The sequence below is a fragment of the Cucumis melo genome, chromosome 5 (assembly GCF_025177605.1).
Source record: "Cucumis melo cultivar AY chromosome 5, USDA_Cmelo_AY_1.0, whole genome shotgun sequence".
Lineage (NCBI taxonomy): Eukaryota > Viridiplantae > Streptophyta > Magnoliopsida > Cucurbitales > Cucurbitaceae > Cucumis > Cucumis melo.
The window spans coordinates 25,133,005-25,205,093 of NC_066861.1; the positions used below are offsets into that span (position 1 = coordinate 25,133,005).

At 32.4% G+C, this 72,089-nt stretch overlaps 2 protein-coding genes and 1 non-coding gene across 4 annotated transcripts; 1 reads left to right on the forward strand and 2 right to left on the reverse strand.

The window, feature by feature from the left end:
• Nucleotides 1-1,126: 1,126 nt before the first annotated feature.
• Nucleotides 1,127-2,778, reverse strand: LOC103493377 (RING-H2 finger protein ATL13). The gene has a single exon (XM_008454095.3). The coding sequence runs from the start codon at nt 2,710-2,712 to the stop codon at nt 1,429-1,431; it is 1,284 nt and encodes a 427-aa protein (XP_008452317.1). The 5' UTR covers nt 2,713-2,778; the 3' UTR covers nt 1,127-1,428.
• Nucleotides 2,779-25,311: 22,533 nt separating this feature from the next.
• Nucleotides 25,312-25,385, reverse strand: TRNAN-GUU (transfer RNA asparagine (anticodon GUU)). The gene has a single exon. It is a non-coding gene; the product is annotated as a tRNA-Asn (tRNA).
• Nucleotides 25,386-36,521: 11,136 nt separating this feature from the next.
• On the forward strand, nt 36,522-41,790 carry LOC103493384 (probable E3 ubiquitin-protein ligase XBOS32). 2 transcript variants are annotated; one of them, XM_008454107.3, is made up of 10 exons: nt 36,522-37,574; nt 37,684-37,743; nt 38,042-38,113; nt 38,221-38,396; nt 38,492-38,652; nt 39,347-39,405; nt 39,513-39,559; nt 39,978-40,121; nt 40,601-40,692; nt 40,944-41,790. In XM_008454107.3, exons 1-10 carry the CDS (start codon nt 37,380-37,382, stop codon nt 41,468-41,470), a joined length of 1,533 nt encoding a protein of 510 aa, XP_008452329.1. In that variant the 5' UTR covers nt 36,522-37,379; the 3' UTR covers nt 41,471-41,790. The 2 variants fall into 2 exon arrangements, with proteins under 2 accessions (XP_008452329.1, XP_050940572.1); XM_051084615.1 differs by having other exon boundaries at nt 36,610-37,574; nt 38,029-38,113.
• The last annotated feature ends 30,299 nt before the right edge of the window (nt 41,791-72,089 follow it).

The following is a 72,089-nucleotide window of genomic DNA, read 5'->3' on the forward strand; positions in this document are numbered from 1 at the left end:
AAGCATTTCTTCCGCTGTCTAGTTTTTTCTCTAAATTTGGTCATCCATCACCCCGCTGTCCCTATTTTCTCCTAAATCCAGTCTTTTTCTTCTATCTCCAACGTCAACCAACTTCTATATCGTTTACCACCTCTTCGCCGAAAAATGACTTATTTTTTGTAGTGATATTTAACCGACTATTTTTTTTTTCTAAAGGTCTTTTTAATAAGTTTTGAAGAAACATTAATCTTCCATATTTACGTCAACATTTCTTTTTAAAATTGATATATGGATATTCATGTCATGATTGATATTATGTAAATTTGAAAAAGGATTTTTTGTTGTTTATTTATTTTATTGGAGAAGAGGTTGGTGGGATTAATAAAATTTGAAATTGGCCATTTCCAACTGTTATCCAATGGTCACTATTAAAACATCACTTCATAAATGCCTCAGAAAACAAATTGAATGGCAACACCTACCCTTCTCCCTCTCTTATATAATTATTATTTGTTTTTCCATCTTCTTTTGCCAATGTACCATCTTTATTCTAAATTTCAAAATTTTTCATTCCAAATATTAACTTATAACACTCTAATCAGATTAATTATCCTTCGATTTAAGAAAGAATTTCTTGAATAGTCGAGTTTTAGAAGGATCAAATCTTCAATCTCTAACGCGAAGAAAATCATATTAATTACCGTTAAGTTAAATTCATTTTGTCGTTTCAATACTCAACTTAATCCTAATAAATTTTAAATTTGAAGAAACGATAAAATTAATAACTTTTAATAATCAAATAAAAAAAAATTATTAATAACCAATAAATAAAACAAATTATATAAGATACTAAAATACCTCAACCCAATTTTTTGAAAAATCAAAGTTAAGTTAATCACAAAATCAAATGATAAACACTAAATCCACAAAAACTACCCGTTGCTCAATCCAATTGTTAAAAAATATGTGGAAATTTATTCAAAACATTTTATTTGAATGGAATAAATTTATCACATTTCATGAACTCATAATTTATTTAATATAACATATATATAAACCAATCACTAATAAGGTAACTACTTTTATGGTAAAATGATGATCATCGATTTAGATTACCAAAACTATCCCTCCTAATTTGCAAAAAGGATTTAGAAAACCCACTAAAATTAACTTAAAATTCAAATTTGATACATGAAGATCCATAGAAAGACCTCAATACAAATGGTTCTTATTTCTTTGACACCAAAAAAATTCGTCATCAATTCCACTAACCGAACAAATTCCGCTACAATCCACATGTACTAATCTAATTCTTTTGAGTTTTGAATTTTTATACGACATTCTATACTAAAAACAAAAAAAAACACGTTCACTTGTAATTTCTTCACTCAAATCTGAAATCCCCATTAAAAGTTACTCAAAATCTCAAAAGGAAAAAAAGAAAAAAAATCAAGAATGATCTTCATCATCATTAGGTGTAAAAGATGAATGAACAATCCTATTGTTGTTCTTCCCCATCAGCCATTGTAATGTTCTTCTCACAAACGACGGCCTATTCTCAACAATTTCCAAACTGCTTCTTCTCTGATTCTCTTCATCCATCGTTCCCATCCCATTTTCCGATCTGGGTCGGTTCCGATTCGCCGGAAAATGAAACGAAAACGCCCTTCTAGTCAAATCCATTACCGGCAATCTGTCACCGGTGCCGGCTACCTTCTCTTCACAGCTGTCTTTCGAGTTCCCATGGCGGAAACTCTCAACTCTTCCACTCAATTCCTCAAAATTAAAATCTCGTCTAGATTCGCAATCGCATTCCGATATAGCTGCTCTGCTCCCGAGCATCAATGGCAGATCCTTCTTCTTCCTCACCGGTTTCCTCACCGCCGGTGTCCTGATGGGAACTTGTAGAGACGAATTTTCATCCATTACATAACCAAATGATCCCATTGAAAAACACCTCCTCGAACCAACATTGCCATTATTACTACTTCCTTCTCCATTACACTCCAAATTCTTGAACTTCCCCAATTTAATCGGAACCACGGTCTCTGCTCCCGTTGCCGGAGGTTCCTCTGTTTTCAATTCAGTAAAATCCGACACATCCCCAAGAAAACCAAGAAACGAACCGGTGTGAACTTCACCAATTTCTCTCGAACTATTACTTGCAGATTCAAGAACCCCAACAATTGGAGACGAGAATCCGCCACTAATGGCAGCGAAATCAGAAACCAAGCTCGCACGACAGAGAGGACAAGTAGAATGTGTCAAAAGCCAAGTATCTATGCAATCCATATGAAAAGCATGGCTGCATTTCGTCAACAGTCGAAGCTTATCATTAGGCTGAAATTCACAGAGACAAACGGAGCAATCAAATGGGTCTAATTTCAAGCCGATTATGGCTTTATAAAGAAAAACAGGGAGTGTATCGATGAAGGATTGGTCAACGCCGGCGTCATGGAGGTGAAATAGCTGCCGTAGTTGACCTTGGAAAGCAGAGGCCCCGCCGTCTCCGGCAGTGGAATCTTCTAGGTCAGTTCTGATTTGGGGTTTGTGGAAGAATCGGAGAAGGAGGTGGAGGAGGCCGGAGAAGAAGAAGATAATGGCGAGGATGATTATGGCTAAGAGAATTGTGGGACTTACTTCGCTGTCTAAATTAAAACCACCGTCGGATTGGGTCTCAGGTGACGGCGGTGGAAGAGAAAGGTTAGAAATGGGTTGAGAGGGAGTAGCCATGGATGTAAGTTAGAAGGTAGAGAAAGAAAATGGAATTTAAAAATATTAGGTTTGAAGAAGAAGAAAGAAGGGAAATAAATGGAGACAGAATGACAGATAACAACAAATAGATCAATCATGGAAATAAAATTAAAAGAAAATCAAATAATACCACAAAAAAAAATCTTGCTTAATTACACCTTTTGATTTTATTTTATATATACACACACACACACACACACACACACTTGAATCTTGATTTTAATTAAGGTTGTGTGTTTTTAAAACTTGGCTTTCTCATCTTTATCCTTTTGAATATAAACTTCTTCAAATTTAAATATGAAATAATTAATAAACTTTTTTCCCCTTATGGCTTGTGGGTTTGATTCAATAACAATGGGAATTCACAAGTGGTTAGTGGAATCGTTAATGGAAAACTTGTTGAATTTGATGTTGGGTTATTTGTTAAGCTAAGTTAATCTTATTTTTCATGTGGCGAAAATTCTTAACTCGATTATGGATTGATCTTTTGAATTTTTCTTTGCATAGCACGTGTCTATTTAATTTAATGAAGTGTTTTGTTTCGAGAAAGAAAAGTGCACTTCTGTATTGCTGTATCATGAAATTTATTGTCCCGTGCATAAATTAGTTTCCATCTTAGATTTTCATTAACTTTCGCGACGACAAAGAGCAAAACGTTAAAGATAATAATGAACGAAAAGCCATCAAAACAATAATGTGATCTCCGACAAAATGAATCGTGGAATTTAAATTCAAATTGATTTAAACTTTAGGAAAACCAAAAGTGAAAAATATAAAGATTCAAATGTAAACTTCTAATGGACGAGACATGCTGATTACTGTTGATTTGTACTTATATCGACCTATAATATATAATGTTAATTATTTTTTCCAACCTAAATATGATGTATAATCTAAACCTAAAATGGCAACCTTCTGTCATGAACATGCAATGGAGATATAAAAACAAATGATAATGAATAGAATAGTTTAAACAAAAGAATGAGAACATTTAGTTGACTTTTGATGAACTAACAATACAACGAAGAAATGTGTATGCATCAATACCAATGAAACTACTTACTTACTTTCCAAACATAAGACCAATCTGTCTAGAGACAAACAAATCCTTCAATTTGATTTTGGAAAATGTGAAACCATGTCTTTTTCCTATATTTTAACCTCCCCTCCATGTCACTTTCTTATATGACAACCCAAATTTGGGATAAAAATATATACTTTAGGACCAAATGTAGGGTTGGTCAAATTTTGCTTCTTGTTCTACAATATTGTTCAATAGAGCTTGATAAAGGCCTTTAGTTGTGTGTTTGTGTTGGGAGACATAACACCAACTCTAAAAGGAAGTCTTTGGTTTATATTATATAATATTTTCCTTTCGATCCTCGTATGTATTCACTTGTTTAGGTTTGTTGTGCTTTTAAACATAGAAAAATAAAATAAAATGTTTACAAAATATAGCAAAATATATTGACACATTTCTATAACTTATACACATTTATTAGTATATACAAATATATTCGACAATTTTGTTCTATACTTTCATTTGTTTGTTTTCAAATTAGTATGATAGTTCTAGCGGATAATAGATGATTTCAAATATTATAAAAGGTGGATGGAATTGCTAATGTGACATGATCATGGTATGGGATCAATTTTCTTATATATTAAAGTTAAGTAGTCTTCCTTTTCTTAGTTGTTATAAATAATTAGTTTAAAACTCTTAAACTATAAACTACACTTCTTTTAGTTTAATTAACTCTATTAAGTTTAAACGATTAAGATATATAATACTTTCAAGTCTCCAAAGTTATATTTAAATTTAATACTTTCATATATTGCTAGCTATGTAAGAAAAAAAGTAAAAATTGTTAATGAAAAGTTTATGTAATATATTGTGCATACTTGTTTGGTGGCTCCTAATGCTACTTAATATGTCAACTCAACCAGCAAAAAGGTTTAAATACTTACTTTGGTCTCAAATTTGCATACTTGTGAAATTAATTAGGAAAGTTAATTATATGGTTGTAATTTCTAAATTTTGGAGGGTTGTAATGGTGTTAGGTATACTTTCCATATAATTTAATATGTTCTCACCCAGGCTTACAAAGTATTAAAGTTATTTTATATTTATTGGATCTATATAGTTTTGAAATTTTAAATATATCTTTGAACATGCAGTCTTATAACTAATAGATCGATCTAGTCTTGGTAACGTAAACATTAAATAGATGGAATTTACAGTGAAGTGACTACGATTAGTTTAAGAGTTAAAAACACGAGCTTATTATATTTTTCTAATTAATCTCGTACACTACAAATAAAAGACTAAATAGATATAACTCTTGAGGTTTAAAAATCTTTAAAAAAAAAACAAAGGAAAGAAAACCTTTCAAACTTTCAAAGTATAAGTACACAGAAACCAAATTTATAATTGAAAAAAAAAACCAAAATTATAGTATTTTTAACACTAATTAACTTTTATCAATAATTTAACAATGACTTAAAAGTTCATTTGGAAGTCTCTCTTAACTTACTATATATGACTTCAAACACTTGTCCATATAGAGATGTAATCATGAGGTCAGTGTCAAGTTGTTAGTGAATAATATAGTAAAGAATTAATTATAAAAATGCCTAAAATTATATCTTAGTCCAAAACTTAAGTAAAAAACATTATCCAACAAAACCCTAATAATTAATAATAATTTTAGGTATACAACATATAGTATATTGAAGAAAAAAGAAAAAAAAAAAAAGGTGATGGAGCTTCTTTAATTGTAAATGTGGCTTAAAATGGGCCTTTTAAGTTCAAAATACAAAAAATTAAAAATTGAAAATTAAGAAAATGATATATATGTAATCTCTCTCAAGGTTATATGTTTGTTTTATATGAAAGCAAAGGAATCCATTGGAAAACATTTGGTTGTTTGGTCTATTTTGGATTCTCTCTTCCATCATTTTCTCTTTGTGTATATTATATGCAAAAAGAAACACATATTTTTGTTAAGGTTGTTGAGAAATTAATGATTTGTTCTGTAGTTCTCTATATAGGGTTTCAAAATATAGTCTTGCATTTTATACCTATAGAGAAATTTTTGGTTTCCTTTTGGTTTATTTTATCACTTGCCATAGGGAGTATAAGGCATTATGTGTTGTTATATATGGTGATATATTTGTAAAACATGGAAAGATATATATATTTCTATATTAAGAGATATTGAGGGATCTTTTGTTATTAATAGGAAAATAGAATTTAACCTTATTTACTTTTCTTATAATATATCATTTCTAATAAGATAGGAGGGCCACTAGTTACACAATTTGGATTGCGATAGTTGCGAGTAATCTATCATGTTTTCAATCTCAATTTTTATTTAATATTCTAAAGAGTTTTATTTCAATAATAGTTTTTGTCGAAGATTTTGTCTAAAAGATATTATGAGATTATTTTTTTAAAAGATAAGATAATTAAAGGATAAAAAGATTCTCCTTTATTTTAGGAATCTTGCTAATTATTTTTAAGAAATAAGATTTATACATATAGATCTTATATGTATAAATAGGGCTTTCTAAGATAGGGTATGTGCGCCAAAAAATATTAAAAAGAATATTCACAGCCGAAGATTAATGAAGAACTGATTGCAAAAGCTGTAGGAATGAAACAGAAGTATGATCTTATGTCTATAAGATCAGCATGTTGATATTAATGATGAGTAAGGTATACGACATAGTAGTGATTCGAGTGGTCACAGAAAACTTCAGAAAAGGATGAAGATATTGTCGAAGAGATTAACTCATGCATTCAGGGGGAGCCTAAAGTCTGAAGCTATTAAGCATGTTAAATACTCATATAATAGAACAAAGTTCACATGCTATTTCTATGTATTTTGACTGAAAGTGACTCTTAATAAAATTACTCATCAGGACTATGTGCAGCTCTCCAGACGTAGGTATCATTGGCTGAACTGGGTTACCAAAGTTTCTTGTGTTTTTCTCTTCTACTGTCCCTCTAGCTATTATAGCAGTCATTAGCTTTAGTATTAACTGAAGGATTAATTGATTATCTCACATTGTTTTTTCAGTTTTGAAGCATTTATGATATGAACAAAATTTTCTCTAATATAATGGTAAAATAGTTATGAAAAAGGCAAAATGGGAAGAGAAAGTTTCTCCCTATATATATAAAGATATAAATAGAAAGATATATAGAACAACACGTGCTAAATGCGAGATGCATGTGAAAAATTATAGTTTTTCTCCATCGTTATAAAAATGATTGGTTTTATTATTATATTACTAGTTAACTAATAAAACTGATAAAGTTGAATCACTTTCACCTCTAATAATAATCATTATTGTTACTATTATTATTGAAAACATGAGATTCCTGAATATATAATTTAAAAGGAAGCCAATGAGCTAACTATTATGTGATGTATACATAATGAGTAAAGACAACCATGTAGAAAATGACTGCACAAACGAGATAAGCCTAAGCAATGGGAAATGAACCAGGCAAATTTCCCAATAGATTTTGGTGAAAGGAATCCCAGGTCTAAGCGTTGGATGCTGGTGAAGAGTGAATTCTGGGTCTATGCAGCTTGATTCTGGTGAAACGAATTCGCGGTCTAAAAGAGGGAATGGTTCATGTTCTTGGTGGAAAGGAATAAGTAGAGCTAAACGTGTGATTTATGTTTGATGAAATGAGGCGTTGTGAGTCTGTTTATGAAAATGAAAATGAATTTATTTGATTGAATTATATTCCCCAAAAGGATTTCTAAAAGCATCATCACTAAATATTTGACTTATGGTTTAAATTTCCCTTCCCTAGGTATCAGGTGTTGAGGCCAAGTTAAGAAAAACATAAACTTTGGGCTATCAACGCCTTAGTGCCACTTCTTTAGCTAAACACCTAGCTTGTTCGCCTCAACCGTAGCAGCTCGTCTTACCCTTCTTAACTTGACCTTAACACCAGATACCTGAGGAAGGGAAACTTAAACCATATGTCAATAAATACTTAGGGAGTGATGTTTTTAGAAATCCTTTTGGGTAATATAATTCAATCAATAAATTCATTTTCATTTTCATAAACAGGCTCAAAATGCCTCATTTCATAAAACATAAATCACACATTGAGCTCTACTTATTATGTTCCTTTCCACTAAGAACATGAATCATTCTCTCTCTTAGATCGCGAATTCATTTCACCATAATCAAGCTGTATAGACCTAAAATTCACTCTTTGTTGGAAAAGACGTCAAGAGACATGCTGCAACGGAATAATAAGGATCATGATTTACTCTATAACTCTATATGCATCTAAACGATTTAGAAGTTGACATGCATGTACTATGCGATGGACCTAAACGAAGAGCATAAGAGGTAAACAATGAACTTACCTTTTATTGTTCTGAACTTCTTCTTCGATCCAAAGCTTCTTCTTTGCCTAAATATCACGAGCAAGGACAATCACTAAGTTGACCTACTAATCTCAGGACCAAGAATGGAGTTGTGGGACTCGGTTTTGTGAAGTAAAACTTAGAGAGAAAGGAAGAAGATGTATCGTTTATGTGATTTTTTCAGCAAAACATCATCCTCATTCATTCTGTAATGAGAAATGTTTTATATGAAATTTACATGCAAATTGCATGCAAATTATTTCATATAATCTCAACACCTAATTAATCCATTAACTCTTTAATCAAATTAGTGACTTCTAACTTATAATCGACTGCCACATTGCCCACTAACTTTTAGTTAATTAAGTAATTAGTCAAAGGGGTATTTTGGTCATTTGACCAATTAAGTCAAAGTCAAACTTTGACTTTTCTTAGTTAAAAGTCAACTTTTTGATTTTTTACTATTTTTCCCGTCTTGACTAATTCTAACCTTCCGAGTATGAATTCGCATTATTTTTCTAAAATTCAAATCATATTTGAATATAAACCCGGTCAAAGTTTTGTTTCTCAAAGTTAAAAGTCAACAAGTTGACTTTTACAACTTTGACTGTTTCAAAACTTTTCAAGCTTTTAAATATGAATCTATATTCATATTTATTTAAATCATATTTAAACACAAAGCTTAAAGTTTTTTTGTACAGACTTATATCTTATATATTTGTCGATTTCTCTCTCTTTTCTTAATTCGAACAATTCGAGTTACTTCAACATTTTGTTCTTACTTGAATCCATATGAGCTATTAGGGGAACCTAATGGACTTATAGATCATGGGCTCCAATGATTCGAGATTAACTGGCTAAACTCTTTTAGACCAAGCTTAATCAACATTCGTTAACTAAAGAATCATTCCACTAAAGACTCTTAGTTGCACTCCCCTCACTATAGATATATTTCTGTCCATCTGATATAACCATGATGTGTAAGTTGATCATTCACACGTTTGTTCGTAATCTTGGCTGGGTCAAAATATCGTTTTATCCCTGAGATTACATCTTGCTCCTTAAGACCCACAGATCCACTATTGAACAATTGGTTTAAGGTCCAACCTATAAACTTGAATCCTTCTCGAGTCCATGAGAAGGTGGGACCTCTTGTTCAAGACTTGGATTCAGTCCTTAAGGGAACAACCTATCTACTATCCCAGAAATGGGTAGAAGTGAATTTCATCTTGCACCCTATGTCCCTAGCTATCTACTCGATCTTATCCTTGAAATGGGAGGCTTATTGGGCCAGCAATGATGAGCTGCCCTCACCTATGCTGATCTAAGGACACTACCGAATGAACTGAAGTTCATAGTTAGCTCAAGATTAAAATCAAGTTACCTAGGTCATCATAAATGAAATAGTCAGTTTATAGTTTACGGTGTTATAACAAAAAGTGACTATTTCGTGGTTCCAGTCTTATGCAAACCATTTACATAGGATGCCCCTATTTCCATGTCTCTACACGAACGATTCAGGATTATATCGTTTGTACTAACTACGGAGCGGGCCACATCCATAGTATTTATCTAGAATAAGGCGTCCAATCTTATTCATACACTATAGACTATTTGGGCTATTAACTTGAACTTAATCCATGTTTATGTCTCTACATAAAGTTCAAGTGTATTTGACAAACTCAATAAAATAGCCTCGGACCTTCACTTATTGGTTTTAAGATTATAGCATTCAAAAATAAAATTTATTGAATCAAATAACAAAGTACGAGTTTCAGGACACAAATTCCAACACTCTTCACCAACATCCAATGCTTAGAACTAGAATTCCTTTCACCAGAATCTATTAGGGAATTTTCCTGGTTCACTTCCCATTGCTTAGGCTCATCTCATCATGCAGTCATTTTCTACATGGTTGCCTTTACTCATTATGTACACCCCAAATAATAGTTTGCTCATTGATAGGAATAAGACTAATGGTTTACTCACATATAAGTATCACAATCATCAATCAAGAAACATTAGTTTTCTCTTTTCAAATAACAACATCAACATCAACAATAATATATTCATAAGGCGTTAAACATAAATACAACATAAGACTCGAAAAAAATGCTTTCAAAATACTTATTTTTGTTATAAAAGTAACTCACAAAACTCTTAGTTTCCTTCCAAGAACACCTAATTAACTTCAACTCCTTCTTCTCGCCTAGTGCTTCTCAACAAGCAGCTCAATACTTAGTAAATTTCTCCGAATAACAAAACCTTCTTTTAACCTGATCAGTCATCACTTGGACTCTCTTAGCTCACCGCCTCCTACTTACACTTTACACGCGTTAGCTTCTAACTCATCAGACCATGCATCCAACTTGAGCTTAACATGCATATAGCCAACTGTCAACTTAAGATTAAACATTTTCTTGAAATGCTAAACTTACCTTCTTGAAATGCTAAACTCTTCCTCGTCTGGTATCAACTCACGTTACAACATTAAAACACCTAACTCTTATCGTTGAACGCATACTTCTTCCTCACCAACTAGTCTTATTGCGTCACCTAGCTTCCACACGATTTAACCTCAAACGAATATATACTTCTTCTCAAAACGCCTCTTCTTTACTCTTAGTCAAAATAATTCTTTTTAATTAAAATTTTCCCCTAACAGAACTCTTCTATTTCGGAGTTGGGCCTCACAATATTAATATAGGAATAAGGATAATTGAAAATGAAAAAAGAAATTAGTGAAACATAAGAATTAGACAATTTTGATAATAATCACCATATCCATTATTAATTATGAATCATAAAATTTGTAGCAATTTACTCAAATGAAATAGTTAAAGCATTAAATTCAATTTGAGAAGTTTTGAGATGTTAAACTTGGTAAGTTTTTTTTTTAATAACAATTACCATTTTTTGTTATTAAATGAAATATATATTTTTTAAATGTCAAAAAAAAATTGCCAAAAATAGGTTAAAAAAGGAGGGTTAAATGACTTTTGGGATAGTTTTTGAAAATGAAGAGTTTCAGAACAATTTAGGTGTGAATGGACCAAAATTCCCTTCATTAAATTTCTCTTTCTCTTTCCCTTTCCCTTCTCTTCCACGTAAAAGCTTTCACTTTCGCTTTCCCTTCTCTTTCGCATAGAGTTGTTTCCCTTTCCCTTTTCTTTCGCGTAGAACACCTGAAGTAAAAAAAAATCGCCTTTTGTTGGCTTTTGAAATTTCCCGCTTTACTCCTACACTCTGCTCCTCGAAGATACTTCGATCGTTCGTTGCTTGCCATTTGTCGGTCCTCCATTGCATTTCTTCACTTTTCCTTTTCAGACCATTCAATCAACTTTGAGCGTTTTCTCTTATTTCAGTGAGTTTTATCTCTAACACATTTTCAATTTATTTGCTGTAAATGTTTGGTTTAGGTATTTGTTGTGAGTTTCATCTATCTGGTTTAGGCTTTTTTGGAATCGACTTATTTGCTGGTAATTAGTTTAGTCAAAGTTTGGTTTAGGTTCTTAGAAAGTTAAATGGGTAGTGAAATGAATTGAAGTTAAATATAGTTACATTTTGCTCCTTTTTCTTTGGATCCCTTCTTTAAATCTGAATTGGCTACCTCTTAGAAGTGCAATTGAAGCTCCTTTATTCAGCAGTGAGTTTTTTTTATCTATATTACTTTCTATCTATAGTGTATTGTCTTATATTGTGAGCAATTTTTCATGCCGCTATGGATGCTTCTCAAACCACTCTGGCTTTCACTTTGATCAGTTTCTATCATCTGCACTTTTGTTGGGTTTCTTTATAACTTTGAATTTTGAAATACTATGAATGATGTATTGGTCCATATAGCTCATGAGCATAATAAAAGGTTTAAAAAATTATTCTATTTAATTTGAGGTAGTTTGTTTGTAAGAAGAAAGACATAGATTAAGATTTTAAATAGTTGAATGTGAGTTGATAATTTTAGATTACATGCAAATAAGGATGGACACATTGAGAATTTGGGTTTGAAGAGGTAAGGGAATACAAATAATGAATATGAAGAAGTGTTAGGTCATAAATTGGAGTAAAGGAGAGAGGTGATGATATACATATTGGAAGGGATATGCATTAGTTTGGATTGTTTTGAAAGTTTAATTACATTTTTTAAATGAAGCACTAACTGTTTTTGTCCAAAGTATCCGTTTGTTTTCAACTTTTTTTATGCATTAGTTTGTATTGTTTTTATGCATGTTTAGTAAGTCTCTTAATCCATTTGGAGTGATTCTATGCATGTTTATATGCATTAGTTTGTATTGTACTATGCATGTTTAGTTTGTATTAGCCCCTCATGGTTTATCTCGCACGTATCTCGCACCTTCCAAACTTTCACTATTTATTTTAAAATCAAATTAGTACATCTCCTAATCCATTTAGAGTGATTCTATGCATGTTTAGTAAGTCTCTTAGGCCCTCATGGTTTATCTCGCACGTATCTCGTACACATCTTGCACACATCTCGCACATTCTAAACTTTCACTATTTATTTCGAGATGAAATTGGTACCCCTGCTAATCCATTTGGAGTGATTCTATTGATGTTTAGTAAGTCTCTTAGGCCCTCATAATATCTCGCACGTATCTCGCACATTCCAAACTTTCAATGTTTATTTCGAAATGAAATTGGTACCCCTACTAATCCATTTGGAGTGATTCTATTGATTTTAGTAAGTCTCTTAGGCCCTCATAATATCTCGCATGTATCTCGCACGTATCTCGCGCACATCTCGCATATTCCAAACTTTCACTATTTATTTCGAAATGAAATTGGTACCCTTACTAATCCATTTGGAGTGATTCTATTAATGTTTGTTAAGTCTCTTAGGCCCTCATGGTTTATCTCACATGTCTCTCACACGTATCTCGCACATTCCAAACTTTCACTATTTCTTTCGAAATGAAATTGGTACCCCTGCTAATCCATTTGGAGTGATTCTATTGATGTTTGTTAAGTCTCTTAGGCCCTCATGGTTTATCTTGCATGTATCTCGCACTTATCTCGCACGTATCTCGCACCTTCCAAACTTTCACTATTTATTTTAACTTTCACCATGCTGTTATGACATGTTTAGTATTGTTGTTATGACATGTTTAGTCAGTCTCTTATGCAATTATTATTTCATTTGTTCCTTTTTGTTCAGGCTTCAATTATGACATCGACATCGACTGACGGACCTGTGTATAAGGTTAATCCTTCCCATCCTTGGCCAGTTGTCATTGTCGACTCCATTCCACTACAACGAAATAATAGTGATTGTGACGTATTCACCATTAAGTATTTTGAGTACATAGCTGCTGGTTTTGATTTAGATACATTATGTCAAGAAAACATGTTCTACTTTAGAAGACAATTGACATTTCAATTATGGACCAACACTCCTATGTATTGAACTTTGTTGCGAGATTTGTAGAAGTTGTATATCATGTATGTTGCGAAATATGTATCGATTCTTCTCTATAATGCACAAGTATAGATGCTATATAAATTAGAGAAAACGTAGTTTATGAATAATCAATTAATGACATTCAAATATCATATTTGTTTGCAAAACTACTTGTAGGTACACTACAAGAGACGGGGGTACTCCCGACGTACAAAAACGTCGTCGAAAATGAAAAATACGTCGAGAAAGGATATGTCGACGTATTTCATGGTGTCGGGACAAACGTCGGGAATGCCTCTTCCGACGTTTTTTTCCGACGTCTTTTGTGCGTCGGGACACCCTTTTCCGATGCAATGAAACGTCGAGAATTCCTTTTTATAATTTTTTAATATTTAATTTCTAATTTTTTTTCCTAAAATATTTTGCTCAAACATTCACAACGACGTTCAGATTGCTCAAATATTTTTCCCGACGTTTTGGATTAAATTAAAATAAATTCAATATAAATTAAGAAATTAAGAAATACAAAAAAAAATTAAAAATAATTTAAGATTAATAATACGAATTAAGTTCACAAAATATTAGTAAGTTTAATATAAAAAATATAGTTCTCATAATACAAGAAAACACAAACATAACAAAAAGTCTCTCAACGAGGTACGTACGCGTCCTTCTACACCTTCTGTCCTAAAATGATGTAACAGTAACTAAGTTTAGTACATATATCCATATGTTCACTGTATACTATCATTGAAAAATTTAAGAATAATGGAGACATATATACATACCGCAGAGCTAGGGATCATGTGGTGGTCTCTGTTGTGCACGAGTGAATTCTTCTATCAGCTTTTGCAGTCGTTCCACTTGTGAAGCTAACGCTTGGTGATTTCTATCTTGTACTTCAATCCGTTCCAAAGCTTTATTAAGTTTAGCTTGTAATTCAATCTCTTTTTGTGTGGACTGCAAACAAGATGTCGACGAACTGCTCGCACTCGTCGTCCTGCGGGCCTTCCGCTTGGGTCTCGAACCAAGTTCTTTTGAGTAGCCTGGTTGTCTACCCAACACCTGATCGCATATCTCATCCTCAGAGAGTGGCTGACTACCTTTTAGGGTAGGCTGGGATTGGAGTTCCAGCATTTAATTTTGCAACAAATTTAAAAACTATGTTAGGTAAAGCACAAAAATATATAATGAAAGAGGATAATTAATGAGGGCATAACTTACATGCGCATCCTCTACGGCCTGCGACACAAATGTCCCAGCTCGAACGTGTGTTTCCCCAAACAACTATACACGATCGACCAACTCCCCTTTTCTTTCAACGAGCTTGTACCGTCGTTGTAGAAACAACTTGGACCTTCTACTATGATTGTAAGGCTGCTTCTGTCTAGCAGCCTTGTTCGTTTGTGATTGCTCCTGCATGAAAACAATTATATTGTTTATTTCTTATACATATTAAAACTTGTTATCATAATTAATCATGACAAATAGCTAGAATGCACGACTCATATAGTAGTCGCAGAGGAAGTGCACATCCTCATGACGTCCAACCAATGCGTTTAGTGGGTTGGCACGAGCCTCCTCCGGATTGCTGTACTTTTTGAAATGTCTGTGATAGTCGGCCCGGAACTCTTTAAAGGTCGTGAGCGTCTAATGCTCAACAAACCTATTCACTGCTTGGCCATTGAAATCAAGCACAGACAATCGCTACACATTACAAACATAACACATTTGATTGGTTAAAGTTAAATGTGTAGTGCACTTAATTACCTGGAGGTCGCCCTTGACGACCTCAATGTATTCTCTCCCAACGTCTACCCACTTAAGATAGCGGACGAGAAATGTCTTTCGCACACACATGCCTATCGTCTGGCTGAAGCAAACAGCGTGTGGGGAAATAGGCTTCTCCATTCCAGGAGAGATCGTCATCGAAATGCGCCCGTTTATTGCAACGTGGTGCTCTAACTCCAAAAGTCAAGACTGCGCACGTCTTCTAGGAGTCGGAGTCGGAGTCGCAGGTTGTTGAGAAGAAGACCCTGCTCAATAAATCGATAATAACATATAATGTTAGAAAAAGAACATGAAATAATCATAAGTTAAAATGAAGAAAATTCTTAGACTCACCCGTATTGTCGCCCACAGATGACGACCCTCCCGCGATGTTATCTAAATCGTCCTCAAACTCGAGGAACATAGCGTCCATCTCCATAAAATTATTACGTGGATATTACGATGACATAATGGTTGTGGACATAGAAAACAAACATTCAATAAGCAAATACCATAGCTGCAGGATAGCCAACACAACCTAATTATTAACAACAAAGTACTTCAAAATCTTCGCATCCTACCAACCCATTCAAACTACAGAGGTTACCATAACTGAAGGATAGTCATCTCAAGTCAACAACAAAAATATTCAACACAAACAAGCTACCATAACTACAGAATAGCCAAAATAAATCTTAGCACACATATTACATTTTCAATTCAAAACATAAACCCCCTTAAATTTGAATGAAACCATAACCCACTACAAAAATTTCAATTTAACTATAACCCCCCCCCCCCAAATTCAATTTTCAATTTAACTATAAACCCCCCCCCCCCCCCCCCAATTCAATTTTCGATTTAACCCTAAACCATTCAAATTTTAATTTAACTATAAACCCCCAATTCAATTTTGAATTTAACTATAAACCCTAAATCCTTCAAATTTAAATTCAATCACAAATTACACATGTTCTATACAAAAATACATTTAACAAACAAAAATCTATTCCAAAAGAAAATCTTAAAATAGTTCTCCTAAAAAAACCCTAAAACATAAATTTAAACTAAACAAACTTTATATTTAAACTTACCTAAGGTGGCAGATGGCGGCGGAACGATGAGGGACGGCAACGACGACGGAACGAACGGTGAAGCCTCGACGTTTCTCTCTTCTCCCTTTCCCTTTCGGTTTTAGCTTTGTAAAAAATAGAACTGAATCGTTTATAAAGGGGATTTCCCAACGCAGTCGTGCGACATCGAGAAATCTCCAAAAAGGCATCGGGAATAATGGTATTCCCGATGTTCATTAAAAGGGTTTCCCGACGCGCTATGGTGTGTCGGGAAAACCCCTTATGCCCGACGTCGTTTCTGACGCACTCTGCATGGCGTCGATAATAAGGTGTATTTTTAATTTAATTTGGCCTATTCCCGACACCGCTTGGCCGATGCGTGCTTGACGCGTCGGGAATACCCTTTTTTCCCGACGCCTCTCCCAACACAATGTGCATGGCATCGGAAATACCCTTATACTCGACGTTCTTTGTGCCGACATCTTTTTTGGCATCGGAAAACCCTTGTTTTATTGTAGTGGTAAACGATCACTTAATATTTTTTATGTTTATTAAGAAGATCATTTAGACTTTACTAAATGATCGCTTAAAGATATATGCATGATCTTTTACATTAGTGTGATACATATAAACGATCGCTTAATATTCTTCACTTGAACGTTTAGGAAATCGCTTAATATTCTTTTAGATATTAGTGTGGTTTATATAAACGATCGCTTAATATTTTTATGTTTATTAAGAATATCGTTTAGACTTTACTAAACGATCTCTTAAAGATATATGCATGATCTTTTACATTAGTGTGATACACATAAACGATCGCTTAATATTCTTCATCTGTACGTTTAGGAAATCGCTTAATATTTTTTTAGATATCAGTGTGCTTTATATAAACGATCACTTAATTAAGTCAAAACGATCTTTTAAATATGTATATACGATCATGAAAGCAACTATGTAGCAAAGAATTAAAAAAATATGTAAATTAAAGCAGCTGAGTAGCAAAGAATTAAAAAATATATAAATTAAAGAATTACAAACTAAATGAACAATCGTATGAAATATATAAACGATCGTTTAATACAATTAAACGGTCGTTTAATTATTTTAAACGATCGTTTTGTTACATTAAACAATCGTTTAATTACGTTAAACGATCGTTTAGTTATATTTAAACGATCGTGAAACCAGTTTGTATATTAAACAAATTAAAACCTGTGTTAATACATGTGTTTTTTGTGTTCCTAAATAAATAAAGTAGTTGTTATTTCCGTCTTCTTCATCTATCTGGAAGCACATAAAGTAAGAATGTTCGAATACATCATTACGAAAACACATCCAGACAGATAAATAACAAACTAAAAGAAAAGAACATTCATTAATTAGTGTAATAATTAGTACATTGGTAGAGAAATTTCTAATCTTGTATGCTCGACTTCTCGGTATATGAAATTGGATTGGTACACGTGAATCTGTTGTGACCTATTTCTTTACATCGACCATACTTATGCAATTTCGGAGCTTCGCCAACACTTGGAATCCTCTTTTTCTTCAGTCGACCAACTCTTTTGACTACTTTCGGAGGTAAAATAATCATATGTACATAGTCTTCGCTTATTTTCCAATCTGACTGATTCCCAACTGGATAGACAGCCTCCGCATATGCTACCAACAAACATTCATTAGTGTAATAATTAGCACATAAACTATAAACATTTATATTGTTGTAGCAATGACATGTGAGCATGGTGTCGCCACGTACCCGAGATGACACGGAGCGACCGACGTCCTTAAGAAGGGTTCAATTTTAAAAACGAAAAAAGAGGAGTCGCCACCAATCTTTTTTACGGTGTGATTAGACACTGAAATAAAGTAAATCATTATAAACAAAATAAAAACTAGTCTACGAAAAAAATAAAGTTGAGTTCGGGAGTCATTTGTGTATGGAGAAGGTGTTAGCACCCCGTAACACCCGTTTTAGAAAACAGTGGCCAAATTTAATGTCTTGAATAAAATTCATTTTTTAAAAGAACTATGTCTTATTCATTGCTCACTACTCCAATATTTGGTGCAATGATCCCATAAAATAAGTGGGATACACCCATTAATTAGACTATATTGAGGAAAAATTTCTCACCTTGAGAGAATGAGAAATTATTACAATTTCTCAAATTCTATCATAGGCTAGTCTTCGAATAAAGTTTTTTTTTAAACATTGATTAAATATATTTTCTCTTGGGATCAAATCTCGGACTCCCAAAGATATTGATCCCTCACCTCAAGAATCTAGAAATAACGGACTCCCAGAAATTTCTAAATTCCATCGTAGGATTTTTTTAGCGAAATCGATGTGGGTTATTACAAAAAAGGCTGATTAGGAAACCTTATGAAATATCTATTTAATTTTGAGTTTTAAAACAAATAATTTTAAAGCAAAAAAAAAAAAAAGATTCTAAATGGTTTAAAGAGAAAATTTTTTTAAAAAGATTTCAAAATTAAATACAATTATGGTTAAAAGTATTTAAAAATTTTCAAGAAATTTTTAATGAAAGTCAAATAGAAATAACAAATATACCACACAATAAATTAGGCAAATAATTTAGGATATCAATGTATAAATATAACGATAGTAATAAAAAATAAGTTAAAAGGAAAGGAAAAGAAAAGATACATAATAATGATAAATAAAATAAGAGAAAAAATGAAAAAAAAACTAAATGAAATAATAAACAAATAAACATGTAAAAAATGAAATTAAATATATAAGTCAAGAAAAGAGGACATAGTAGGTTAAAAAGTAAAAATATTTATGAAATGATATAATAATAATGATAATAATAATAAAAATAATAAAAAGTTAAACAAATCATAAATATAAAAAAGAACTAAATAAATAAAGAAAGAAAAGTTATATATATAAAATTAAAAAAGAAAAAAACAAAATGGCAGAAAGGAATATGTATATAAAATAATAATTAAAATATAATGATAAATAGGTAACTGAATAAATTAAAATAAAAGGAAAAAAAAACATAGGGGTGGCCGCAGCAACCTTGCCGCTACCCTAAAAGAAGAAAAAAAGTAATATATATATATATAATAAATATGGTGATGATAATAATAATAATATAAGATTTTTTTGCTTCTAACTTTTTTTTTTTCTCTATTTTTTAGAGAGAAGAAAAATGTTAAAAGACTTTTTTTTAGCATAATGATAAAAAGGTAGCAAAAAGAAAAAAGAAATTTTCCTTATACATTTTTTTCTTTCTCTCTATGCTTAAAAAGAGAAGAACAAAAATAAGGATTACATACCGAAAAAAATTATTTGTTGTATGAGGTGCGGATCATTGGGAGTAAACCCTACCTAATGCAACCTTCAACTAAGTTTTTCCTTCCTTATGGGATTAGAATTAGGGTAAAAAAAAAGACAATATGAAAATAAAAATAAAAACAATAAAGCGAAAAAGCTAATGACCCACCTTTTTGCAGAGGAATACGTTTCTTCAAATTCTCTCTAAACACTTTTTTTTTTTTGTAGAGATTCACATTTTTTCCCGTAGAGATTCTCTCTAAAACAATTTTTTTCCGTAGAGATTCTCTCTAAAGCCCTTTTTTCTTCTCAAAAATTTCTCTAAAACAATTTCTTCCCCTTTTCCAAATGACAAATGATCTTATTTATAGACTCAGGGTGTGCCACAAATTAGGAAATTAATTTAATAAGTATAAAATCAAATTAGATATTATGTAATTTTATTAATTTTTTTTTCTAAAATAGTAAAAATATAATATTGAAAGATTTTGTCCAAAATAAATTTTTTGCTTTTTTTTCCTAAAGTGATAAAGATAAATCAAACATGGTATTAAAAGAATTTTGTATAAAATTAATTATTTTGCTTTTCCTAACATTATAAATCAAAAGAGATTTTGTATATATAAATTAATTTGTTTTTTTCCTAAGGTGATAAGTCAAAAATGATTTGAATTTATTTTGAAATAATAGATATTCTCATTAATGACTTTATTTTCCATTTTAATAAAAAGATTAAAAAACATAAGATTTCATATTATTACAAAAAAAATTTACCTTTTTCTTTTTTTACCAAAATAAATGAATAAAATATCTTAACCATTGCTACAATTAATAATTTAAAGAATAAAAAAAATGTAGGATAAAATTAGGTGGCTACACATGGTAGTTGCTCAGCTTGAAACTCCTTGCAAGTGCACTCTTGAGTCTGAAGATTTACGACCACCTCCTTATCTAAGTCTTTGACATGAAATTGGTAAAAGTCAATTGGGTTGACCTTCATTGTCAAAGCACCCTAAATCACATAGGCATAAGTATATAATTCATTTGAGATTAAGCATTTGAACTTAAGAACCTACAAGATGCATGCGAGATGTTTGCGAGATGCAAAGAAATAACAAAAATAACTGCGAGATGCAAAGTTTGGAATGTGCGAGATGTGTACGAGATAAAGCATGAGGGCCTAAGAGACTTACTAGACATGTAAAGAATAGCTCTAAATGGATTAGGAGGTGTACCAATTTGATTTTGAAATAAATAGTGAAAGTTTGGAAGGTGCGAGATGCATGCGAGATACGTGCGAGATAAAGCAGAGGGCCTAAGAGACTTACTAAACATGCAAAGAATAGCTCTAAATGGATTAGGAGGTGTACCAATTTGATTTTGAAATAAATAGTCAAAGTTTGGAAGGTGCGAAATGCGTGCGAGATACGTGTGAGATAAAGCATGAGGACCTAAAAGATTTACTAAACATGCAAAGAATCGCTCTAAATGGATTAGGAGGTGTACCAATTTGATTTTAAAACAAATAGTTAAAGTTTGGAAAGTGCAAGATGGGTGCGAGATACGTGCGAGATAAACCATGAGGGCCTAAAAGACTTACTAAACATGCATAAAAACAATTCAAACTAATGCATAAAGTGCAGGTGGGAGAAAGTGATCAAAGAAGAAGCTAGAGTGGTTTGAGAAACATCCATAGCAACATGAAAAATTGTTCACAATATAAGACAATATAGAATAGTATTGTCTCAACTAAATCCATTTAGAATGTAGATAAAAAAAAAACCTATATTTCTTCTATTCCTATTGCTTACTCCTTCTCTATTTGACCCAACTAAATCCTCTACTTCAATTCATTTTTCACTACCCATTGAACTTTCTAAGAACCTAAACCAAACTTTGACTAAACTAATTTACAACAAATAAGTCCATTCCAAAATAGCCTAAACCAAACATTTACAGCAAATAAATTGAAAATGGGTTAGAGATGAAACTCACCAAAATAAGAGAAAATGCTCAAAGTTGATCGAATGGTTCGAAAGGAGGAGCGACAAAATGCACTGGAGGACTGACGAACGGCAAGCGACGAATACCCGGAGTATCTTCGAACAGCACTGGAGTAGAGCAGAGTATCGGAGCAGAGCGATTTTTTTTTTTTTTTACTTCAGGTGTTCTACGCGAAAGAGAAGGGAAAGGGAAAAAAACTCTACGTGAAAGAGAAAGGAAAGCGAAAGCTGAAAGCTTTTACGTGGAAGATAAGGGAAAGGAAAAGAGAAAAAGAAATTTAACAAAAGGCGTTTTTGTCCATTCACACCTAAATTGTCCTAAAACTCTTCATTTTCAAAAACAATCCTAAAAGTCATTTAGCCCTCCTTTTTTAACCTATTTTTGGCAATTTTCCAAAAAAAGAATAGCAAAATTGATAAAATATTTACACTTCATAAAAAAATCTTATCATGACAAGTAGAGTATTGAAACTATTTACAAAATACAACAAAAGATTTAAATAGACTATAGAGAGTCTGATTGATTTTACTATATTTTGTAAATAGTTTAAATATTTTTCTATTTTTAAAAACGTCTCTTGCTAAAGCCATTAATTTTTCACCAAATCGAATGAAATAAATACAAGAAATATTAGTTATGAATACTTTAAAATTATTTCCTATTTCAAAATTTTTAAAATTGTTTCTAAAGTTAAAGAGAATTCGAAGCAAACTAGGTTTTATTACGTTTTCAAAATAAAATTGAAATTACCAACTGTCATGCCAAAACTAGTGTCAAAGTTATTGCTTAAAAGGTTTAAAATGAAAGAGTCAAATTGGAGAACAAAGTTTCTCCTCGTAGCCCCTTGATATATATATATATATTAGTAAAAGACACGTGCATGACACATATAATGCATAACTTTAAATTATAGTAAACACTACATGTATATATTTAAGTTGTGTTAAATTTAAAGGTACGAAATTTAAAATGCAATAGAATTAGATATACATAGGAATAAGTTACAATAATTAGATTAAAGTATAAGAATTTAAATATAAGACTTGCATATATAAAAAAAAAAAAAAAAAAGATTGTTTTATAAACAATATTTTTTGTACAATTTGAATGTAACTTATTGTCACCTATAGGCTTGATCCAAACTTTTGTTGTCTTCACTAAAATTTGTCCATGAAAAAACACATGAAGATATATTTTAACATTAAGAATTGTTTGTCCTTGTGCTTTGTTAATCTTTGTTAATTGTCATTGCAAAGCATAAATGAATGAGAAATTGTTTTCTAACTTGAATGAATATCCATTGTCATTTGGTGGGCTTAATGGTATTTGTGGAAGAAAAAACTTGTTTTCCTACATGATCACCCATTGCTATTTCAGCATGTATAATATTTTTGCTAAATGATCGATATACCAATCTTGTTCCATTATACAATTCATTGGATGGATCTAAATTTCTCAATAACAACGTTGATAGAAAAAAAAATCAATTAAACCTTTTATATGTTACGGAAACTTTTCAATTTTCAAGTCTTTAAATTTATATTATTGTTAATTAAAATTAATAAGATATTTAACTCGTAACTAATTTTTAAAATGTAAATGAAAAACCATTTGTATTCCAACTCTTCACATCATATACTTTAATTCCACTAAACTTAAGTATAATTAATTAAAAAAATAGTGGGTAAATGAAAAATCATTTGCATTCAACTTTTCATATTGTGCATACTTTAACTCCACTAATGGAAGTAAAATTAATTCAAAGAGTAGTAGGAGAGGGTGTGCCTTTTATAATTCTAAAAAAATTAAAATTAAAAGTGAATTTACAATAAAATCAAATAGTGATTTGGAATATAGAACTAAACTCAAAGGTATAATGGAGAGAAAAAAAAATCATATCGAAGCTTTTATATATACTATAAATATAAGTATAGATATAGATATAGATTATTTTTTGTTTCACTTGTTTCTTCGATTAAAATTTGAATCAGAGGTCTGAAATTTAAAAACATTAATACTTTATTTTATTTTAAAATTCTTATATGTTTCTTATTATTAATTTTTCCCTCGTGTATAATTAAACAAATAAATAAAAATAAAAATTTGAATAAATAAATAAATTTTGGAATGATAAATTTTGGACCAATTACAGATTGTTATATCATTTTTTTAATTTATCCAAAAAAATACAAATAATGAAATTTTGGATTAATTAAAAATTAGCATGTGCCTAAATTGAAATTAAAAACATAATTTGACAAATTTTAATAATGTCACGTGTTTTTATTATGATCGATGGATCAAATAAATTATTTTAAAAAATATTTAGGTGTATTATAATTTGGGTCCATGTTCATTTTAATTTTTTTTGTATTAATATTTGGGTCAGAAAAAAGAAATATGCTTAATTTGGCCTAAAAGTCAATCAAATCCAAGATGCAATTAATTGACCCCAAGGGTCAAGCTCATGGACCAAGTCTATGCCCACCGACCTACACCCAAAGAACTCCATAAATAAAGAAATTCTTTGATATTTGAAGAAATCTAAGACATTTAGAGAAACTATAAGAATAATTCTCTCAACACAATTAGAAAATCGATCTTTAAAAACAAACAATTTAGTAAGACTTTAACTTAAAAAACATCTACGTGTTTCGATTCCTCAAATCAAGTGCATGTATTAACTGAGAGGGGTCAAAGGATCAAGTATTAGTTATTAAACCACATCCACATAAATCAACATAAAAACAAAGTTCAACTGTAGAAAACATGTTTCCTCGAAAACCTCGTGATAATATATAACGTTATAATTTGCAAATGAAAGGAAAAAAAATAAAAAAAGTAACTAAAATAAAATTGAAAGAAAAACAAAAACAAAATAAATAAAAACAACAAATTAAAGAGAGAGAATAAAAAACAAAATAAAAGAAGTTCGAGGAAATTAAACTCATCCTCACACCCAAATTGATGTTAAACAACGACCACCACATCAAATACCTATTTCTGATCTATTATTGTATCTCATTTTTATTACAAGAGAATAATGTTCCAATTTTTTTAAAAAAAATCTTTGAAATTATTCATTTATCCAAAAACATGAAGTAAGTAGATGGAGACAAATTTAATTATATAACATCTACTACTTATTCTCACTTTTAGATTTGAAATATATACGAAGAATGCTCAACAAGTAAAAATGAATATTAATTGAAAAGGATACCATCTTAAATTATCAATTAATTAAAAAGTTTAAGTTAGTCGATAGAGAAAGTTTAATTATATATCTATTAATTGAAATTTTTTTGAAAAACGTTAAAGATGGGAAAATATATATATATATATATATATATCCTTCATACAGTGATTTTGGCAATGAAGCATAGATATTTTGTTTTATTATTATTACTATTATTTTATGGATAAGAAATTAATTAAAAATTGGATTTGGGCTACTTAATGGACATATTGTGTTCTCTTAATTATGGGCTCACAAATCATTATAAGAGTGTGTGCTCTATTGGGTCGTTATTAATTGAGTTATGTGAATTTTTCAAATCGATTCCACGCTGGAAATATACAAAACGCCAAAAAAAACACAATCAAATACGCTAGAAGGAGGGCTTGAACCTCCGACCTTGTGGTTAACAGCCACACGCTCTAACCAACTGAGCTATTCCAGCTTGTTGGTATATAAAATTTCTCTAACTAATACAGTACCAAATACATGGCCATAAGTAAACAAAGGATGCCATCAATAGAGCTTTCGGTTGCCGCAGGCGTCGGGTCGATGTCTTCGATGATTATAAGACGTTTGAAGGTTCCCACAGGGTCATTCCTGGTCCGCCTTCTTCCTGCCATATCAACCCATAATTTCTTAGAGCTCTGATATACTGACTGGTGTATACCAATGGAGAGAATTTTATTGAATATCAAATGTTGTAAATACTAGAAGACAAGTAGAAACAAACTAATTATAATCCTAATAAATAATTAAAAGAAACTTAATCCTAGTCTAATTAATAAAAGAAACTAATCCTAATCCTAATAAACCAAAATAAAAATAATCATAATTCTAAACTTAACAAATTAAGGATTCAACCATATTACCTTGTTCCTAAATACATCAGGCAGTGGGAGTTTTTCCCAACAAAAGAGACCTTGATCACAATCTCTTATAAAATACATGATTACTCCTCTTATTATTGGAAATTGACGTTGATAGGAAGCTTTCCAACATTTCTTTAATTGTTACGCATTCACATGTATAAATGCATGATTCGTATATAGTTTAATTAACTTCCCCAGGAAGAAACATAAATTCCTGAGCATGGTTTGCCACATAGAGATTATTATGACAAATTTTAACATGGCACACAAAAGCCCAACAGAGGAAGAGATCGGAAATGGCAGATTGAGTTTCATATGTGAAACTGAAAGACCTACAAGCAAGCATACAACTCCACAAGAACACATATCGAGCTAGGAAAAGAGTTGAGTGTGACGATTACACAACACCGGATCCCGTCTAGCTATTTGTTTAACAAATACTCACTGGCAAAAGCATTGGGGAAGAAGTTTCAGTGACATGAAACATCTAGCAAATATATATAGCTATTGCCCCCACCTTCTTCCTTTGATAGGAAGCATCACAAATGTACCATACTTTTTGACCCATCTCTTCGTTCAAAGTCTTGCATCATATTATTACTATTACGCTTAATGTACTATTTAAAATTTTTTGAACCTTTTACCTCAGCTTGAGTTATGCTCAAATTTGTTGATCTATATATATTTTTATTCCTAATCTTTTAATTAATATTTCCTCACTTTTTAAAAAAAATTAAAAATTAAAAATTAAAAATGATTCTAGTCAAACTCTAAGATAAAAAACAAGTATATGTAAACTACTTTCTTGTTCTAAAACTTAATTTGGTTTAAAATAAAGTAGACATCGAAGCTTAGAAACTTTTCACGTTTTTAAGGTTAAACAACACTTTTATTTTTTTCATTTAAGGACAAAAGTTTCTATGACTATGAAACAAAATAGGTAGGAACAATATTTAAGGACAATCTAAAAAAAATAGTTTACCCACTTGTAATTTAACCTTTATTTTTGCACAAGTTTGAGTAAAATTTTAATTGATTTTTCATTTATTTCTTCTTCGCCTAAAAAGTGAATTTAAGTTCCAACATGTATTCATATGTGTTTTTCCTTTTGAATATGTAACTAAAGCTGATTTTATATAGGATATCATCATGCAATTGGCTCGCAGAATCATATCATTTTTGTTTGACTTTTTTCTTCATGGGGAGTGGGAGATAAATTAAGTTTGATTGTCATTTGATTCTTACATTTGATTTCATTTTGCAATAGTTATACTAATTTCACAATAATACCTAAGTTGTGTATGATACTTGTATAAAATTCTCACTTCAAAAGTTTAAAAAGTATGTGTTATATGAAAAATTAAAATTTGGCTAACTAACTCATGTTACGTCATCACAATGAAAGGCTTGTGAAAATTGTAAATTAGATTGGATTGAAGTAATTAAAATTTCTCGAGTTCGATCTAATTCAGGTGAAAATTTGGCTAAATAAAAGATTGGACCCAAACTCAAGCCGAACAAACAACTTGGGCCTAGACTTATATATAATGCCAAGGGATGAAACTCTTATAAAATACTGGTGTTGCATACCTTTTCATTTTAAAAAAAATGTGTTGGAAGAATTGAAAGTCTACCCTCTCTGAAAGATTTAAAGTTCTAGAGATTGAAGCTCTAAGAAACCTGTAGAATATAACTTGTTCCAAACTCTGAAAAATTGAAGCACACAAGCTCTTAGGTTTTGAAGGGTAAAGTTTTAAAGCTTCTAAAGATCTGAAGTTCATATGATCCAAGTTTTGAAGATTTGAAGAATATAACTTTTCTAAAGTTTTTAAAACCGATCCAAGATGATCCATAAGTCTGAGGTCGATCCAAGTTATTTAACAAGATCAACAAATAGAAAGAGACTAATCATCTAGAAAAGATATCAACAAGCTAACCTAAAAACCAAGATCATCTAAGAAGATTAAACGAGCTTAAATATTAAAGCTTAGTTTCTTAGAGAAAGCATCAAAAGATTATGTATCAAAGACAATGATACTCCACTATATTGAAATTAATCAAATACAAAGTTAAAATTCCATGAATTAAATTTATCAAAAAAATCTCGCCAAACAAATTGTACACATAATACTAAAATTAATACAAAATATAAAGTCAAAGTTTCACGAATTAAACTTATTCAAAAATATAATTTCGTTGAACGAAATATTAAAAAGATAATAAAAAGAATTCAAAAGAATTACTTGAAATCAATTTCTTAAATTTTTACCATATGAATTGATTACAGTTTTAATATTTTTCCAAATCCCGACAAATGCAATATACACAATAAGCATAATATGCAATTTAGGGTCCGTTTGGATTGCCTACGAAAAAATGTTTTTTTTAATAATACATTTTTTTTAAAATATTTTTTGTAAAATGAGTTTAAAATCTAAATACTCACATGTCTGGTTTGACCTCTTTATAAATGTTTATATACAAAATTGTGTTTGCTTTAGTTTATATTTATGAACAAATTTCATAAAAAAAATACACAAATTTTAAATCTTTTTTTCATAAATATATTTTAAAATTAATTGTACGTTACCTTGAAATTATTAATTTTTTAGTTACTTGAAACTAAACATTAATTTCATTTTTTGTATTAATTTCTTTTGAAAAATTCAATTGTAAAAGCACAAATATCTTGAAATGTAAATATATAATCATAAAAAAAATTGATTTCCAGCAACAAAATATAAATAAGATAAATAATTTTTTCGAGACAATATAATATCAATTAAACAAAAAGATGTGCAATTTGATCACGTTCTTCATTCATTTTTATTTCACGAACCGAATGATCATGTTCTTCATTGACATCCTCATTATTTCTTTCACAGATGTTAAGTCGAAATAAATTTGACTGAGAGAGAAACATTTGTTAATCTCTATATTTAAATGTGTGTTCATATACATTAAAAAAAATCAAAGTATTTAAAAATAGAAAGAAAAACAAAAAGAACGACAAAGTAAAAGATAGATAGTAAAAAAGAATAGAAAAAATAAAGGAAGAAAAAATAGATATTTGGAAGGGATTTCTCATTAAACATAAAATAAAAATTTATTCTAAAATTTGGTTGCATGTGTTTTCTCTAAAATGATTTATTTCATAATCTTATTTTTTCAAAAATTATTTCAAATGAATGTCAAACACCTCAATTTATCTTAAAATTAATTATTTTAAAAATTAAACACTTCAAAAATCAATCCAAATACACCTTTAGTTGTGAAGCCAACATAACTTTGCAATAATTAACATGGTTAAATATTTTGTGTATTTTATTGCTTTTTAAAATTTCCTTTATGTTTTCCCTCTACCCCTCTTTTGCACTAAAAAAAAATAGTTTAACGAATTTTTTTTAAACACATTTTTAATTCAATATTATAAAATATTAGTTATTTATGGTATAATTGTTAGAATGGAAAGATATAAAAAATAACATATAAAATAAAGACATTTTTTAAATTGCACTAGAACATTGAAACTATTTATAAAATATAATAAAATTCATCAAACTCTCTTTGTAGCTCATTTAAACCTTTTGCTATATTATGTAAATATAGTTTTACTTGTTGTGGTGTATAACAATTTCTCATATAAAAATATAGGAAAAATATTATTTTTCAAATTTAATCTACTTCTACGAAAGAATGAACTAAGTTCCGATAAAAAAAAAAAAACTTTCATTAGAAAACAACTCATTTTAACCATTAGATAACAAATGAAAAGTTGAAACGCCAAAATTCTATAAATTTCAAGTCTTCAACCTCAATTCTAATAATGTACAAGTTTAAGTGATCTAAAACTTTTTTTATCTCTCAAACTAATATGCATAAATTCGATTAGGTTACGTGGTTGACAAGATAAGATAACTAAAATACAATCATTTGTATAATGATAAAAAGATTCTAACTTTAAATTGAAATGACATGCAATTACCTTGAACACTTAAATTAGTACTAAGAAAGTTTGCACTTCTAAGCCAACAGGTACCCGTATGTATCTTTGGACAAGAAATCTCGAGTTGAAATCTTCTCACCTCTACGTTCAATACAATACTTTTCCAAAAAAAAAAAAAAAAAAAGGTGTTTACACCTCTAACAAGTGATATATAATTTACACATTATAATAATCAAGTCGAACCTAAATCGAAAAGATACTTAATTTTCGAACCTTTTGAAACATCTCACGTGTAGAAATATTTAATATTTTTCATGAATTATTTTAGAGAAAAGATTAAAGACAAATAAAAAATGGAAAGCATAGTGCCCATGAAACAAGGAAAAAGATGGAAGAAGGAAAAGATTGGTGTTTATTTAAGTTCAATGGTCTCCTCGATCATCATTCACTCTTCAAACCTCTTTCCTTAATTATTTTGTCATAAAAAAGTCCCACATTACACATATACCAAACCAAAAATATTTCCAATATAATTCCCCCCTAACATTTAATTTTTAGTCTTCAGTTCTAAATTTATTATAACCATAATTTCATTCCTTTGAATTAACATCTTTCTAGGTGGCTTCATCTCTTGAATAATTTGGTTATGATTATTATTATTATTTAAAGTTTTTAGTCTATGACATCATTTGAAGTTTCGAAGTTCAATGAGTTGGATCTCCATCTCATAATTATTTAACGTAAAAAAAACTACCTTTTATATGTTGATTTATTTTTAATATAATTTCATTTGTCACATAACAATATTAAACCATTCCCTATATTTGAGAAATTATCTTTAATTGTATTTGTAATTGTCCCAAACACATGATAAAAGTTGTCCCATAAACTAACACGGATTCTTTTAGTATGATGTTGTTTACACTCACATGCATCATTGAAAAATTCCAAGAAGATTATCTAGCATAAAATTGTTCCAAGCTAAGCAAACTTAACTTTTGAGTTCCTATGATTGAGCTATCGAAAAGGAATGTACACCTTGTTGGTATATATAGTAATTTTCAAATTCTTTTAAGACTTTCTTAACCTAATTACTTTCATATCCTCAGAACTTTTTTAACGTGATATAGTTCATTCATCTCTAATCTCCTAAACTCGGGGCGTTACAATGAAATGGTTGATTTGAATTTTTTTATAAATAAAAATAAGTTTTAAATTAGACTAATTCCAAATATAGTAAAATGAACCAAAATATTTACGATATATAAAAAAATAATACAATCTATAGTAGTTTGTCGTGGTTTTTTATAGATATATTCTGATATTTTGTTATATTTGTAAATATTTTAAAAATATTGTCAAAAGTTGAACTTTTAATTTTAAAAAAATGGAGAATAGAAGAAAAACAAGTATGATAATTAAATAAAGAAATTAGGGAAACTTAATTAGTGGGTTGCATGTTCACTATGCAATGAACCATTGAGAAAACAAAAAAGAGATTCCAAACAACACATTCAACAAACACATGAATTCCATATTTTAAGCTGATATCTCTCATCATCATTCTCATACACTCTCAACATTATAATTTTTTTTTAATTAAAATACACTCTATATATATTTGAGTATGGATTTAATTATAACGAAAATTAAACAATATTTTAATGGAAATGTATAGTTGTTTATTAGTTGTTCCATTTTCCCATCATTAATTCCACATTGGGGTTTTGATGGATTGATAATTAAATGCAATTGGAAAAAGGCTAGGTGTGTAGTTTTAGGCTTTATCAAGTAAAAATGAAAATGGGAGAAGTGGGTTCAAATTAGGTCCCCTATATATCATTAATAATTCTACATTTTTATCATTGTCTCACACACACACACACACATATATTAGCTGCCTAGTAATTTTAGTATGGTGTACTTTTTAGTTTAGTGTTAAAATAGCACCATTTTGAGAAAAAAAAAAAAAACAAGTTTTATATATATATATATTCTTTTGAAATGTGTTTTTAAGTACAACTTGGGTGGGAGATCTAAATCCGAGACTTTTTGTCCTTGAAAACAAATCGATGACAGTTAAGCTAAATTCATGTTGGCAAAATATTATATTTATAGTGTAAAAACATTAGTTTTTGTTTTATATTTTTATTATTTTATTGCAACTTAATGAAATTATATGTACATGAAATCTTTGTTTTCTTTTATTTTCATTTTCATAAGCCATCCTTAAAAATTTAAGTAATTTCTTAGAAATTTAAAAAACATTTAAATCACTCAAATATAAATTTATAATTTTAATTATAAAACATAAAAATGAACTAAATGTTTTTTTTAAGAAGATATCACGAAGGTTGTTCATGCTAAAAGAATTGAATGAATGACATTTAATGTTATAATTTTAAATTTACATTTGAATCAAAAAATTTTAAATTGTTAAATCTTGAACTTTATAAAAAAAAATTAATATTTAACATAAATTGAGAAAATTAATTAAGCATTTTATTGTTAATTTAAATGTCAAATGTAGTTTCAATATCCTATATATAAAATAGAAAAGGTTATTTAATTCTAAAAAGTGAACTTATAAAAATGAAAATAAAGTACAAAAAAGAATAAAAAAGAGATGAAATGAAAATAAATGAAAACGTTTTCATGTATATATAAATTTATTGAGTTGTAATAAAATAATAAAAATATAAAACAAAAAATAGTGTTTTAGTCTTTTCTCAACTTAAAAAGGTTCAAAAAAGGTATTTTTATTAGTCTTAATAAAACAAAAAATCCACACTATTTTTGCAAATAGTTTTCATACCACTTGTTTTTTTTGTTCAAATGTTTTCCAAAAATAATAAAAATAATAATTCACTGAAATTGGGGGAAGTAAATTAATAAATAGTAAATAGAGAAACTTACCTATATCTAACAAAATATCAAATTATTTTCGATGTTACTTCAAAAAAATTAGTCATTTTTTAAATATTTTAAATTTATCCTTTCATCTTTTTCTCTTTATCGAAATCGTCTTCTTCCTCTGTAAATTTTTTCACCTTTTTCCTCCTGGGATTTCTTTCGTTGTTTTTCTTCTTCTTCTTTTTTTTTTTTTTTTGCGATTTCTTTCTACAATAATTTCTTATTTTTCAATTCTATTTTACGTCATTAAATCTTTCCATCGTCTTTCTTCTTTTTTCTTTTTTTTTCAATGCAATTTCTTTCCATCGTCTTTCTTTTTTTCTGATTTTGCGATTTCTTTCAATCGTCTTTTCTTTTTTTTTTTATTCTTTTTTACATCGTTTAATATTTTCATTGTCTTTCTTCTTTTCTGATTCCTTTTTACGTCGTTTAATCTTTCCATCGTCTTTCTTTTTTCCTCTAAATGACCGTGTACAAAAGAATAGCAAATCTAAAAAATCGTGTATAAAAATTCTTGAAAAAAATCATTTAGACTGGAGTAGCCAAATGTAAACGATTGTGTAAAAAAATAAATAGATAAATCTAAACGATCGTGTACCAAAAGAATTAAAAAAATCATTTAGCCAAATCTAAACGATCGTTTAGCCAAATCTAAACGATCGTGTAGACAAATCTAAACGATCGTGTAGACAAATCTAAACGATGTGCAGACAAATCTAAACAATCGTATAAAAAAAAATAAACGATCGTGTAGCAAAAGAATTTTAAAAAATTGTTTAGCCAAATCTAAAAACGATCGTGTAACCAAATTTAAAAGTAACCAAATTAAACGATCGTATAACCAAATTAAACGATAGAATTGAAAACATAAATTGTAGCCATATCTAAAGGATCGTGTACCAAATAATAGCCAAATATAAACGATCGCAAATATATTACGCGCGTGTTGTTGACGACGTAGTTGACAGGACATTTTCGGTATTTTACATCTGTGGGCTTTTTCCATTTTCGAAATTGTAAATAATTTACCGCTTTTTTATATTTTTAAAAAGACCCCTAGTAAATATGAAAATTATACAAATAGAAGTGAATGGATATTAAAAAAAGTCGGGTTTAAATTTATTAGATTAGTTTGTTAACCCTTTTTTGGTTTTGAAAATCAAGTCAAATTCATTTTTATTTCTTATAAGTATTTGCATCATTTTAAGTACCATAATTGAATTTTTAGCCAAATTTTATAAACAAAAACATATTTTTAAAGGCTACTTTTTTTGTTTTCAAAAATTCACTTGTTTTTTTTTTTCCAAAATATCAACAAAAAATAGATAAAAATTTGGGAGGGAAGGGTACCTATAGGCTTAACATTTTTAAAATAAAAAAATAAAATCGAGTAAAAAATAGAGTTATTTCTCTCGAATGTTTAAAAGTTAATCTAAAGCAAGTAAATTAAATATATCATTCTAAACAATTATTTAAAATTATTTAAATGACAAAATTTCTATAAACATAACAAAATATCACAACCTGTTTGTGATAGATTAAGATAAACACTACTATCTATACCTATCATAAAATAAATAGATACAAAAAATATTTTATTTTAGTATATTGCAGTCTACCATAAATAGATGGTGATATTTTTATATATATATCTTATAAATACTTTTTTTTTACTCATTTTGCTATATTTTAAAACAATACAAAATTAAGGATGGAGCTATTTTAATTATTATATCTAAAACACAATCCTTTAATATTATTTAGCAAGACACTCTAATCTATTTTTTAAAATTTAATTCCAGAAGAAGTTAGTGAACACTAAGTTTACTTCACTTCTATTCATTTCATTGTTTGATTATTTCATAAGCACAACAATACTAAATTAAAAAAGATATATAAGTTATTAAATGTATTAATTTCATGGCATATTTAGGTTTAGAATCTCATTTTGATAATACCAATATATTTGGTGAAACATCTCTATATATTGTTTAATTATTTTGTATTAAATAATATAAAATCGCTTTGTCACGTTGTATCTACATTTTCAAATGATCAATTCGATCTCCTTTACAATGTTGTTAAAATTAAAATATTTACGGATAGCAAAATATCATAGTCTATATGTGGAATAGACTATTATCTGGGTCTACCACTCTCTATTCTATATAGATTCGACCCTTTCGCCCATAAATTGTTAAAATAATATTACAATTATGATAGCAGTTACAATTACAATTCTAAGTTTTAAAATTGACAAAATTAAGCCCAAAGTGTTAAAACTAGACTCTCAAATTTATCGTAGTAGTTATAGAAAATGAATCCCTAAGTGATAAAATTTAGCTTTCAACACTAGTATAAGTTCGAGAATTCAATTGTTACAATTAGAAGATTAAGGATATAATTACACCTACCATCATATTCTTGACCTATTTATTAAAAAATATTTTAAAAAATAAGGTAATTCGTAAATTGTTATTTGCAAACGTAGGAGCGTTTTCGTGTCATATTCATTTCGTAGTGAATCAATACTCTTTTTATATTATTTTTCTTACTCTTTAAAGAGATGGAATACTTTAATTTTTTAATTTTGTTGCTTTTTTTTTTTTTTTATCTCAATTCAACTTTGCACTATTTTCTTCTCATTAAATTCATTTTTGTTTTAATCTTTTCTATCTTCGTTATCTAATTGTGTTGGATATGTATTTTTTTACTTTTTTTTTTTTTGCTTTATAATTTTTTTTAAATTTTTTTTTATCTTTACAAATTTTGAATCTGGTAAAGAAAATAAAGTTGTTTTAAAGTAACAGCTCGTGATTAAATCAACAAATTTATTTCTCTATTAAAAAAATAGACATTTCTTTGTAAAAATCAATTATAAATTATTTTTACTAATCAAAATATCATGTAAACAAATGAGAAGTAACCGGTAGTTTGACCTTTATTTTACTACAATAAAATTATTTACAATCGAATGGTTAAAACTTAAAATGGCTAATTCCCCTTCCAATATTTTCAATTACTAATGATCATCTCTAACAATCAATTTCAATGACCATCTTTGACCCTTTGACAAAAGTAAGCAATTTAAGAAATTTGTTGTTGACTTTTTTGTTGAAATTGAAAGTTGGGATTGTGTGGAATCATTGGAAATATTGGAGGGATGAACTGGTTATTTTAAGTTTTAACCACTGGTCTAAATAATTTTACGATAGCAAAATGTTAAAATAATTAGTATTTCTCATACATACATATATATATATATGTATGTATGTATATTAGAATTCTATGGAAAGATAAAAAAGAACTATAAAGGAAAAGATGTATAAAAGATAAAATAAAAAAATAAAAATGTAAAATAAACCATTAAATAACAATCATGTAAAAACTTAAAACAAAGAACAATCAATTTGAGGGGAAAAAAGTGGAAAGTACGATTGAATAAAAGAAGAAAGATAAAAAGAAAGAACAATCAACAAAACAAGAGAACAATCCTATTTTTGCAAATGATTTGAAAATCACCTTATTTTTATATAAATATTTTTTTAAAACTACCCTAAAATGACACTAAATCCATCTACAAATATTGAGTTACAATGAAGAAAAATCCAAGCTTTATTAATTAAAGATGTGAACTTTTTTGTTTGTTTTTTAAATAAATTTACACCTATAGTCAACTAAAGATTAAATTGGCATAGATGAATAAATGGAAAAACAGAAAGCATAGGGCAGAGGGCAGAGGAAGAAGGGAAGACATGGACTGAAGCAAGAAAAGAACAAGTCATGAACAACCCACCTAATATATTCACTGCCTAATTATTACCCATCATTAATACTTGCTTTTTCCTTTCCATTCTTGTTTGGTTGAGTTTCTTGTAAAATAAAAATCCCCTAAAATTTTTGCTTTCGGTTTCTATCAATTAATCCTTCCATCCACAATCCTCAATTCTTTTGTGTTGTAAATACTCACTCCTTTGTTTTTAGCAAATTTTCGTTACAACGTTTCTCTTCTCAAACCGTCACTACCCTTTATCCTTACCGTCTTCTTTTTCTCTCTTTCTTTGTTTCTTTCTTTTAACCCCATTTCCCCCATTTTCTTCATTTGGACTGATCTTTACTCCGACAAGGGGAAGGTTTTCAATCCCCATTTTTCTGCCTTCGATTCTTTTCTGCTTCCATTTTTATTGGATGTTGATCACTTTTTGGATGAAGCAGGAGAAAATCGAAGGTTTCTATTGGTAATTGTGGTTCTATTCTTTCGAAACCGTAAGTGGGGTTTTCAGTTTTCGATTATTTGATTCATATCTGAATTGGGTTTTGACGATTGAAGATTCTTATTGAAGAATTTCGAATTGGGATTCGTCGGTTTTTTGTCGAATTTGAGAGTGGAGAGATATTCTTTATGAAATTGTAATTCTCTTTTCTTCTCTTTGGTATTTTACCTTGGCATTTCCTTAGCCGGCTGATTCCTCGTCTTCCTCTTCATTTTTAGGGGATTATCTAAGATTGTTTATATATTGAATTTCTAGCTTGCTGCGACCAATCAATTAGGTTGTATATTTCTGTGAATTTGGTTGGATTAGCTTGTAAATCCTTTTGATAATTTTTATTGGACATACAAAACTTTAGGTGAGAGTGTTAAGTAGAAAGGTGGTCTTTTGGGCTTTGATATAATTTTAGGTTGCGAGTGAAATCTTTGGGGGAAAAAATGAAATTTCTAAGCATGGTTGGGAACTCCTTTGGATGTTCTGCTTCTGGGGAACGTTTAGTTTCAGCTGCAAGAGATGGAGACTTGCAAGAAGCTAAGGCTTTATTGGAATACAATCCTCGTTTGGCGAGGTATTCGACTTTTGGTGTACGAAATTCCCCTCTCCATTACTCTGCAGCTCATGGCCATCATGAGGTATTTTCCTTCTCTCTTGAAGAGATTGATCTTTCTCTTCAACTTAGAGTTGCCATTTTCCAAATGTACCTCTGATGGTGACTCAACTTACTTGCATATACTTTTGCAGATTGTCTCCCTCTTGCTTGAATCTGGGGTCGAGATCAATCTTCGGAATTACCGGGGTCAGGTACGAGTTGGAATGTTATTTGTTACTCTCTGTTTTCAGTTTTTCCATTTGCTTCATTCCTCTATGTAATCTTTCGTTTTGTCCATCAATGAGTACCAAAACTATGATTGGATTATACCCTTCGTTATGTATGAGTTATTTGGTTCTTTTATATACAACAACATGCGAGTTATTTTGAACCTTTGATATATTTTGGTTGATAATATAATGTCTTAATCAGTTGAGCTATGATAAAGTTTGTTATGTACGCTATTTTGTTAAGTGTTCAAAATTTGTAATTTTTAGTTCTCATCGACAGACTGCTTTGATGCAAGCTTGTCAACATGGTCACTGGGAGGTTGTTCAGACTCTTATGCTTTTTAAAGCCAACGTGAGCTACCTCCCTTAGCCTTAATTCCACAAGTTCTATTTCTCTATGAAAGTAGTTTATGGGACATTTTTGATAATGCTGTCATGCATTTCTTTGGGAGACATCAGATTCACAGAGCAGATTATTTGAACGGAGGTACTGCTCTTCACTTGGCGGCTCTGAATGGTCATTCTCGGTGCATCCGACTTCTGCTTGCTGATTATGTACCCAGTACACCAAAATTTTGGAATATGTTAAATGGTATTTCCAACAATGGAGAACCAGTTTCTAAGTTTGAGTTCAGGTATTGTTGTTTGAATCTAATCCTTGTCAGTTGTAAACGTGTTTTATTATGATACATCAAGTCATCGATATGTTTTCCTGCTTCTCGTCCATCAGTGCTTTGAAGGAGGTAGTTAACAGAACATCAGATGGAGGCATCACAGCACTGCATATGGCAGCGCTAAATGGGCACGTTGATAGTTTGCAATTACTTTTGGACTTGGGTGCCTCTGCTTTTCAGGTTACTGTGGAAGATGGAACCACCATCGATTTAATAGGTAACTCCCTCATTAGTTCCTGTTTTTGTTTCCCTTGTGTGTTTATAGTGAATATGAGTTGCTCTATTTTTAGAACTCAAGGACACAATAGTACAACCTATAGAACAAATCCTATTCAAGTAAAGTCGTAATATGAGTTGTGCTTATGAAGGTGTTAATTGAGCATCTTTTTTATTTTTCATTATTTTTGTTTTCTTGTTTCTCATTACTGAGAAGTCGAAAGCTGTTCAAGTATGTCAGCTTCATTAGTTTTAACTATGTTCTATTAGACACTAATGTGAATAAAGATTCATTGCATGTCACTGTCCTAAATTCATGAGATGTGGTCGGCTCTGTACCTTGCTGCCAAAAAATTTACATTGTGAGCGTAGGAATTCAAACGTTTAATCTTTTGGTTGAGGACAAATACTTTAGTCAGTTGAACTATGTTCAAGTTGGCATCAAAGTTTACAATTTAATTTGCTTAGATTAATTCTTATAAACTATTGTTATTTTACATATAGAATTGTGTATCACTATATTTTGGGGTTGGTTATGTTCTTTCCGATTAAACATGTTCATTGGCCATGCTTTTCTTTCTACAGAGCTTGCCAGCTAGGATTAGTTTGTTAGAAGCTGCAAGAGATTGAATTTCGAGGCTTTCTTCTTAAGTTTGAATTTATTTCCCTAAAGATGATTATGTTTTTATATATAGGTGCAGGAAGCACTGCTCTTCATTATGCTGCATGTGGCGGAAATGCCCAATGCTGTCAAGTAAGATCTGTTTTGAAGACTAAAGGAAAATGATATGAACTTTTCACAATTCGGACCCATATTTGTACATGGGACATGAAATGATAGTTTGTATGGTATGGTTTCAGATGTTGATTGCTAGGGGGGCCGATCTTACTGCACAAAATGCGAATGGGTATGCTTCTCTCAAGTATTCATATTCAAATGCTGTTAATTTCAATCTTGCTGAAGGTCCAATCCTTTTATAAAATATGGATGTGTAGTTTGTCTGGTTTATGCATCTCGTAGCAATTAGTTTCTTGGGTTGGTTTTTGTTTTGATTTTTTTATTATTCCCATTCTTGAAGAAAAGACATCCCATGATTTACATCGTATGGTAATTATTCATGTGTTGATTTTTATTTTAGTTTACTTTTCTTTTTTGTAATCTGATTCCGTGTTTGTTAATTTGAGATCACGATTTTCCATGCTTAATACCTATAACCCAAATTAAATCATCATGATTCTTTTTTGGAGTTTCATATAGTTCTATTTGTCTTACCCAATAAACTTGAAGTTGTCAGATCATCCTATGTTACTTTTATCTTATTGAAGATGGACTCCCCTGATGGTTGCTCGTTCATGGCATCGAGACTGGCTTGAGGAAATTCTTAGCAGAGAAGCAGGAGCAGTAGCGACAAATCTTGTCCCTTCACCATATTTGACTCTTCCCCTTATGAGCATTGTTAGAATTGCTAGGTGAGTCATTCTTGGAATATATATATATATATATATATATATATATATATATATGTATGTATGTATGTATGTATGTATTTATGTTAAAATTAAAATATCTACCGCTGTCATTCTATACTCGTTGTTAATTTAATCTTCAGTGAAGTTTTGTTACCTTTCATAATCAGCAATCTTGTTTTAAACTTCAGTGCCTTTAGTTTATTCTTACTATTTTGGATTTTCTTAGCTCAGTCTAATATTTTGCAAATATGTTTGGAAGAAGATGCCTTTGTCCTGTTCTACAGTTCTAGTTTTCGCTTAGTTTTCGGTGTAGCTCATTTCAATGTATCCAATGCCCTACATTAAGCAATTCTTAATGTATGTTACAGCTCTTTTGATGCCATTTCCACTTTTAGTGTTTTCTTCTTCTTCTTCAATCGGTTTCAATTTGATAGAACGTTGTACAATAACTAACTTAAGATCCCCTGGAATTTTTTCAGAGAATGTGGATGGAGAAGTTGTGACTCTTTACTTACATGTCAAGATCCATGTGTAGTGTGTTTGGAGAGAGAATGCACAGTTGCTGCACAAGGTATCTTTTGATTAAGAAAAACAAGAAGAATTCATTTCAATAATTATCGTCTCATATCTATGATTTTATAGTTATAGCTGTGGGGGAATTTGAAGTCATTTTCATATCAAATTTGTCTACTTATATTCTGATATGCAGCAGAAGATGATCTATAAAGAGTGTTTCTCAGTTTTCAACTTCCAAACTTTGCTTGTGTTTTTTAGTTTCTTATAATTCATGAAGTGAACACACATTATCTCGAAACGATGCAGGTTGTGATCATGAGTTCTGCACTAGCTGTGCATTGTATCTCTGTTCCACAAACTGCACATCATCAGTTTCTCATGGTCCGTCTGGTTCAATTGCGTGCCCACTCTGCCGAAATGGCATAGTTTCATTCGTCAAACTTCCTGGAACAAAGCCAATTGCCAAAGAGATTACCAGAACAAGTTTATCTCTATCATTCTGCACTTGTTCTGGTGAGGCACCAGAGCCTCCCACATTAACCACCCCATTATGCAAGCCTGAGTTCACTTGTTCCCGAATCTCTCCACTCGGAGCATCGTTTCGATCCCTTAGCTGTCAGAGGTTTCCTTCAATGAAACTGAACTCCAATCTCTGTATGGGAGATCCCAACAGTAGTAGCTCCTCTTTGGTTCCTTGCAATGTTGACAGGAACATGAGGAACCATGTTGCGAGATGCTCAAGATCATCAGGTTTTCGAAGAACAACATCTGAAGGTAGGAGATCATGGCTATCTGCCTTGAATCAGTATGTAACAACTGGTAGTGGATGCTGAGAATCTTTGAATTTATTTTTCTCTCTTTAACCTTCATTTTTTTCCTTTTACTTTATTTTCAATTTTCAATGTCCATATACTTTACCCAAAAAAAGAGAAAAGATAAAAAGAAAAAAAGATAAAAGGACCATACCCTGGAACGATCCAATTATATAATCATCATTTTGATGGTGTGAAATATGTTCAACTCCATCAAGATTGAATTCGACCCCTTCTTTGGCCCTTGTAATAGAAAGAGAATGCTTGAGTTTTGGTGATTTTGATGGATGGTTTGTATATATTATGCAATGAAAAGTTCCAAAGTTTGTATTGGTAGAAAAGTCCAAATTTCTCCTCTTTATGCAGGGAATTTTGTTATGAACAGGATGTGGAAGTTAATAATTTATACAAGATGTATTTTTATTTATTATTATCTAGACACGAAACTTTTGTACACGTACAAGTTTAATGCTTATTGAACTGTACTCAATTTGGAGGGCGTTTTACCTTGATTGGTGGTTCAAAATGAAGTCATGTATGAGTTGTTTTCTTTTGCTGTATACTTTATGTATATGTCAAATTCGTAATTAGTTAGATTTTCCATAAAGACAAGTAGCTGTTACATTCAAATTAAGTGACTTGCGAAACTCATTAATCAATCATCAATTGAACTTACTCAAAGTAGCCTTCTTTAATAGACAATATAACAACCTTGATATTAAAGAGTAGAAATTAAAAACATTTAAACATCATGACTAAAAGTAAGCATATTAAGCTCAAGGAGGGATAAACAACTTTAGTGAAGATGGGAAGATTGAACAAGATAAAAGAAGAAAAACATAAAAAAGAAGAAACTTTAAACTACTAATTACGACACATAAAACTCTACAAGTCCTGCAAGGTCAAGAAAAAAATTAAAAAAAAAAAAGACTAAAAAATAATAAAAAAAAAATTCTCGTAAGCTCAGGTGAGATAACGCCAAAGAACATTAGATTCTAACAATGTCAAAATCTCGAAGAGTAGATATAGAGATAGAATATGCAAATATGAGCGTAGAAAATGAGGAAATGGTGGGAAAGAGGACCCATGGGAGGAGGAGTAGATGAGGAGCAAATAAGGAAAAGGAACAAGGAGAAGAAAAGACAGACATGGGAACAATGAAGTGATGTAAAATTGCAAGGGGAAAAGATGGAGATATGGTGGTGGTTGGCTGATGAAGGGGAAAAGGGAATTAGGGTTTTGTTTATATAAAGAAGAAAGGGAACAGGGAAATGGTTAAGAAGAGAGAGAGAGAGAGAGATGTGGAAAGTGACGTGACAAGAAAAAAAACTATGATAAGACAATGAGTTTTGTATCTTTTAGCTTCTCAATCACGTAATATTTGAAAAGAAATGAGGAAATTAAAGGAAGGGGATATTGAAAGAGGGAAGGAGCATGGGAACTTGGAGTTTTCAACAACTTTCTCTCAATGGGAACTTCTTACTTACTTTTAGTTTCAACCATGCAATTCAATTGAATCAAACCAAAATCTTGGTTTTAACATCATTCAAAACCTTTCTTCTCTTTCCTATCTTTCTAATAATGGATAAATTGTTTGTTAAATTATAAATTCGGTATTTTATGATCTTGAAAAAAAATTAGAATTTGATACTAATAGTTCTAAAAATTAGAATTTAATATCTATTATTTGGTAAAAACATTATTAATAATTTCAATGGTGTCCATTCATATGAATTTTTTTTCTAACTATATTGCTAAATTTTAATTTTCTCAAAACCACTTGGAAAGATTTAGGCGATATAGTTGATGATTATAAGTTGCATTGGAAATCGTAGAAAAGATAATTTCGAATTTAAATTCATAGAAAAATTTGATTTCTATAATTTGAGTATTTAGTTTAAACTAGAAGTTTAAGGTTGTACTCACTTATTTCATATTGTATAATGTGCAATTACGATTGACTTTCCAAATAAGTTATTGTCTTTGGCCTTAATCATGCTAGTTTCCATATATTTAATGTTTAATGCAATGCATGTTTAAACGGAGCAATTAGCAAGTAAAACACAGCAAAATCGAAGAATTCGTGCAAGAGCTGCACCACAACGAGGCAGTAGCTGATCGAATATACAACAGCATCATCGCAGCGCGACACTCTCCAATGGCGTCGCTCCTTCTATTTCTATAAATTTATATTTTATTTTTTTAGGGTTGTGGGGAGAGAGAGAGAAGGAGACAACCATTCAAGCTAATGACTTTTTCTAAGTTCTTCTTTGTTTCTTTACATTTTTTCTTAGTTTTAGGTTGTTTCTTTAAATTTGTAAATGGCTCTGATGCTCACTGAGCTTGATTATCTACTTCGTTTTATGGATTTGGAGAACCTTTTCACATTTATGTATTCCTATCTCTGTCGTTGCATCTTTATCTCTTGATCAGTTTACTCTTTAACATATGAATGTTTGAGATTGACAACCCTGCAGTCATTTATGGTATGCTAAATGCTTCTTGGGTGTATGTTTGTTTTCACGACATTTTTATCAGCAACCTATAGTTGTCTAAAGTAACCTAATATTAGCTAATCCTATTGTGACTTGGTCTCTTAAGATCTTAATACATGTGTTTAGGCTTATTAACAAATGTTTTTTTTAATTGTTAGTTAATCAACCTGTAGTTTAATCAAAGATATAAACCTTGATTAATAATTTAGGATGTATTGTCTGTTCAAGGTGAGGTAACTTCTGAGTATTCGTTTAAGAACAAATAAATGTTAGTGAATAATAGAATTCAACTAAGATACCGACAATTAGTAATATACGATGAACAAAGAAGTGGTTGTGAGAAGTACAAGGTTGGCTTGAATGAACAGAAAAAAGTATGCTCCATGAGGGACAATGCATGGTACCAAATTGTATGGTATGGTATTCTTGAAAATTTTATAGGCTTAATTGTTTTTTTTAAATGATATCTATTTTAATCCATTTAAAATATCGATGTTAACAAAATTTAATATTTTAACTTAATAAAAATGCCAATCAAAGTAGGATAAAATATTGATGTTAATAGATATGAGTAAAAATTGATTAAAACTTGGAAATTAAAAATTTTATTTAAATGAATAAATATAAACATTTTTAAAATTTTTTTAAACTCAAGTAACTATCTATATTAATTATAAGAAACACTCGGTTGCTTTAATTATTTTGTAGTTAGTGAATTAATTTTTTTACGATATAATAGAAATATCAATTTATTTGTCGTTGTACTTATGAGATCAAATGAGAAAATCGATAGAAATAAAAATATGTCAATAAATATTTAGAACCATTGTGTCAACTTAACTAACAATTAATTCAAAATTTGTGTCCAAAAACACAAATTATCATGATGTTTGAATTTTATACTAGAGGGATTAATTAAGAGAAACAAGAAAACTAAAACAAAGAAAAGGAACACTCATATCAAGGAGAAGAAAAGGTCTCATGGATACGAACCAACTTGAATCTTTGCATGATAGAAGTTCCATGCCATTGCCATTAACATATTTCACTCTCTCGGAATGTGCTAATAACAACACACCAAGTTATTAGATAGCATGTGTAGTTTCATTTCAAAACAAAATTAGTAACAATGAAATAGAATAACTCTCGTATATCTCTAATAAGGAGTGTGTGGTAATTTGAGGTTTCTTGATTTTTTAAATGTGAGATATTTCCCAATACAAGCAACTTTTCAGACTTTAGGTCTCAACCGATTACTTGCACTAAAATGATAAATCTAAATAAACTCTATATCCCAACGATGAGAATATAGTTGATTTTTAGGATGTTTTTCCTACTATGGGACTTTTAATTGAAAATTTAGATCCCTCGGAACTATTGTGATCTATTTATGTTTCTATTAAACATATAACAGTATTGAGTGGCTTTTCAGAAGTAATGATTAATTAATATGCATTATTTTCTTTGAATTACCATTGTTATTATTATTTTGTTTTTACATGATGAGTCTTCGTATATAAATTAAATAGGCTTAGTTACGTTACGATTGAAAACTACATAGGTTAAATTACTTGAAATTTTGAAAATCATAAAAAAAAAAGTAAATTAATATAGTAAAATCAAATAAAGTAAACTAAAGTAAATTTGATTCACTCACGGGTATTTGTGACCTCAATCTTAGAGGTGACGAGGTTCAATCATCTACCACGCAGTTTTCGTACTAAAAAAATCAAGAAAATAAAGAAAAGTAAAATAATAACATATTTTAATCATATAGGTTCATCTCTTTGGAGTTTAGGAGAAAAGAACGTAAATAAAATAATCACGTTTAAACGAAAGAGAATCTTAATGATACAAAAGTATAATCAATAAATTCTTAAAAGAATTGAAATGTATTAATACTTATACTAAAATGTAAGGTGTACATTCCTATTCGATAAGATCTAACAACATACTCAAAACCACATTTTTACGGATCTTGAAGAAAAGGTTGAGCAAACCCAAGTGTGGAATTCAGATTCTAAATCCTTCCCGAGGCATATATTTATCAACTATCCATATGATTTAGTAACAAGTTTCCCAAAACGTGTAAGGAAAAGGTTGAAGAAGATGATGATTGGAGTGGAGAAAGAACGAACAGAAGGGTTATGAAGCTTACAAAACAAATAATAATAAGAACAGAAAGAAGCATTAAAGTTGTATGAACCGAAAGTTGCATGCATGGTTGAAAAAAAAAAGAAAAAGAAAAAAAGAACTCTCTCTCTCTCCAATGTTTTTTCTTTTGTTTATCTCTCTCTAGGATGTGTGTTCTTGAAACAATCAAATATCGAAAAACACAATATTCAAGGTTGGTACATGGGTTGTCACAGAAAGATCTTTCTAATATTTGCCTTTTCAGAGATTTTGAGAATAAAACACACAACCCACAAAACAAATATTTTTCTTGGTCAAACAAAGGATATTAAATTATATAATTTAGATGTAGCCGACAAATAATTGATTACATGTCTAAAAAATGTAAATGACATACATATGTTTTAATGAAAAATTAAATGTAGTTTGAATCTTTCTACGAAACTATTTTTACTTGTTTAAAAAAAATAATTGGTTTCTTTATTAATATAAATATGCTATATTTTTTAAATATATATCTATCAATATCAATGTTTTATTATTATTTTCATCAATGTTTTTATTATTATTTTCGGTAATATTTTCATAAAAAGGAGACCTTTCACATTTTTCTTGACATTAAAATTGCCTAAAACTTAAAATCTTAGATATGGCTTCTAAACATTAAATATCAGTGTCCATTAAATTTTGCACATTTCAAATTTAAAAATTTAACGCATAGATCATTCAATAGCTTAGATGTTATAAATTAGATACTGTATCTATGATGGATCATGATATATAGAAATGGACTATCTATCTGTATCTATAGCAGAATATCATAGGTTAATTGTAGTATTTGCTATATTTAAAAATGTTTTTAGAAAATTTGTCATCTAATTTCTTAAAACTTCAGAAGTATTTAGTAAAAGCAAAGAACTATCACATATTTTGCAAAATTCTTGAACTAGTAAGATATATGCACTAGAATTTTGTTTGCACTTGTTAAAATTACTTTTTATATACTTCATAAAGCTACTAGATTCATCAAGCTTTTTCATAATTCTACGATAATTAAGTATAGTATTAATGTTGTATTATGTATGTCAACTATATTTAAGAATAATGATACTAGGGTCTTACATTATTACCATTAAAGGTTAGAAAGTTCATTTTGATTTGTATGATTCGAAATCTGATCCCACAAAAAATTAGTTCGATCAAGAAAGTAAGTATTATAAAAGACTAGATTAATGATTTTTTTTTTTTGAAAAACCAATGTTAATCATTTATGTTTGATTTATGTCGCAATTGAATTCCTTGACTTTCAAATTAAACAAAATTAAGCCAGATTTGTTTTTTTAGCACATTTTATATCTCTATCCAAATTGTCTATTCAATTTTAACAATATCAACATAGTTAATCATAGATCATCGATTAATCCAAAATATTTAAGTTAATAAATGGATACGAAATTAATATTATAAACACTCTGTTTAATTTGATTTTCTTTAAAAAAGTTCTTAGTTTAAGTATATTGTTTGTGTTTCTCTCTCCGTGATGGCATTTAGGTTAGGTTAGGGTTTAGGGTATGTAGGATTTTTATTTTTCTGATTGTGTGTTGTTCATTCATCAATGAGAGGTCGACTCCCACTGCTCCAATTATTCCAATTAACTTTTCACACACTAAACCCTAAAAATACAAAATAAAAACTATACCTTTATATATATAGTTTTTCTTTTGCTACTTTCACACACCACTCGACATTTACTTTTAAATGCCATCAATGCCCTATTTTTATTGGCTAAATAGCAAATAGGAAAAAAGTTGTCCACGTGGCATTCTTCTTATTGGTTACATTCAAGTTAAATATATTAGGTTTTAGTAGATAATTAACTAAGTCGTAATTGTGGAGGATTTAATATTAATTAATTAGCATCCATGTATAACCAACCATCAAAGGCATATTATCACCCCTTCTATAAAGCTGCGTAAAAGCTCTAATTATTTGATTTTAGAATGAAACTTACAGTTTATTATTATAAAAATTAAGAACCTTAAATATGTATATTACTTATAAAAGAATAAATTGGTTCAAGAGTTTTTTATTCAATGAGAATGACTTAAAGTATATAAGAATTAAATTTTGTGCGATCTTCAAATTAGAAAAAAATTGCATTTCATACAATAAAGGGAAATTAAGAAAAATTGTAAATTTGACAAAGTATTTACAAAATACAACAAAATTTTAGATTCTATCAATAATATGCATCGATAGACAATAGACATTGATATGCTCTAATTTAGTGACACTAACAGATAATGATAGAAGTTTATCAGTTTCTATTATTGATAGGATCTAAAATTTTGCTATATGTTTTAAACATTTTAGTTTATTTTATTATATTTGAAAATGTCACTGTAATTAATATACTAATTATAATTGATCATAAACATAGGAAATAAAATAGTAATTTAAGTTTGTAAGTCGAGGCCATACATAGAACAATAAAATAGAACAACCTACATGTCAAACATTATTATTATTATTTGTAACTAATTTCAACCAAAAAAAAAAAAAAAAAACAAATGGAAAGATTAGATTCTAAGATTTACTAGTATAAACTAAATTTGTTAATGGAAAGTACATAAATTGTAACTAAACAAATTGAAATCACATATACCAATTATATCTTAATCTAACCATCGTATGTGAAGACATAGTGGTATAAATAAGGAAACATAGGTTCAACAAAGAACCCTAAAAAGTATGCCGGTATGGATTTAACCATGGTATAAATAAGGAAACACAGGTTCAACAAAGAACCCTAGAAAATATGTTCATATGGATTTAATCTATGGTAGTCACTTCACCTTCTTATGGTTAATCTATGTTTAAATTTAATATTGGTATCCAATTATCAAATTTTAGTGTGTTATAATAATAACAATTATAATTTTAAATATGTATTAGATAATTTTTCTATTTGTACGATAGAAATGCCAATTGATAAAAAAAACTATAAACTAGAATTGAAATCAAATTTAAAATTTAAATATTTTAGAAGAATCATGATAACTTAAATATTCTTTAAGTCTAAGTAAATTATCTTGTATAACATTAGTGACATGCATTCAAATCAATCCGAAGATAAGAAAAAGAAAGGACAAGGTTGGTGATGGGACAACACAAGATGAATCCATGAGTGAATTTTTTTCTTTCTTATTAAAGGTTATTTTTTCCCTTTGTGTGTGAAGGTAATGGTTTTGCAGAAGCCTTACGTAAGAAAAGGTAAGTGAACAATGGCCACTACTACTATCCCTAAATTCTAATGCCTTTCTTTTCTTCTCAGCCCTAAAGCTATACCATCACAGCCTCTCTGGTTATATCATTATTATTATTCTCATGGCCCTCACACACCATAATATAACAAAACAAAAGCATTCACTTGGGAACTAGAGAGAATTAAACATCACCTATCAACTTATATATCAACACTGACATGAATAATCACCTTTTTTTTCTTTCATATACATATAAATCTTTATAGCTTCAACCCAATTTTGAAAACCCCTCGTCTTTTTTAAGATTTTATAGTGTCTGAGATGTGGAGTTTTAGTGGGAAAGAGTTTGGATATTGTTATAATAGATTGTGTTTAGGATATTAGTAGGAAAGAGTAAATATTGGAAGAGAGATTTTGAATAATCTTATGGTAATTACTTGGGGTAATCATAACAATCATTTTATCTTCCATGGCTTTAGAAAAAACAATCAATTGTTACCAAACTTTTTCTACCAATTACTAACTTCAATTTTATCAATTTCATTAATGATTACAAAACGTTTTTCTACCAATTAAATTATGCATTGCCATTTCTTTACGTTATTTTTCATTGATGTGCATCCATTAACTGTAAAAAAACAAAGAAAAAGATACAACAATCTGTCTAATTTAATTAAAAAACACATCATAAAATCTGCATAAACTATATATAATTTTTCGTAGGAATTAAATATATAAAAGTGAACATCAGTGAATAACGTAACTTTGCCAAAACTCTCACCATGCATGTTTTACCAAAACAAAAAAATTGCCCTGACAATCCAAAATTAAACTTGCTACGATAGTGGTGAAAACTTATAGCAGTCCTGTAAGTTTAACGTATATATTTTCATCTATGAAAAAAATTGATATCATTCCATACATTTAGGTACAAAATTTAAAATTTCTCCTTAAAACAAAATCTTGTGTACTTTGAAATTCCAACACAATTAAATACACTTGAATTTGTATGTTACTAAATGAGTCTATACATTCCAACATTAACTAATGGTCATTTATCTTACCCTACATTTAAGCATATAGGAAAAAAAAAGACAGTCTTCAATGTTATGCTTGAAGCCTCCAAAAAGAATATTTATTTGGTCCTACATTGAGATATAGTAGTGTGAATAATAGGGAACAAGAGTATACAGAACTGTAGAAAGGAAAAAGAAAGGAATTGGATGGTGAAATTAGGAGTTTAGGATTGAAAGGTTCGACAAAATACAAAGACAACCAAATGAAGAAGGCTTCTTGATTTGAATGTGATGGTGCCCTGCCGACTAACATTGGTTGATAGTGATAACATAATACAAAGACTAAACACAATAATTATTCATATAGGTATATGTATAGAGAAAACATATTCACACCCCCACCAAAATGAATTAATATTATTTCGAGATGAGAGACCTCTCTCAACAACTTTTGAAAGTTTGTTCGAAAGTAACTGAATGAGACAGGTACATCGTGATCCATTCTCTATTATTAAATGTCTTTTTTACACTGACAATTATTCACTAAGAAAAAAATAATGAAATTCCACAATGTTTAACAACTGTTTAAACTATTTTTTGTGATGGTTATTGAAGTACACCTAAAGTTAACGTATGCAATTGACGGTTTAAAAAGTGGCATAATTGCCTTTTTTTTTTTTTTTTTAAACTAACTATAGAGAAAAATTTGAGTGCTCTATCTATAGCTATTGATCAACTTTGCCAAACCATCAAAACTGACAAACACCCCTGGCCACTGCTACTCTAGCTAACTTTTAAAAGTCTTTAAATAATGAAAACGACTTTCGTTTGAGTTCTTTTCCTAGTTAAATTAAACCGCAAATAAACTTTGATCTTAGACGATCATAACACCAAAAATCTGTTATTTAATTCTGTTTAATTCAGAATTGTTCTGTGATTTGATTTTTTTATTTGGTTATTTTGTAGGGTTTGAGCATATGATCAATGATAGAACCAGACAATAACGATAGAATGAAGTTTAAACTGGCGAAAACAACGTCAAACTGCATCAACCGGGGTTTAAAGATGTATAAGTGCCAATTTACCATTGGTCAGCACCGTGGGAGCATAATGTCCCATTTTCGTGTTAATACTCCGTCGAGCGCCGAGACACCATCCCTAGTGTGTAAAGGAAATGAATGGAAGATTTTAGAAGAATAGTTGCTTAGAAAAATGGAAGAATTTATTGGATATATATAGTGTAAAGGAATTAAATGGTTGAGATTAAGCGGAGAGAGACAATGATTAAATATTAAATTTAGGAACGAAAATATTCAAAACGAGATTTTCGAAGAAAATTGTCACCACGTGCTTGAGACGACGTCGAGCGGCCAACGTCTTTAAAATAGATTAATTTAAAACTAAATAAAAAATGAGTCACCACCGATCTTTTTTCTAATGCGACTAGAAACCAAAAAAAAGTAAACAATTTTGAAATAAAATCATAAAAAAATGGCCTGTGAAAACTATAGTAGGGTTTGGGAGTCATTTGTGTACAAGGAAGATATTAGCATCCCACAACACTCGTCTAGAAAACGGTGACTAAATTTCAAAACTTGAATTGAAAATATTATTTAATTTCTTTAAAAATAATGTCTTATTTTATCCCTTACTACTTCGATATTTGAAGTGAGGATTTATAAAATAAGTCGAGAACATTCCATCAATTAGATTATATAAAAGAAAGTTTTCTCACTTCAAGAAAGTGTGAATTAAATTAGTACATTTTATTAAAATTCATCCTAAGAATAGCTTTCTAATAAAGAGTTTTTTTAAAATATTAATTAAAATCATTTTCTTAGGATAAGATTTCGGACCCCAAAGATGTGATCTAAGAAATTGAACTTCTAAATTTTCTAGATTTCGTCATTTAAGGATTTTGTTTAAAGAATACGACGTAAGTTATTAGAAAAAATTGATTAGGAAGCCTTATAAAATCGTAGATTAAATTTCAAATCTTGAATTGAAAATATTCTTCAAAATTTAAATTAAAAGGATTTTAAAACATTAAAAATTTTAATTAGAAAGATTTATAAGTTTTAAATAGAAAACAAAATAAGACTTAATATAAAAATTGGATAAGTAAACACAAGAATAATTTAATAAGCTATCATGGGAAATTAAGCAAACATAAAATAGCAAATTTTGAGATTTTTTTTTAAAAAACATATTAAAGATCTCTCGAACTTTCAAACAATCAATTTCCTCACATAAAGAATTCTAGAAAATTAGATTTCCAAATGTTCTAGATTTTGTCGTTGGAAATTTTATAAAAGTAATATGACTGATAAAAAGAATTACAAAAATTAAAAGGAAAGTTACATAAAATAGGATTATTTTTAAGGGTATAAAGACGTATGAGATGAGTTTTTTCAAAAAGATGATTTTTAAGATAAATAAGCCGGGAAAGGTCTATATTACCCTTCGGTTAAAAAAACCTTAAAAATAAACTTTATGTGATTCCTCTCCTTCTCCTTCTCCCTCACTTTCTCTTCTTGTGTGTGGGTCTTCTCCTTCTCTCTCACTTTCTCTTCTTAAGTGTGGTTGGCTATGCACGAGCTATGAGATGGAGTTGGTGACTTCGACAACGGCGACAACGGTTTCAACGACTTGGGCGCAATTAGTTTATCCTTTTATTTTGGTTGAGGCGAAAATTTCTAGGGAAGAAGAAGAACTAAGAAGCCATACTGAAGAGGAAACACAATTTGGTAAAGTAAAAGAAATCGGACAGAGATGACACAATGTGATGAGGGATTTTGAACAATGTGATGAGGGATTCGAACAATGTGATAAGGCGACTTTCTTTTAGTTATTGAACATTTTAGTAGCGGTCATAAATTTTTAGTTGGTCTGAAAATCTTGTTTATTGATTTTTGCTCCGTTGTTGTCTAAATCTAGATTTGTGTGCAAATTTGTGAGAAAAAATTCTTTCCATTTGATCATTATATTCCATCATTGTCTATATGATCTATATTTTTTTCTTGAAAAAAAGTTCTTTAAGAGTTAGATTGTCTCACTTACATGCACTACTACAGAAATTGGCTTACTTGACGTTAATACAGTGTCAAGTAAACCTTTACTTGACATTTTTAAAAGCGTCAAGTAATCGACTGTCAAGTATAGTCAGATTACTTGACACTAAAAAACCGTCAAGTATACGTTTACTTGACACTGTATTAACGTTAACTAATCCATTTTCTATAGTACCTTTACTTGACATTCAAAACACGTCAAATATTCCTTTACTTGACACTAATAAAACGTCGAGTATACGTTTACTTGATGCTGTATTGACGTCAAGATCATATACTTGACACTATTTACACATCAAGTAAAATTGTATAGTTGACACTAAAAAACCGTCAAGTAAAATATTATATTTAATTCAAGTAAAATCGTATACTTGACACTTTTTACACGTAAAGTAAAATTGTATAGTTGACACTAAAAAACCGTCATATATTTAACGTTATGTATATTATTTATTAATATATTAAATATACAAAAATGACAAATAAACCAGTAAACCAACAATAATTTCATTCTTCTCCATAATATTGATCATCAACAATTACATAATTCAAATCCAAATATAACCAACTAAAAGTTTCTATATGTGGCCTATTCCAAAATCAACAATAATAATAGCTATCCTTATATAACCAAAGACATGTGTTATATACCAAAACTAAAGTCTTGCCTTATATATAATGGCTATGAACAAAACATTTACACAAAAAAGGTTATGAGCATTATCATATATTAATCATTAACAAAATGAAGATCATATCTAGGTGTCTATCATATGTACCGAGCTAAAAATTCAGCCCACTCCACTCGTATTTCATCCAATTCAAGCTGTGAGTATGAGTTTCTCCTATCAATCTGTAGAACATAAAAAGTCAAGTAAACATTTTGTTAAAAAAATAAGTCACATATTATTTATAACGTTACAATGTAAGTAGTTTAAAAACATACCACATCAGTAATAATGTTTGTATCCTTACTCACGCTTTCGCGCATGTATCTCATGACATAGTATCCACATTCAACAGTACCTACTTGAAAATGACACTATAACACAAAACCAAACAACAATGCATATTAGGTTATGTGCTAAATTAAATTGTAGATAATTTTATAAATATATCTACCTTTACCGCTTTCCAGAATGTTGTTTTTCTAGTCTTATTCAAATTCTTCTGAGATTGGAAAATCGTCAAGGCCCTACATTTCCCAAGTATAGTATAAATCAAAATGAACTAATTTCTTTAGCGATTAAAAAAAAAGAAACGTAAACATAGTTAGCTTACATATTCATTACTTATTTAATATCATCTCGGGAGCTTGTTCTCAATGAGTCAAGATGGTACACCACATCATCATATGGATTAATGACTACTAATGACCAATGATCCCTAAATGAAATATATATGCAAGTAATTAGTATTTTGGTACTAATGCAAGTTTAAATTAATAAAAATTATACTTATTCAGGAATACTTACCCAGGATTATAAAGAGCAACAACCAATTGATCTTGTTTGGAAGTCATTAATCTAATACAAAGGTTTCAAGCTCTAATCTCTCGAGTACTATGGCCAGCTGAAATAAGAGATGGATCTACAAAAACGTACTTTGAAACCTTCTTCAAATCAATAATGAGTGAGTATAAGTACCTACAATAAATTAATTGCATACATCAACCTACTACTAATTAAAAAGTATGAATATATATATCATAAAGAAGTAACATTTACTTACATAATATAAGCCACCATTGATAAAGTCTTAACTTTTTGCATGTTGCAAAAATCAATAACATCTTCTCGCAAAACGTAACTATTTCGAGGTATACCAAATAACTCAAGAAGTAGTTGAAATGAAAAACTAGACCCATCAACCATTACCCTTTCAGCATATCTAAGAATATACTTCAATTGTATTGGTAGATTGGATGGTTCACTAGTAACTTTCATCTCTTTTGTCATCGACCTTAAAACTTTTACCTAACACAAGTAAGTAACAATCTAAGAACTCATATACCTAAAATTATTTATTTACAATCAACCTTCACATTTACCTCATTCTTTGATATCGATGACTTAGTAACAATCACTTCCTCCTCTTCTACAACCTTCTTTGATATAAGAGATATCAATGGTACACTAGTAGCAATCTCTTTCTTCTCTTTTACCACGTTTTCTAAAACTTTCTTCTAAAATAATCAAGATTTTCAAAGCACAAGTAAATTCATATGATTACACTTTTGAATTGATAAGAGTAGAGTTAGATTGCCTTTGTCCGATTTTCTTCACTTTTTCAAGCTACGTCGTTCTCTCTGGCATGGCTTCTTAGTTCTTCTTCATCCTCCCTAGAAAATTTCTCCTAAAGCTAAAATAAAACGATGAACTACTTGCACCCAAGTCATCGAAACCGTTGTCGCCAGTGTCGAAGTCTCACCACCTCCATCCCAGATAGTTTGTGCGCAACCAACCACACGCAAGAAGAGAAACTAAGGGAAAAGGAGAAGGCCACACGCAAGAAGAGAAAGAGAAGGAGAAGGATCACATAAATTTTATTTTTAGGGTTTTAACTGAATGGTAATTTAGACTTTTTCAAGCTTATTTGTCCTCAAAATCATCTTTTTGAAAAACTCATCTTAAAACTCTTTATACCCTTAAAAACAAAGGACATTTAAAAATAAAAAAATAAATTAAAATATTTACAAGCTATAGCAAAATTTTTGGATTCTATTAATGATATAAACTGATAGACTTCTATCACTATCAATCAATGACATTGATAGAAGAATATAAGTGTCCATCAAATATTTGTTATTGATAGAATCTGAAATTTTGCAATAACTTATAAATATTTTGTCAAATTTACTATTTTTGACAATTCCCCTAAAAATAATCCTATTTTTGGTACTATTTTTGGTAATTTCGCAAAAAATAACTTAAAAAACTTCCAAATGTTTTAAAAGAAATTTAAAAAGTTAATAAATATTAAATTTAACATCAAAGTAGCAATTAATGCAAACTATTTTGTAATTAAACACTCAATGTCATGTAAAGAAACATAATGATAGATTAATGAACATTAAAAAAACACATTAACATTTTAGAAAAAAATATTGGAGATGGATGTCGTCACGTATCCGAGACGACGCGAAGCAACCGACTCCTCAAAATAGGTTAGTTTCAAAACAAAATAGTAGTCACCATCAATCCTTTTTACGGTGTGATTGGACACCGAAATAAAGTAAACAATTTGAAAGTAAAATCATAAAAAAAAAATGGTCTACGAAAACTAGAGTTGAGTTCAGGATCATTTGTGTATGAGGAAGGTGCCTCACAACATCCGTTTAGAAAACAGTAGCCAAATTCCAAATCTTGAATTTAAAATATTCTTTAATTTCTTTAAAAACTAATATCTGATTTTACCCCTCATTGCTCCAATATTTTGAAGCAATGATCTTATAAAATAAGTGGAAAACATTCCATCAATTAGACTATATTGAAGAAAATTTTCTCATCTAAAAAAAGTGAGGAATTAGTACAATTTCTCAAAATCCGTCATAGGAATAGCCTTCTAATAAAGAGATTTTTTTTAAAACATTAATGAAAATCATTTAATTTTTTCTTGGGATCAAATCTTGGACTCTCAAAGATGTGATCCCCCACCTCAAGAATTTTAGGAAATCGTACTCCCAAATTTCCTAGATTCCATCATATGATTTTGTTTAAGCAAAAACGGTATAAGTTATTAGAAAAGATTGATTAAGAAACCTTATGAAATCATAGATTAAATTTTGAACGTTTGAAAAAATATAAAAAAAAATTGTAACTTTAAAAGAAAAAAATTCTAAATGATTAAAAAGAAATAGTTTTGTGAAATGTTTTAGGATAATTTTAAGTTAGAAAGATTTTAAAACATTGAGAATTTTAATTACAAATAGTTGAAAATTTTAAATAGAAAACAAAATGAGGCTTATAAAGTAAAAATAAAGAAGAGTGAAGAAGCATCAAAATAAATTAAATTATGCAAACATAAAATAACATATTGAGATTTTAATACATATTGGAGATCGATCTCGGACTTCCAAAGAATCGATTTTCTCACCTCAAGAATTCTAAGAAATTGGACTCCCAAATTTCCTAGATTCCATCGTCATTTTTTTAAATAAAAAATAATTTAAAATGTTAACAAACTTAAAAATTAGTAGCAATAACATATTAAATTGACCACAAAAGAGGAAAAAAACAAAATATTAAATAAAATATAAAAGATAAGAACATATTAAAGAAGCAATAATCAAGATGAGAAAAATATTAAAAAAGCAATAATCAAGATGAAGCAATAATAAATGCTATAAAAAGAAAAAAAAGAATTAAATAAATAAAAATGCTAATTATATATATAAATACAAGTAAAGAAACAATATATAGAAAATAAAGCTTAAGAATAAATTAATAAAGGAAAGACATAATAATAAATAAAAAAATAGATAACAACAAGGTAGGAAGAAATATGTAATAAATAAAAAAACTATAAAAGAGAAGCTCACGAGATAATTAATAAATAATTATAAGAAAAATAAGAACAATAATAAGAAAATATTTAATCATTTAGTATTTCTTTTTCTTTTTCTTTTTCTTTTTCATTTTTTATGGAAGATTGAAGAAAGATAAATAAAATAATTAAAATAGTAAGAATAATGAAAAATAAAAAACTTCGAAGGAAAATAAACAAAATAAGAAGAATAAGAAGAGGAAAAAGAAAAGAAAAAAAAGTTGAAATCTCTACATACTAAACTCACTTGTCGTTGAGATGTGGATCATTGGGACCAAAACCCTACCATACACCTCCAACTAAGTTAAAGTTTTTTTTTGTGTGTTAGATTCTTGGCATTGTAGAGAGAAAGACAAAGATTTAGGGGTTGCTAAAAGAGAAGATAAAATGAATATTGTATATCTTCTGTTTTTTAAGAAGGTTAAAAGAAGCAGGGGATATGAAAGTTAGAGATTTAGATGAAGAAGAGAGGATATGAAGGTCGTAAAAGTTTCTAGGGTTTTTTGTGTGGCCTTTTCTTTATGTTGTGTTATGTGTATGAAGAAGAAGAAATTATTTATAGCCAAAATCATTTATTCAAATGCCTAAAAATTCAAAATGGTGGGATTTTTTGCATTTGAAAATAATACCAATTTAGCATTCATATTAAAATGGCATAAAACCTTTAATAACCAAAATGAAATTCAAAAAAGTTACAATCTTTGGTATTTATCCACCTACCTTAGTTACCCTAAAGGCAGTTAGTCACAAAATTACAAAAAAAAACCAAATTATGGCAAAAATTTACCTAACAATTAAATTGATTTTAAATAATGTCGGACAAAATTAAGTGGCTACAATGGATATCAGATTCCCAAAGAATCCACTATTAACCTCAATAATTCTAGAAAATCATACTCTTAAAATTTTAAAATTCTGTCATCGGTTTTCTTTTTTAAATAAAAGTAATTTAAAATGTTAGCAAATTTACACAACTATTAACAATAACATATTAAATTGACCGCAAAAATAAGAAAAATATAATATTAAATAACATATAAAACATGAGAAAATACTACATGAACAATAATCAATGCTGCGAAAAAAAGAAGAAAAAGAATTAAATAAATAAAAATACTAATTATAAAGAAATGAAAATTTAGAATTTAATTTATCATCTTAACTTAGTTATTTAAATTTTGGATGTTTTGAATTAAGTGACTTATGAACATTTGATTTTATTAGACATCAAGAAAATATCTAATGGTGATATTTATTTGGGAAAAGATTGAGGTGATTGGTTGATTTTGATTTTTATAATAGAGATTATTGGGTTTAAATAAGAAAGAGACTAAGTGGATTTAATTGGAGAATCCCTTCTGCCGCAAGCCGCGCCTGCGTTCCAGCCGAGCCGCTTCACCTCCAGCCGAGCCGCCAATCGGTTTTCCTCTTTCCAGCCGAGCCAGTTGAGCTGCCAAGCTCCTTTTAACCCTATTTTAACCCATATTTTTTGGTAAGCCTCGGTAGGTTTGATTTGGTTCTAGTCTATCCAGCTAAGCTTTATTTTGACCCTAACTAAGTTAATTGTTGGATTAAATTGACTATAGTTAATTGGAAGTCGAGCTGGGAAATTATCCAACTAAGTCCAAACCGAGTTCGATCTTGATCTTGGTAAGTCACTTCAAATGAATTTTGGACCTAAATTCTTTGAGGGATAAATTATTAAATTGTGGTTTTCTAACCATTTAGGGCTTTCGCTGCTTGGGGAGCGTGATTTTACTGCTAGGACCCGTTGAGCAACCTCTAGGTAAGAGATTCTCCTACTAGACCTCCGAATTACATTACAGAGACCGCATGTATGAATATATGGTATGTATGATTGATAGCTAAGTATATAACTCGAGGTTATTGAGAGAGAGATTGATATTGAAATTGTGCCTACCGGTTGACTCTATGGTTAGCGTGATTGGTACGTCGACCCCATCACCTTCGCCCTAATGACATAGTTTTTGTGGTTGAGAATGGCGTGATATGGTATGTTATGGTTTGATATGTTATGGCATGATTTGACGTAATTATGACATGTTATGATAGATTATGATTTGATTGATTAGATGTTGTATACATGCTATGGGTAGGGTGTATGTTAGCTTCTTATTAGAGTCGTACTGTAACGACCCAACTTTTCCGGACTAAGCTGAGGTCACTACCAAATATCAAAACTCGACCATTCAACATAAAATTTAAAACGGACCAGATACGATTCATTAAAACATTATAAACCTTACAAAAGACAGTTTCGGGCCCTATTTTTTTTAAATAATTCAAAAAAAATCACAAAATAAAATGTCAAGTCACCAGTCCAAAATCACAGTCAAAATATTCTGACAAAATACATAGCGGAAGCGAAAGAAAATCAGACGCGTCCATATGGCCTTCACGCATCCTTCCTGCCTCTCGTCGGTCTGCCCCTCGCTGTGCCCCTACCTGAAAAGTTAAGGAGAAGAAAGGGTGAGTATAAACATACCCAGTAAGGGACCCACTACTGGGCCCGTTAGGGGACAACAGTTAACTTCTTATTCGGGGGTACCCTGCATGTCAGTCCAGTGCTCCCGAAGGATGCACATATCAGTCTAGTGCTCCCGAAGGATGCACATATCAGTCTAGTGCCCCCGAAGGATGCACATATCAGTCTAGTGCTCCCGAAGGACGCACATATCAGTCTAGTGCTCCCGAAGGATGCACATATCAGTCTAGTGCCCCCGAAGGATGCACATATCAGTCTAGTGCTCCCGAAGGACGCACATATCAGTCTAGTGCTCCCGAAGGACGCACCTATCAGTCTAGTGCTCCCGAAGGACGCACCTATCAGTCTAGTGCTCCCGAAGGATGCACATATCAGTCTTGTGCTCCCGAAGGATGCACATATCAGTCTAGTGCTCCCGAAGGATGCACATATCCGTAAGGCACACTACCCCATAGATGAAGCTAACCGTTACCCCTCAGTCCAAACTAAACTGTCTACATCAATCACATCCCAACGGCATTCATATCACAGTCCCGCCATAGGCTTTATCAGTCAGATAGTATAAGTTTAAACATCTACACCCTCAGTTGCTATATGCATTACCGATTCGCACACCAATAGGGAAAACCCTAGGTCCAATCGACTAACCAACCAAAACCGGACTCACGATCCATCCCCGTCCAAATTCCATGAACCACATCCAGACCGGTGTTTACTACATACTGAACCATAACTTCAAGGTCCGTCAACATAAAATCTCAATCCACAGTTATCAGTCACAGTATATTCACATCAGACAGCATATAATATCAGTATCTAACCGCCAACACGCATACAGTTATTCAGTACAGTCACTAACGTGTAATTCCCTGTGAATTACTACGTTTTCAGCCTGGACTCGGGGTCCAGTAGTAGGAAAACCCTTACCTGAAACTCGGTTATGCTCCCCGATCGAAATCCACGCTCGACAGATCTACCTAACGAAACACGAAAGTTTTAGTTGGTGACTTTAGTAGCAGTTGTTTTAAAAAAGGTTATCCGTTGACTTACCCAAGGAAAGGAAGCTATCTCCAATCAGGTCTGCCGCGGAACCCGAGAACTTAAGCGTCAACTCTGTACTACCTTCAAGGGAGAAAAGTAGGGCCACATCTTAATCCAACATTCAAACTCGAATCGGACGAGGTAACTTTAGGGAATTCATCAAAACAACCCTTACCGAAGACTCACCGTGAACCGAAGTGGAGGAAGGAAGGCTTAGGTGGCTCGGCTCGGCTCGGCTCAGCTCGGCTCGGCTCGGCTCGGCTCGGCTCGGCTCGGCTCGGCTCGGCTTGGTTCGGCTCGCGGCTCGGCTCACTCGGCTCGCGGCTCGGCTTGGTTCGGCTCGCGGCTCGGCTTGGCTCGGCTCGGCTCGGCTCGGCTCGGCTCGGCTCGGCTCGGCTCGGCTTGGTTCGGCTCGCGGCTCGGCTCACTCGGCTCGCGGCTCGGCTTGGCTCGGCTTGGTTCGGCTCGCGGCTCGGCTCACTCGGCTCGCGGCTCGGCTTGGTTCGGCTGGCGGCTCGGCTCACTCGGCTCGCGGCTCGGCTTGGTTCGGCTCGCGGCTCGGCTCGCGGCTCGGCTCACTCGGCTCGCGGCTCGGCTTGGTTCGGCTCGCGGCTCGGCTCGCGGCTCGCTCGGCTTAGGGCTCGGCTTGGACAAGGATGGCGGCTCGGGTACGGCTCGGACTGGAAACGGGTTCGGGTCGGGTCAGCTTGGAACCGGGTCGGGTTGGACGAAAACGGCAGCCACGGTTTTATTTCTCTCTTCCGGCGACGGCGGCGTTCCCCTCCGTGCTCTGTCGGCGTCGGAACACGAAATGATGAAGGAGAGGATGCCGGCGGTGGTAGAAACGAAGAGAGAGAGATGGAGAAGCGTCGGCTGCCGGCGGTTGGAGGCGAAACGGAAATGGATGGAAGCCGCGGCGGGCGAACGTCGGTTGTCGTCGGTGAGGGGCTGTAAGGAAGAAGAAGGAGAGGAGAAGGAGAGATGGGCGATGGTGGCGGAGAGACGAAGGAGAAGAGAATGAGGGGAAGAGATAGCCGTCGGAGATGGAGAAGGAAAACGCGGGGCGGCGCGCGGCGTGAGGAAGGAGGAGACGGGAGAGGAGAAGAAATTCGGGGGGGGGGGGGGGGGGGGGTAGCGGCGCGAAATTAGGGTTTGGGGTTTTTTTTTTTTTTTTTAAGTTTATTATATATATATATATATATAATTCTTAATAATTATATAATATTAATAATATAAATTATATAATAATATATATATTAAATATAAATAATAATAATAATAATAAAGTAATAATAATAATATATTAATAATATTAACATTAAATAAATAACAATTTATTATATTTCTATAATATTAATTAATAATAATAATTATAATATTAATATTATAACAAATAAAATACATATTAATAATAATAATATAATTAATATTATATTATTATTATATCAACTTGCACTTTACGTAAAACGATGAAAATTTTACCTTAATTTTCGGAGCGTTACATTCTTCCCTCCTTGGGGAACTTTCGTCCTCGAAAGTTTATTTCTCGAACAGTTCGGTATAACGGGATCTCATGTCGTCTTCACGCTCCCATGTAGCCTCTTCTACCCGGTGATTCCGCCATAAGACTTTAACTAGGGGAATTTGTCTATTTCTCAACGTCTTCATCTCTCTAGCAAGCACCTCAACAGGTTGTTCAACATAACTCAAATTTTCATCAATCTCTAGTGGCTCGTAATCCACTACGTGGGATGGATCTGGTACGTACTTCCTCAACATAGAAACGTGAAACACATCATGGACTGTCGAGAGTGATGGAGGCAACGCCAAGCGGTAAGCTACAGGGCCAATCCGCTCCAGAATCTCAAACGGCCCAACAAAACGGGGACTCAACTTTCCCCTCCTTTCAAAACGCAAGACACCTTTCATAGGTGCTACCTTTAAGAACACCTTATCCCCTATCTCAAACTCAAGGTCCTTCCGCCTCACATCTGCATAACTCTTCTGCCTACTCTGAGCGGTATGCATGCGTGATCTAATCTTCTGTATCGCTTCGTTAGTAGACTGAACTAACTCAGGACCCATCAACCTCTGCTCACCTACCTCATCCCAGCAAACCGGGGATCTACAACATTTGCCGTACAGGGCCTCGAACGGTGCCATGCCAATAGTAGCCTGATAACTGTTATTATAAGCAAATTCCATCAAATGTAAGTGGGAGTCCCAGCTACCTGGAAATTCCAATGCACACGCTCGCAACATATCCTCTAAAACCTGGTTCAGACGCTCAGTCTGACCGTCAGTCTGTGGATGGAAAGCCGTACTAAAGTCCAATCTCGTGCCCATAGCAGTCTGCAAACCCTTCCAAAATTTGGAAGTGAAACGGGCATCTCTATCAGAAACAATCGACACTGGCACTCCGTGTAACCTCACTATCTCAGACATGTACAACTGTGCCCACTTACTAGCAGTATAGGTGGATTTACCCGGAACAAAGTGCGCTGATTTGGTAAGTCTGTCCACCACAACCCAAATCACTGTAAATCCCCTCAGAGTTCTCGGTAGCCCTGTAATGAAATCCATGGACACGTTCTCCCACTTCCATTCCGGTATGCTCAAGGGTTGTAATAAACCCGCTGGTTTCTGCCTTGGTGCCTTAACCTGCTGACACACCAAGCATTTACTAACAAATTCTGCTACTTCTCTCTTCATGTTACGCCACCAATAAACCCGCTTTAAGTCCTGATACATCTTCGTACTACCTGGATGCATGGAAAATGGGGAACTGTGCGCCTCAGATAGTAATTCTGTCTTAACCGCACTATCTGACGGAACACAGAGGCGTCTCTCAAACAACAGTCCACCATCAGAGGATAACGAGAACTCAGCCGTTTGCCCTGCCTCTGCTAGGCCACGTTTCTCAACCAGATAAGGATCGTTACTCTGAGTATCAATGATCCTCTGCCTCAAGGTCGGCTGTACCGTCAACTGGGCTAACTGCATAGTAACTGCACCCACTGACACTGCAATCTCAGCCCGCTCAAGATCCCGATGCAATGGGGCCTGTCGGGTAATAAGCGCTGCCGAATGTGATACCTTTCTACTAAGAGCATCAGCTACCACATTCGCCTTGCCTGGATGATACAGTATCTCACAATCGTAATCCTTCACTAACTCAAGCCATCTCCGCTGTCTCATATTCAATTCTTTCTGAGTAAAGAAGTACTTCAGGCTCTTATGATCCGTGAATATCTGTATCTTTTCACCGTATAAATAATGCCTCCATATTTTCAAAGCAAAAACCACTGCTGCCAACTCTAGATCATGTGTAGGGTAGTTCTGCTCATGACTCTTCAACTGACGAGACGCATAAGCGACCACCTTACCGTGCTGCATCAAAACACAACCCAGACCCTTCTTGGAAGCATCACTATAAATCACGAAACTGCCAGAACCATCAGGTACAGTAAGAACCGGCGCGGTAACTAGCTTCTGTTTAAGGGTCTGGAAACTGTCCTCACATGCCTTGCTCCAAACAAAAGGAGCTCCCTTTCTGGTCAACTGAGTAAGAGGAGTAGCTATACGGGAAAAGTTCTCCACAAACCGTCGATAATAGCCCGCTAAACCCAGAAAGCTACGGACCTCACTGACTGTGGAAGGTTGGGTCCAACCGGTGACTGCCTCTATCTTAGCTGGATCCACAGAGACTCCAGCCTTAGAAACCACGTGACCCAGAAAGGACACCTGCTTCAGCCAAAACTCGCATTTCGAGAACTTTGCATACAACTTATTTTCCCGAAGTGTTTGCAAAACCAAACGTAAATGCTCCTCGTGTTCGGCCTCCGTCTTGGAGTATATCAAGATATCGTCGATAAACACAATCACAAAAGTGTCTAGAAACTCCCTAAACACTCTGTTCATCAAGTCCATAAACACTGCCGGAGCATTCGTCAAACCAAAAGACATTACAATAAACTCGTAGTGTCCATATCTGGAACGAAATGCTGTCTTCGGTACATCCTCATCCTTAATTCTCAGCTGATGGTATCCCGACCGAAGATCAATCTTAGAAAACACTGTGGCTCCCTGTAACTGGTCAAATAGATCGTCAATCCTGGGCAAGGGATATCTGTTCTTCACGGTTACCTTATTCAACTCCCTATAGTCAATGCATAGACGCATCGATCCGTCCTTCTTCTTAACGAATAAGACTGGCGCACCCCAAGGTGACACGCTCGGTCGAATGAATCCCTTATCAAGCAATTCCTGTAACTGTACCTTCAGTTCTTTCAATTCTGCGGGGGCCATTCTGTAAGGGGCTCTGGATATAGGAACCGTGCCCGGCTCCAACTCTATGGCAAACTCAACCTCCCTGTGCGGAGGCAACCCCGGAAGTTCCTCAGGAAAGACATCCGGATAGTCCCTCACTACTGGTTCTGATGACAGGGATACATCGGCCTCTCTAGTATCCACCACGCTCGCTAAGATACCCCAAGTACCCTGACTGAGCAGTTTACTGGCCCTGATGGCTGAGATTACCTGAGGCAACGACTTTGACCCTCCTCCCTTAAATTTAAAACTGGCCATCGAGGGAGGGTTAAACGTTACCTCCTTACGTGAACAATCTATACTGGCGTGGTTAACGGCCAACCAGTCCATACCCAGGATTACATCAAAGTCTAGCATATCCAGAACTATCAGCGTTACTTCAATCACATGACCTGCTATCTCAATCTGACATGCCTTCACCTTTTCCTTCGACAACATACATTCCCCGGAAGGAGTAGATACTGACAGAACATGGTGTAAGGGCTCTACCTCTAAGCGGGCATGCGACACAAATGCGGAAGAGATAAAAGAATGCGACGAACCCAAATCAAACAAAACTAAGGCGTAATGCCCCAACACTGGGAGCGTACCTGTTACTACTGTGCCTGCCTTCTCAGCCTCGGTCCTGTTGGTAGCAAAGACTCTACCCTGATGTGGAGCACCTGCTCCCTGATTCTGCGCGATCCCCGTGACTCTCAACGGGCATCTATCAGCTGTATGACCCTCTTGCCTGCACTTAAAGCAGGTCCTGGTCCCGAATAAGCAACGGCCCAGATGGTGCTTCCCACAAGTGGTACACAACGGCTTTCCTCTGGCAGCCTCCCCTGTCTCAAAAGGTTTCTGCTGGAAGCTGCGAAACTCACCACCGGGTCTGAAATTCCGCTGTGGCACTGGAACAGGCTGCTGCTCAGCCTTCCTCTTCTGTCCCGATGTCGAACCTCTACCAGCGGTCTTAGACGAGTTGGCCCTCTCCTGTAAACTGAGATCCACTGCCAGGCGCAGTGCATCGGCATGAGTAGCGGGTCTGAAAGCTCGGACCAAACCCTGAATGTCCAGTCTGAGGCCTCTAACAAACTTATCAGCTCTGGTCGCCTCGGTCGCTATCATCTCGGGAGCGAAGCGGGATAACATGTCAAACTCCGCATCGTACTGCTCCACGGTCATGTCACCCTGCTCTAAGTTCAGGAACTCCTGCCGCTTGGCATCTCTCAAACTGGCAGAGAAGAATTTCGCATAGAAACTCTCCTTGAACTGCTGCCACGTGATCTGACTCACATCACCACCTAGCATCCTCTCTGTGGTCTCCCACCATGCAGTACCTCTGTCAGTCAACATAAAAACAGCACACTGAACCTTCTGATCCTCAGGGCATTTCATGTAACGGAATATGGTTTCTAAGGACGATAACCACATCTGAGCCCTGGTGGGGTCCTCCAAAGACCCATCGAACGTCGTGGGATTATACTTCCTGAAATCCCTCAGATGCTTAGCCTCTGCCGACAACTGATCCGGCACAAACTGGGGCGCAACTGGTACTGGAGCCGGAGCTGGAGCAGGAACTCGTGCTGGAGCTGGCGCTGGAGCTGGCGCCGGAGTTGGCGAGGCAGGCTTCTGCTGCTCCCGCATCTGCATAATCATATCTCTAAACCTCTGCTCCATGGCGGCTAGGTCCGCATGAGTAACTGGCGCAGCCGGGTCAGGGGCTTGGGCTACAGGCTGCACCTCAGGCTGAACGCGTCCTGCTCCCCTTCCTCGGCCTCCTCGGCCACCCCTACGTGCACCTCTCCTTGGTGGCATTTTCCTAACAACCACCAAACGATTCCCTTTAGTCATAAATGGTAATTGAATTTTCAGTTTAACTTAGGTAAGGTAATGCATGTAGAGTTATACATATACTTTCATGAGAGCGTACCTGACGAGCGGCAAGGATCGTTTCAGCCATAAGGACACAAAACACAGACTCACATTATAAGTCAGTCTACAGAACCTAAAACTTAGGCTCTGATACCAACTGTAACGACCCAACTTTTCCGGACTAAGCTGAGGTCACTACCAAATATCAAAACTCGACCATTCAACATAAAATTTAAAACGGACCAGATACGATTCATTAAAACATTATAAACCTTACAAAAGACAGTTTCGGGCCCTATTTTTTTTTAAATAATTCAAAAAAAATCACAAAATAAAATGTCAAGTCACCAGTCCAAAATCACAGTCAAAATATTCTGACAAAATACATAGCGGAAGCGAAAGAAAATCAGACGCGTCCATATGGCCTTCACGCATCCTTCCTGCCTCTCGTCGGTCTGCCCCTCACTGTGCCCCTACCTGAAAAGTTAAGGAGAAGAAAGGGTGAGTATAAACATACCCAGTAAGGGACCCACTACTGGGCCCGTTAGGGGACAACAGTTAACTTCCTATTCGGGGGTACCCTGCATGTCAGTCCAGTGCTCCCGAAGGATGCACATATCAGTCTAGTGCTCCCGAAGGATGCACATATCAGTCTAGTGCTCCCGAAGGATGCACATATCAGTCTAGTGCCCCCGAAGGATGCACATATCAGTCTAGTGCTCCCGAAGGACGCACATATCAGTCTAGTGCTCCCGAAGGACGCACCTATCAGTCTAGTGCTCCCGAAGGACGCACATATCAGTCTAGTGCTCCCGAAGGATGCACATATCAGTCTTGTGCTCCCGAAGGATGCACATATCAGTCTAGTGCTCCCGAAGGATGCACATATCCGTAAGGCACACTACCCCATAGATGAAGCTAACCGTTACCCCTCAGTCCAAACTAAACTGTCTACATCAATCACATCCCAACGGCATTCATATCACAGTCCCGCCATAGGCTTTATCAGTCAGATAGTATAAGTTTAAACATCTACACCCTCAGTTGCTATATGCATTACCGATTCGCACACAATTAGGGAAAACCCTAGGTCCAATCGACTAACCAACCAAAACCGGACTCACGATCCATCCCCGTCCAAATTCCATGAACCACATCCAGACCGGTGTTTACTACATACTGAACCATAACTTCAAGGTCCGTCAACATAAAATCTCAATCCACAGTTATCAGTCACAGTATATTCACATCAGACAGCATATAATATCAGTATCTAACCGCCAACACGCATACAGTTATTCAGTACAGTCACTAACGTGTAATTCCCTGTGAATTACTACGTTTTCCGCCTGGACTCGGGGTCTAGTAGTAGGAAAACCCTTACCTGAAACTCGGTTATGCTCCCCGATCGAAATCCACGCTCGACAGATCTACCTAACGAAACACGAAAGTTTTAGTTGGTGACTTTAGTAGCAGTTGTTTTAAAAAAGGTTATCCGTTGACTTACCCAAGGAAAGGAAGCTATCTCCAATCAGGTCTGCCGCGGAACCCGAGAACTTAAGCGTCAACTCTGTACTACCTTCAAGGGAGAAAAGTAGGGCCACATCTTAATCCAACATTCAAACTCGAATCGGACGAGGTAACTTTAGGGAATTCATCAAAACAACCCTTACCGAAGACTCACCGTGAACCGAAGTGGAGGAAGGAAGGCTTAGGTGGCTCGGCTCGGCTCGGCTCAGCTCGGCTCGGCTCGGCTCGGCTCGGCTCGGCTCGGCTCGGCTCGGCTTGGTTCGGCTCGCGGCTCGGCTCACTCGGCTCGCGGCTCGGCTTGGTTCGGCTCGCGGCTCGGCTTACTCGGCTCACGGCTCGGCTTGGTTCGGCTCGCGGCTCGGCTCACTCGGCTCGCGGCTCGGCTTGGTTCGGCTGGCGGCTCGGCTCACTCGGCTCGCGGCTCGGCTTGGTTCGGCTTGCGGCTCGGCTCACTCGGCTCGCGGCTCGGCTTGGTTCGGCTCGCGGCTCGCTCGGCTTAGGGCTCGGCTCGGACAAGGATGGCGGCTCGGGTACGGCTCGGACTGGAAACGGGTTCGGGTCGGGTCAGCTTGGAACCGGGTCGGGTTGGACGAAAACGGCAGCCACGGTTTTATTTCTCTCTTCCGGCGACGGCGGCGTTCCCCTCCGTGCTCTGTCGGCGTCGGAACACGAAATGATGAAGGAGAGGATGCCGGCGGTGGTAGAAACGAAGAGAGAGAGATGGAGAAGCGTCGGCTGCCGGCGGTTGGAGGCGAAACGGAAATGGATGGAAGCCGCGACGGGCGAACGTCGGTTGTCGTCGGTGAGGGGCTGTAAGGAAGAAGAAGGAGAGGAGAAGGAGAGATGGGCGATGGTGGCGGAGAGACGAAGGAGAAGAGAATGAGGGGAAGAGATAGCCGTCGGAGATGGAGAAGGAAAACGCGGGGCGGCGCGCGGCGTGAGGAAGGAGGAGACGGGAGAGGAGAAGAAATTCGGGGGGGGGGGGGGGGGGGGTAGCGGCGCGAAATTAGGGTTTGGGGTTTTTTTTTTTTTTAAGTTTATTATATATATATATATATATATAATTCTTAATAATTATATAATATTAATAATATAAATTATATAATAATATATATATTAAATATAAATAATAATAATAATAATAAAGTAATAATAATAATATATTAATAATATTAACATTAAATAAATAACAATTTATTATATTTCTATAATATTAATTAATAATAATAATTATAATATTAATATTATAACAAATAAAATACATATTAATAATAATAATATAATTAATATTATATTATTATTATATCAACTTGCACTTTACGTAAAACGAGGAAAATTTTACCTTAATTTTCGGAGCGTTACACGTACCCTCATGGGTGTCCTTCGGGATCACCACTATTATGACACAGACATGATGGAGAGATTCGACGGGGTCGCTCACGCTTGACTGCGTATTTCGACGGAATTACCAGTCTGACATTGACATTGACATAGACATGATGTGAGTGATCTGACGGGACCACTCACCGCCCGATCGTCTTAGGTGTCCCCTTGAGTTCACCAAAGACCAGCTTGTTCCTATGGGATCACTGATTGCACGTGTTCGGGGACGTGCCAATTCAGGGGGTACCATTCTTCAGGACTCTAATAGGAAGTTAACGGGCATCTAGTGGGTCCCTTACTAAGTATTTTATACTCACTCTTTCCCTTCTCCATTTTTTTTCAGGCAGAGGTAGAGGTAAGGGCAAGGGCAAGCTGGCGAGCGACCAGAAGTGACCGTAGCGAGCCATAGGGATCTCATGCTTTCGCTTCACGAGATAGTTCAGACCTTAACGTTTGCATTTTAGTTCATTTTTTATTTTTCATTTTATCTCTTTAAAATTTAGATAGGGCCCGAGTTAGGATTTCATTTTTATGTTTGTCTCTAATCACGTTTGTCCATGCTTTTAAATGAAAATTTGAGGTTTTTGTTTTATTTTATTTTTCTAAACTTTACAAATTTATTTATCTTTTAAATTAGTAATGACTTCGACTTAGTATAAGGAGTTGGGTCGTTACAAAATATATAAATAATAAAGTTTAAAAATAAAATAACAAATTAAAAATATGAAAAAAAGGTATATATAAAAATAAATTTAGGGTGTGCCACATGTTGATATCTCATTTGGTGGTGAGGAATCTCATATTGATTTTTGTCATCTTACTGTTGGTCCACACTTGACATGTTGTCACTGCCACATCATTATTAAGGGCATTGAAGTTTTTTTTCTTTTTCCTAGTCTTCTTTTGGTCCCAACTTCTTCATTTGATGTCCAATATGAGCCATCGATGAAAATCATCTGAGACTTGTTTCTTTGAGCTTTTTCCTATGGAGTACACTTTTAAAAATTAAAATCATCCATAATTAAAATATTTCTTATCATCAAAATACATGATATGGTTGAATCTCATTAAACTATCTCTCTCCTTTGGATGATTACGAACTATTCAAACAATATATTCTTATAATAGAATGTGTAGAAGTATTAAAAGAATCCAAATAAAATCATACATAAAATATCGTATATACTTTTCAAAATAAATTCTCCCCCTTTGTTATCGTCGACAAATAACAATTAAAAATATAAACTTTTCTTTATAATAATACTCACATCATAAAAATAAAGCTCCCCTGAAAATAATAGTATAGCAAATGATAATAACAAAGTGAGAAATCCATTCAATATGATGCAAGTTATTTCAAAGAGAAAATAGCTCTTCGATCAAAGTCTTAGCTTATAATTATTACACAAACAATTATAAATATCAAAGATTAAATTATTCAATTATGATTAGCACAATAACTTTCATATTT

Bases quoted from the DNA above. Each gene is read 5' to 3' on its own strand.
- LOC103493384 (XM_008454107.3), top strand. From the start codon at position 37,380: ATGAAATTTCTAAGCATGGTTGGGAACTCCTTTGGATGTTCTGCTTCT. The intron at 37,575-37,683 runs GTATTTTCCTTC...ATACTTTTGCAG, and splicing joins CAGCTCATGGCCATCATGAG to ATTGTCTCCCTCTTGCTTGA. The intron at 39,560-39,977 runs GTATGCTTCTCT...ATCTTATTGAAG, and splicing joins ACTGCACAAAATGCGAATGG to ATGGACTCCCCTGATGGTTG.
- LOC103493377 (XM_008454095.3), bottom strand. From the start codon at position 2,712: ATGGCTACTCCCTCTCAACCCATTTCTAACCTTTCTCTTCCACCGCCG.